We start from the raw sequence: 72,089 nt of genomic DNA on the forward strand, positions 1-72,089 counted from the left end.
GAATTATTATTACTAGCATTATCTAGAGTTATAGAAAAAAAAATTGTAATATTATATTCACGAGCAGTATTTAAAATATATGTTGATATAACATTTCCAGTATGTGGGTAATCAATAAGACTAAAGCTAATAATTCTTTTTCCTAAAAGCCAATTAGAGTTGATATAGTGTGCGGTTACACAAATATATGAATAACCCTTTTTGGTACTCCAAATATCGGAAGTAAGTGCGATTTTCCCATTAAATTCTTCAAAATATGAAATCAGTTGTTGTTTACGTTCATTAAAAAGTTTACAACTGTCTAATTTTAGAGTGTTTCTAGCTACCCTTTCAAAAGCAGGATTTAAAGCTTGTTTAGCATATTTTTTTAAAAAGTTTATCTTCTCCAAAAACAAATGGTTGTTCGGAGTGTATAACGTATACGGCTAGTTCTCTTCTATTATTACCATGAGAGTATGAAAATGTTCCCATTGAACTAGACGTGCTACTTAGTTGAGTTTGCTTAGGGTCTAACGAGCCATACTTTTTACCACAAGCGTCGGCATGCCTTTTTAAGTGGCCAGTTCCACTCGAAACATTACAACTAAGATCCCTTTTACAATGTTTACAAATTGGCCTAACTTCTACTTTCCCATCGAGACGTCTTATCTCTTCACGACTAAAGGTAGACCAAACAATTGAAGTTCTACCCCTTTTAACTTTAGAGCGAAAAGGAGCTTGGCTCCCACTAGCACTAAGGTTGGGTTCATTTTGGACTTCAAATTCAACCTCGTCTTCACTCCACTGACTTCCAAAACAAGCTTCCATTAACTCATCATTGGCCATGGCTTGGTTGCTGTCATGGCCAATGTTGGGGTAGAAAACTTCTTCCGAATCGGCCATTAAGAGAGGTTTAAAAAAATTAATGAAAGGAGAATTATAATTAAATATTTAAATTGGTACCAACCTCAACCTATTTGAGCAAAATCTCGCTCTCTTGTTAATCGCCAATCGCCGCCCTCGTGTTAATCGCCAATCGCCGCCCTCTTGATGAGTAGTTAGTGCTACTAAGTAGAGAGAGAAGTAGATTGGAGAGAGAGAGGGAGAAGTTGATTGGGAGAGAGAGAGAGGGTGAACTTGATTAGGGAGAGAGAGAACTTGATTAGGGAGAGAGAGAAGTTAATTTGAGAGTTTAGATAATAGAGAGAGAGTGAGCTTTGATGAGAAATGAAGGGGGTGAAAAGTTGTATTTATAGGATTGGGTGAGTTATTTTTTGACTTCCCAAAATACCCCCAAAAAATAGTTGTTGGGGGGGTTAATTTGGTAAAAGACATGAAATGACTTAAATATCCACAAAAAAGAATTGTTGGGGAGGGTATTTAGGGAAGGTAAAATATTTAAACAATAAAATCCAAAATACCCTCCAAAACTAGTTGTTTGGGTGTTAATTTGGTAAAAGACATGAAATGACTTAAATATCCACAAAAAAGAGTTGTTGGTGAGGGTATTTAGGGAATCTAAAAGATTTAAACAATGAAAATCCCAAAATACCCCCCAAAAAAGAGTTGTTGAGGGGGTATTTTCAAGATTTTATGAAAATATATGTTTTGGACGAAAATACTCCACAAACTAGCCGTTTGAAATAACTTTTGGGGTGTATTTTCGGGTTTTCCTAAAAAAAATATGCATTTTCTAAAGGGGAACCGGGCTCGCGGGCTGGGCCGTGCCGTGCCTTGGCAAACGGGCCGTGCCGTGTTGGCCCGCCAGGCCACCCAACCAGGCCCGGCATGGCCCGCGACTTCGTGCCGGGCCGGCACGGCACGTCACTGTAGCTATTTGTGGCGTACCGTGCCGTGCCTTGCCTGGCCACGGGCCGTGTTTGCCACCTTGACCTATGCTTAAAAAATGAAAACCCATACAATCTTTAAAATTAGTCACTATCCTACTCTAAAAAATGAAAATCTGACCCGACCCGTCCCAACCCTAGAAACTATATGGGGTAGGGTCAGGTTTACAAATCTCGAGTTTTCTTGTAAAAAATTAGACCCGACCCGACCCGAGATAATTCTCTGATAGCGTAGGGTTTTAGAAAACCCAACCTGCCTGGCCCGAGTTGCAACCCTAGCCCTCGGTGAACCCGAGGCAATTTTGGATTAAATGGGTTGGATTAGGTTTGAGAGATTTAAAGGTGGGTGGGTTAGGGTTGACCATCCTCAACCTGAGGCTCGGATTGGGCTGGGTTACAATTGAGGGAATGATAACTCGGGTTGGGATGTTTAGTGTCAAATGATCTTCTTTGGATCGACCTACCTATGTCCTGGTCACGATCCATTTGGGTCCCTTGTCACTGAACAATTTCATATCCTAATTTCTGAGTCGGTAACAATCCATTTCGAATTGGATAGTCCATCAGTGAGTCTTGGTCCTACTATGATTCTACACTATTAAGATAAATTTACACTGAATTGATGGAATTTGCTTGTATGCATGGAAAGATTGAAGAACAAATGAAGCTAATGTACCAAAATGAAAGGTCAAATGCAAGGGTGTCAATGGATCCAGACGGTCCGATGGATCATCCAAATCCGAACGTTAATGAACGGGATCTAAATATATGAATAGGATCCATGGGCATATTTCAGATCATCAAATCTGGGATCCGAAAAATTTTGGATTGTGTATGGGCACGCCACAGATGCCCCATTGGATAGTCACGATCTGAAATGGTTTACAAAAATACCCTCCAAATTTTGTTAATGCTAACCATTCTATAAAGGGTATTTTGGTCAAAACCTCTCTTATCACTTAATGAATCGGATGAGAATGCGATTTCACTCATTTCAATCGTTTCTTTTCATACTTTCACAAAGGAAAAGAGAGAGGGGTTTTGTGCTTTATGCATCATATTCTTTGATAATAATTATACATTATATTTGTGTATGTAATTTTGATTAGTTTTATTGTTTACAAGCATTATTATACATATAGATTAAACATAGATAAATTTTTAATTTAGTTGAAGAAAATGCGTAGAGACACACTAATAGTGGACTACCATTCTTTCTCTTTTTTAAAAAATTAATTGTTTACTTAGCTTAGTGGGACATAATAGGACACTCCGATGGACGGTCCAAATTAAAACGGATCGTGATCATTACGTGGAAAGTAGGATCCAAAGAACAATCCGACTCTGACCCAACCAATAAGGAATTTGAATGGATCGTGACTGTGACATAGGTGGATCCGACCCGAAGTGTATCCGTTGACACCCCTAGTCAAATGATGTATATAAGATAGGCACGCGGAGAATTGAATTTTGACTTAGGATGAGCGCTTGTGGCTGCGTCTGAGACAAGTAGTCGTGTTATATACGCACATTTTTGGCCGCCATAATGGTCTTGTATGGAATTTGAATGGTGTTTTGATGCGGGTCCCACTTTGAATCGGATCTACTATCTTGGTCACAAATCACAATACAATCGGTTCGGATCCCTTATCGATCCGATAATTTTCAGATCCGAATTTTTGAGACTGGGTCATCAGCTGGGCTATAGTAACATTATACACAATTAGGGCTTAGGGTTAGTGGAGCGGAGAGGGTAGAAAATCGAGAGACAGGAGAATCATCAGAACAAAAGTGAGAAAATGAAATGCTGTTTGTCCTTCCAGATAAGTTTGAGTACAAAGACATAAAAGAACAAAAAAAAGGTTATTTCTGTATAATGACACCCTCTCCAAGGGGTTCAACTCTGGTTTCACTCAACCTGACCCGACTTGAGTTCCAGCCAAATGTGGTTCAACCCGACCCAACCCGATGAACCCTTTTTCCAACCCGAACCTGACCCGAGTTCAACCCGACCCAACCCAAGTTTTTAAGCTAAAAATAACAATAATAATAATAATAATAAAATGTCATGTTTCACTTGGGTTGGATTGCCCAAGCCTTCGACACGAACTCAACCCAGGTTAGGAAAACACAACCCGAACCCGAACTCAACCTGACTTTTTTCAGGTTGAACCCGACCCGAGTTGCACCCCTATCAAAAAGCCTCCATTTGGATCTAGGGCACTCCATCAGATTTCGCAGCTATGTATAGGTCACAATCCAGAATAATTTCGGACCTTAGGATATGGATCCAATGGACCCAAATCCTATTCATTAAGGGTCGGATCCTCTGGACAGATAAGACCATCTGGGTCTGTTGACACTCATAAATCTCCCTGTTTCGAACAAATTGGTAGGTTGTATGCATGCGTGGGCCCTTAGAACTGTGCAGATAAAAAGGTTCAGTGTGGGGCCCTTGAACAACGTACAAGGTAACATACAAAGTCTATGATTTTACCATTCTCTTCTCCCAAACTTCTGCAAAGAACAGAAGATGGTTTGTTCCTACAGAAACTCTACGGGGCCAATTGGATACAAGGATTTTAAAATCTAGACTTAGCAATCACCATCCAATACTTATAAACAAAAACACAAGTTGAAGATTTATTACACACAAAAAAACTGATAACAAAATCTAATCTCCTTGAAGGAGTTCTGCTTTTGTTTTAAAAGTAGTGTTTGATACGAAATAATAGTGAGAGAATGAATTCATCTAAGAAATATTAATCCATCACTCATAAAATTAGATAAAAGAAATCACCGTTACCGATTAAATAGAAAGATTAAAAAACTGAAATATCAATCTGAGTAACTAAGAAATATTACACAGATTACACGAAAATAAACAAACTAAAAATTAAAGAGGGCCGTGTAATCCTTCCTGTAGTTGTGACTTGTGAGACATGACTTTTTTTTTTGTCTCCGTTAAAGAAAGAAAAAAACTACAAAAAAGAAGCATTTTCTTCAAACAAATGAACTCTGGCTGAAAAAAGTAGAAATGTCTGGATGGAAGTGCGCGGAGAGAAGCGTAAGATAAGCATAAACAAATTAGAAGCTTTACACTGGAATATAGACAGCATTACAGAATTACAAAGAAGAGACACGCAAAGTCTCCAATAATTAACACGTATCTGGGTGAAGAAACTACAACAATGGGTAAAGCCAGAATGGTGTGTGTGTGTGTGTGTGTGTGTGTGTGTGTGTGTGTGTGAGAGAGAGAGAGAGAGAGAGAGAGAGAGAGAGAGAGAGAGATAGTCTCAACCGAATTTAGGTATACTTCTGCTAACTCAATCTGGATGTTTCAAAATATAGAAGACCAAACAGTCCTACATAAAGCTAAGCAGCAAGAACAAATATGACAAAACAAGAAGAAGCTCCATATCTCAACCGAATTTAAGATTACGCATTCACTTCCTACACAGTATTGTTTGATTAAATACTGTTCGTCCCAACACAATATATTTGGACCATCAACAGCAAAGAAGAGCAAAATACGTTCCAATCAAAATTCCAAAGACAAATTACCAACGGTTTTGCTTACTTGATGTATTGAGAAAGCCACTTAAAACCGTCCCCGTAACCCATCTTGCGGACAATGCTGCACATAAACACCTCGAGGGGTCTAACATTGGAGTCTGTGAGAGTTACCTTGCCCTTCCCTGTGGTGAAGTTGGTCAGACCCAGGTAGTAGCGAAGCTCCTCTTCTGATGCAGCATAGGGGATGTCTATCTTGTTCCCTAGTATGAGGAACGGTACGTTCGCCAGTGAGTCATCCGATAGAAGGGCGTCCAGCTCCTTCTTTGATTCCGCAAACCTCTCCTTGTCAAAGGCATCCACTAGGTACACCACTGCATCTACCTGTAAATAAACATAATTCCAAGCACTTTAACAAAAGATGCAGTGCTGGTGCACATTGCAGTTAATATTAATTCCCCTTTGTCATAAGAAGTGAGGCTAAAAATCAAACAAGTAAACATGAGGTTCTTTATAAAGGCACCAATTCCATGCAACTGGAAGGTTATGAGAGAAGGGAGGACAGTCCAAGAAAAATACCAAGTGCAAACTCGACTACAGCCAAAAGGAAAAATAGAATCAGACATCCTTTTTCTCCGAAGATTTCATTGGAAATTTCCACAGGAAAATTCAGCCCCTGTTTGTTTTGGATTTTGTGAGCTGATTGTGAGTCTAAAACTGATTATTGGACTTAAATTTGCGTTTTATTTTGAGTCCAATTATCAGTTTTGAATTCACAATCGGTTCTCAAAGTCCAAAACAAACAGGGCCTAAGTTGGAGGCAAGCGAGGGAAGCAAATGAATTCAGAAATACATGAATCTAACCTGAAACCCTGACCATCATCATGGTTTTTATAATAATAAAAAAACAAAGCAAGCATCACATATATATATATAGTATCAGATGACACGCCTAAGTTGATCAAAACCACAAAAGTGAATAGCACAGCAGTGCTTTCCAAGGTAGCTACGGGTATTTGGCCCAGATTGATCCACTAGTAATAGTTAAACATGATGAATTGAACAGGCACAAGTTGGACCAAACCTATAGAAACTCAACCACCTTTTTAAGAAAGCTTATTAAGCAAGGACATTAGGACTCATCATCAGAGTCAAATGTCCAAATGTGTCTTTGCTTGTGTAGAAATATGGCCATTCGCAATCAAAGCAAGTTGAATCCAAGCAAAGTATTTCGTTTATATCTTATGTGGTCAAGTTCATTTCATTTGAAAACTTAATGATGCAAAGCTTATTGTGATTACAGTGGCAAAGTGGTTGCAGTTTGGTACTGATATTCTGAAATTGCAAAGCTTTGCAACTAGGATAATTAGATTAGTTAAACTTGTAATATGACATTATGACGGGATGTAAAAAGAACTATAGTATTTTTTAGCACGTCCACTCTACAAAGAGAAACAAGTTGAAGTACTAGAGATTGGATGATCTGGTGTTTGTATTCTACAACTTAACGTTTTGAGAAAGATATAGGGTTTTTAATTAATGCTCTCAATTCTTACGACTGACAGTTTAAAGTAAGCTTATTAGAATTGTTAATATTTTACAGTAGGGATTTATTGAAGAAGACAACCACCACTTGCAACCCCATTAGCCTAGACAATCTTGATCTTACAATAGACTGCCCTGGATTGGATTCCCTATACTGGAACTGTCAAAGTTGAGCTTCCAATATTGAGGCTCACGAGGACACCAGACATGGGAGATAGAATGTCTTTCCTCTCCACCCCAACAAGGCGGTGACGAATCTAAATGATGGAATTACGTACCCAAGCAATCATTAATGTTAGAATTTTTATGTAGAGGAAGATGGGACTTCTTACAATTCCCCTCAATACTCTAACCTCGACAATATAATAGCACATAGTAGGCATTAGAATTGACAGCTTCAAATTTTCTTCTCTTTTGATGAAATTAGGGATCTCTTTTGTATTGTTACTACAGGAGAAGATCGCCCAACGAATCAGCTGATGCATTGGCTAAACTGGGAGTGCACTTGGAATGCAGATTACAGTAAACGATTTATCTGTTGTATAAAGCTTCTTCATCGGGCGGTGGCACCTTTCCATGTTGTGTATCTCTATTTAATGGTGTGGTGTATAGGGGTACCATGAACTTGCTATTTTTTTGAGATGGTCTAGCGAGTACTGTGTTGGAGGGATGCCCTGTCCCCCTGCGATGTATTTGTTTCGGGCAATATTAATAAAGAGTGTGTCACTTAAAAAAAAAAATCAAATTCTTCAAACTCCTGCAGCCCGTAAAAGTTAGACATGGATACGCTTGTCAACTTCGGATACAAAGACAGGCTGCCAGACATTTGGGGCGTGTGGCTGGGGGTGGGGGATGAGGGATGAGATTTCAATGTTGTACTGACACTCCACCATGCCCACACAATATGGGATGACAATGAAAGTCGCATTGCTAAATAGTGTATTTCAAGTACATAAATAAATAAACATGAGTAAAACATAAAAGAAATAGAGGGAAAATATGTCTAGCCCCCAAAACCATGTAGGGAAGACAGCAAAGTCTTGCAATGTTTAATTTTGAGTCCAATAATCAGTTTTGGGCTAAAAATCAATTCCCAACATCCAAAATGAACATGGCCTGATGGATTTACAAAATTATCAAATCACTTGGTTTCATTATCAATATTTTTTTTGAGTGGTAAAACTTTCTTTAGGATTCATTTCATAGAAGAGTGGCAAAGTTTACGGCCGGCTGCCAACATGACGCCAACCCTCCTCCTTTATCCTGGCTTGGGACAGGCTGTGAGAAACACAGGCAAAAGAGGGATATCTTTCGCTATCTTCGTTCAATTCTACATAAGGAGAGATTGAAGATGATGTTAACCATAGAATAAGAGCAGGTTGGTTGAAGTAGAAGCTTGCCTCAGGAGTTCTGTGCAACCGTAAAACCCTTACCAAGTTGAAGGGAAAGTACAGCTGTGAGGTCAGTCATGCTGTACGGCTCAACATTCACGGCTCAGAATATTGGGCCACCAAGAAGCAGCATGTGCATAAGATGAGTGTAGCGGAGATGCGAATGCTTAGATGGATGTGCAGCCACACAAGGTTAGATAGAATTAAAAATGAAGGCATTCGTTAAAAGGTGGGTGTGGAACTAATTGAGGAGAAGATGAGAGAGCACCGCTTAAGATGGTTTGGACATATCCAACGTAGGCCTTTGGATGCTCCGGTGAGGTGGCGACTCGTGCCAAATTGATGGAGTAAAAAGAGGTGGGGACAGCCCGAAAACAACTTGGGTAGAAACAGTGAGGAAAGACTTGATAGCTAGGAACAAAACAGAGGACATGACCTTGGATAGGATAGAATGGAAGAAAATCATCCACGTAGAAGAACCCAACTAGAGCCAGGATTAGAGCCGGGTAGATTCCTTTCACCTTCTTCATGAAATTTTTTTAAAGGATTCATTTAGCCGACCCCAACTAGTTTGGGACAAAGGCTTTATTGAGTTGAGTTGAGTGGTAAAACTTTCTTCACTATGAAATTGCACTTTTGATTTTCGAGTTTACTTGAATCAATGAAAAGTTGTCAATTTTATTAAAAGCAGAATAAAGTGAATGATAGACTTAGCCAATATTTATGAAGGAAGAGCTTGAGATTAATTTTTAGTGCTTGGTTAAACAAAATTGATTTGGTTGGCTTACAAGTTGATCTATTAGGGGGCCAAGTCCTACAAATTCTTGACTAATTCCACCCATGCTTAGCAGGACAAATGGAACATTACAAAACCAACATTCTCCTTGAAGTATTAACTACATAAACCACATGAAGGACCATATACATAGAATGAATTACATTATTAGGTCCAAAATTAAGCTTAAAAATTCATCCTACATCAAATCTCTATACCTCAGAACTAAGAACCATGATGTGCGTACAAGTAAAAACATGCTCACCAGCTGACTAAAAGCTCATAAAATGATGCATTAAAATAAATAAATAAAACTGTAACGACATTAAATCCCACTAAAGTTGCAAATAAAACATATAATCAATTACCAAACAATGAATAGAGATCAAATCTTAAACCTAGATCAGACATCACACGAACTATGATAAATAAAATAAATTAAGGATTCCAAGATTAAAGGATTTCAAAACGAGACGGGTCAATATAATAATCATACAAGTTATTGCAGAGAATATATAATTAAATAACGAATAAAAAACCTTAAGCATAAAACAAAATCTATACTTTAAATAGTTTTTGAGGAAAAAAGATAAAAAAAACTAACCTTTGCATAGTAATCTTTCCAGACTCTACGAGCGATCTGATGCCCTCCCAAATCAAAAGCTTTAAACTTGATTTTCCCAATACTCAACTCCTCTGACGTCGGATACTGTGTCGGCTGAGATTGAACTAATCTCTAACATAAATCAAAGAAAGAAAACAATATAAAACCAAAACTAAACCAAATAAAAGAAATAGATATAAATAAAAAGGTAAGACAAGCATTGAAAAAATAAAACCTCAAGAAATCAAGCAAGAACGGAACGAAATATGAATCTGAGGATCACAAATAGTTGAGAAATCATCAAAAATAGTATCTGACACAAACCTCATCTTTCAGCATATGAAGCAACGTAGTCTTTCCGGCATTATCAAGCCCTAGAAACAAGATCTTGGCCTCTTTCTGCCATAAACCTAATGAAGCAAGAACTCCGTAGATCCAATCGAGAAGAAACATGATGTCCGAATCAAAGCCGCCTCCGATCCGAACAAATCACTCAAAATTCGGCCTAAAAAAGGCAGAACTCGACTCAAATCCACCTCAGATCTGAACAAATCAATCAAAATTCAGCCTAAACTAGGCGGAATTCGACTCAAATCCGAACAAATCACTCAAATTCGGCCTAAACTAGGCAGAATTCGACTCAAATCCGCCTCAGTTCCGAACAAATCACATAAATTCGGCCTACACTAGGCGGAATTTGACCTAAATCCGCCTCAGATCCGAACAGATCACTCAAATTCGGCCTAAATTAGCCGGAATTCGGTCGGAAAAGCAATAAATTCCGGCGATTGTAGGTCTCTATAGATAATATCTCTCGATCTCGCCTGAAAAAAGGCGAAAAGCTCCGGCGGAGAGGGAGAGATCAAAACCTAACCCTAGAGAGGAGGGAAAAGAGAGAGAAAGAAGGAGAGAAAACCCTTCTGAGTTCTGATACGACAAAAAAAGTTGGAAACGAAAATAGGTGTTTTTTGCAGCAATTTCAGGGCTATTTATCGTATGAGTTGGATACGGCTTTACCGGATAGTCTTGTACGGTATCGGTGGATATCCGGTAGTGTTTTCCTTGGCGGGAGAGGGTGACTGCTGAGTTACCGGGAAGTTCCGGTTTTGATTTTATTTTTTTTTGTTTTTTGTCCAATGTGGAAAGATTCGATGTCATTAAGTGGATTTCGTCCGTCTATCGAGAAATCTGCGGACTAGATCTGCTCCGTTTTTCTTTAACGTAATTAGGGTCACTTTCTAAAATAAGAATAAAAGATGATAAATTCGCACCCTCTGTAGGGTGATCCGCACCTCTTGAAAGGAGCGTATCAACGCTTTTTAACCGTACTGTGGTGCGAATTATTCTACTAGGGGTGCGAATTTATGGTGTACAACCTATTTATGTTGCGGCCCAATAAATGAATGGTTTGGATCAACCTATGAAGTGAGCCCGCTATACTTTTTTATAAAACAGGTTCACACGCGTGTGCACCATATAAAATCTCATTTTTGAAAAGAGAAAACTGTAGCTAACTTAGCTACTCTGTCTGCTTAAAATACAGTAGGAGGCCACATTGTTTGGGTGATGCAAACCATTCATTTGATTGGCCCTCACATAGATAGGGTGTGCCCAAAAAACCAGCTCCATAGGATAATCCCAATCCTACAATTTGTGGAGGCAATAATGGACGTGTATAAGCCTTCACAAATCTGTCCCTTTTTGCCTCCATAGTTTGCAGGGTTGGGATGATCCAATGGAGCTGATTTTTTGGGCTCTCTCCATCTATGTGAGAGTTTATCAAATGAATGGTTTGGATCACCCAAACAATGTGGGCCACTGTATTTTAAGCCGACGGAGTAGCTAAGTTAGCTACTCGATTGAATAGCTACACTTCCTCTTTTGAAAAAGTACTAAATAGGTAGGATGAAGAGAAATTATATGATGAAAGGCGTGCAAATAGGTACTCATCATCCCATCCTTTATTTGATCCATCTCACATTTTGAGAAGGAGGTGTTGGATCAAATATCAAGGCTGATACTTCTGTCATACCACCACCTTTACTTGTTTGTGTCCTTTCATCATATAATTTCTCCTAATTTGACATAGGGCTTGGTTGAGTTTTAGAGATTTTATATGGTTTGTAACTGTATAATCCAATATTTTTCAAAAGTAATGTACAGCCCAGTTCATAGGATGATCTAAATCATTCATTTGTTGGGCCACAATGTAAATAGGTTGTGCCCTAAAATTCATTTCCGTAGGTTGATCGTAATGGAAATGATATTTTGGGCAGGATCCCCAACAAATGAACAGTTTCATCATCATATGAAGTGGCACTGGAGTAATTTGAAAAACTCAACTAAGCTTTTGTCCCAAACTAGCTGGGGTCGGCAATCCATGCACATATTTTAAAAAAAATATAATGGAGCGTAACTCGGTCAAAGATCCAAACCATTCAATTGGATGGCCCTAATAATCCTAAGCTTTAGGATCATTTTATGGAGATGATTTCTAGGCCCGCCTTATTTTCCTATTCACGTTGTAGCGATCCAAATGAATTGGTTGATCTTCGAACAAAGGTGGGCCTAGCCCCCACTTCGATTTGATGAATACGTGCATGTGTGGGCAAACATTCTATAAATCTGGAGCCCATCGACATCTCTCTCTGGCCACAACGCAAATAGGTTGTGCCCCAAAAATCATTTCCATAGGACGATCCTAACCTCCGATCTACATACGGATTGCAAATTATGGACACTTCAATAGATCAGAGGGTTAGGATCATCATATTGGAATGATTGTTTGGTCACAACATTTCTAGTTGTGGCGATGAAATGGACGGTTTGGATCATCTTATAGAATCGACCGTACAGTACTTAAAAATACTAGACCATCCCGACTTACACCATAGAAAACTCTGATCTTCAAAGAAAGGTGGTCCTGGGCCCACTTCAATTTTTGAAGAATATGTACATGTACGCGCGGACATTACGCCACAAAATATATAACACTCCAGTGTAAAGCCCATTCACATCTCTCTCTCTCTCTCTCCGTCAAAACCCTAACCCTGACCGAGCTCCCTTCTCCTCCTCTGCTCTCAGGTATTATCATCCATTTTTCCTATATCACCATTCACTTATTTCATTTTCACCATCTTTAAGAAAACCCAGAAATCTATTCTTTCATTTAAAATAAAAATCATACGTTTCCTATTTTCATTTTCATTTTTTTTTTCTCAGAGAGAAATGGCAAAGTCGAAGAACCACACAGCACATAACCAGTCTTACAAGAACCACAGGAACGGAATCAAGAAACCCAGGAATCAAAAATACACCTCCACCAAAGGGGTATTTTATTTTTTATTTTTTTTCTTTATTTTTTTGCTTATTTTTTGTATTTTCTCTAATCTGGGTTTTGCTTATCCTGGTTGGTTTGTGGGTCTTTAGGCCCTGTTTGGATGGCAAGAATTTGTGGAAAAGTTTGGAAAGGAAAAATATTTCTAAATTTTATTAAGATGGAGTTATAGCTTAATAATATCCGTATGTAGATCAATTTGAGCCTTTCACCTTCTTTATGAAAATTTTCTAAAGGATTCATTAGCCGACCCCAGCTAGTTTGGGACAAAAGCTTAGTTGATTTGAGTTGAGTTGAGTTGAGTATATCATTTTCTCGTATACCATAAGAAATGTTTTTCTTGCAAACCAAACAGGGTCTAAGTTTCCATGAAACTTTTGTTGTCTTTTCTTCTATTTCTTGTGATATGGGCCATGATTTTCTTTTGGGTGGTGGGTTTTGTTTTTCATGGATTTTAGGATCTGATTCAATTTTATTATTTTTTAGATGGATCCTAAGTTTCTGAGGAATCAGAGGTATGCGAAGAAGCATAACAATAAGAGCGGAGGGTCAGGGACTGAAGAGGAACAGTGAAGGATGTAATGTGGAATTAGAAGGTTTATTGTTTGTCTTTCCTTAAATTAAGGTTTTATTTCTGTAAGATCATGGTTTTCTGTTAGACCAATCCCCCGCTTATGGCTGTAATGCATTTTCTTGCTTTTCTATTTGATAATTAATGCTCAAGGAGCTGATTTTGTTGAATTATTTTTTAAGGGTCATTGCGATTTGGAGGTGTTAGATTTTATATTCACTTGCATATCTTTCTTGCTTTTATTTTCTTATTTACCTAGAAAATATGGATTCAATATCTGCAAAATACAATATATGGTGAAACTGAAGCAACTTGTTTCCTTTTAAGATCATGAAGTGGAATGGGTGTGCAGATTACATTGTAGAATAGCGAATTTGAGATATTTGTTAGTTAAAATGCATGGGTATTTCAGAGTATAATAATAAACAATAGATTTTTTTGAATGGTGATATAAACAATAGATATAGAGCGATAATCCCCATGTAATCAAATCATAAACAATAGAGAGAATCCAAAGTTAAAAAGAAATGAACATGAATCTAGATCCGTTGAGGCAGATGGGTTCTCTAGTGATGCCTCGGGGATACAATAACTCTGCTCTAGGGATGTGCACTCAAACAGCCCAGTAGCCCTGCGAACACGCATTATGTTGCCTTGATCAAAGGGAATGAGAGGGAACAATTTGGAAAGAAGGGAAAAACAGACTTAAAGAATATGAACATAGGTAATTTATATTTATATGAATTGAAGAACAACAATGAAGAGACACTTCTCTTCAACATTAAAAACATACGTGACTTTTCGTAAAAAAAAATTTAATTTTTTTTAATGATGATAAAAAAAATTGAATTTTTAAATGACTATTATTCTTAAAGAAAAAAGTCAACAATATTTGCTTTTAGTATTGATTGTTATCTGGTGGAAGTGTGATTACTATTTTTTCTCGATGAAATTTGATTCTGAGTACTAAGCTTAGGCGTCTGGCTCTATCACTTGGCTGTATGGCTTACTCGTTGACGGATCACAAACTGCTGCTTTAGGGATAAGCCGTGCTAGCCAGCCTTTTAGTCCCCCTAAAGCGAGACTCACAACTATGACTCCTAGCATTACGGCCAAGCCCACTGTCCGAGTATTTGGCATAGCTTGTTCAATTTCAGTGATGATTCAAGGAAAGGAGACACCGCATGTCAATGATGTGCGTAACTCCGAATACGCGCATTGGAAGAACCTTCCTTCTTCTATTGATTCGGCTCATGTCCTTATGGTCTAATCTCAATTATGGAGAAGTACTCAATAGTTAATCGAAGAGTATGCAGCATACTGACTAATGAAAATGTGCGCCTTGAGCCCGAATACTAAGGGCACTTGGATGATCATTCTGGAATGACTCGAGAGTCGAGAACTGAAGATGGCTTACCCTTTGGTTAGAATCAAGGGGCTCGCTGATCGCACGGACAAGGAACCTTTCAATTGGTGGCGAGCCTTCTAATGATCCTCCAAAAAGGGTGTGGTGGGAAGTTCAATTGAGAAAGTTTTTCAGACGAAACAAGATCTGAAAAGGGGGTCGGTGTTTAACTCAACAGTCATTACAATTGGGTGGTTAGCCCCTGCAGTACGGCTCCCTTCCCCTGCCTATGATTGGTGTATATCCACCTCATTCCTATGATTGGTAAGGGCAACGGTCTCTCTTTGGTTTTGTTCAAGTCGGTGGTTTTAAAGTCAAGCAATGGTACCTTTTTTTGTGGCTTTAAGTACGAGAAAGTAGTTCGTCCTTGACTTTATTGATAAAGCTTCGTTAATTTTGTTCTAGAAGAGCTCAAGGCTTACTTTGGTAAAGGATTTCACACTCTTCTTGTGTGGCTTGAATGCGAGATCCACAGCTCTTATGACATCATCAGAGAACAATGTCGGGGACAGGGGAGAACCCTCCATTGGTTACACTCCATATTTAGATATGGGTGGGTACTTCCACTATATGGGTAGAAGGTGACGACCCTAATGAATCGACTATAAAGGTGGTGGCTGATAAATTAGCTACATCAGCACCCAAATTCCTTCATCGTTATTGCCCTGGCTTCGATGATCAACCCCTTTTCATTTAGCTTGACTGATAAACTTTACTTGACCGATAAATGATCTAAAACCGAGCCCCTCGCTTTGGTCCCACACGCGCCCATTAGCCAAAGGGCAAAATAGTAGAATCAGCAAGCAAGCCTTTCCTTTTAGGGTAGTTATTGCTCAATCTTCTCAAGCATCGCTCTTATGTATTTGCGCGCTTCATAGACTTTTCACTTTATTATTATAATATATTTGCAAAACCCCCATCAACTTTCAAAAAAAATATATAATATCAAATCTACATAAACGCAGAAGACCAATCATACCAGTGGGAGTCTACTCCCTGTAGAGGAACTCTGACTCTACCTTTATTGGCTCGTTACGTATACTGAACTCGCTCCTCCCTCTACTTCTACTCACCTAAAAAAATAGAGTTAAGCCCCTTGGGGCTCGGCTCCCGAACCGTCCGTCAGCTAAGTAGAAGGCAGGCCTTCTACCTCCACGCGGCATTGTTCCGCCCCTCTACTTATACCTTTCGCCCATTGCAGAAAATTCCCCACTGCTGCCTCCCGTAGGAGTCTCGCCATGTTTTTACTATTGATTGTTATCTGGTGGAAGTGTGATTACTATTGTTTCTATATGAAATTTGATTCTGAGTGCTAAGCTTACTGTAGTTTCTTCTGCAAATATTCTCTTTATATATGCTTATTATTCTTCCAAAGGAATCCATTACAGAAAACACCCAAACAATCATTTCTCTTTTTACTATTGAACATTGTGTGTAGTAAACATCAAGTTGTTTGGCGGATTTATACTTTGAAACCTAATGTCTGTTAACTTAGTTTATAGCTTGTTGCCATTCAAAAAAAAAAAAAACCCTTAGTTTATAGCTTTGTTAGGGATTTTGTCGGAAGTGCGGTGTATGACTGATCCTTCTGTTCACGGGGTCACCACCACCATTGTATTGAGTTTGATTTCATGGAGGCAGCTTGTTAGTCTCTCTTATATGCTCTAAAGTTCTTCTAAAGCCAGCCTCAGTTGGACACACTTAGACTTAATGAAGCTAAAATTTCATCATGTTGACCCTTGGTGTTGGGAATTGCCTTGTTTTCCCTTCGGTCTATCTTAATATAACTAGGTTGCCTAGTTGTGGTGGGAAGCCAAAATAGGCTCTTCTGGGGTTTTTAAAAACCTATGTGATAAAAGGGGAGGCTAAAGCGGGGAGAGAGAGAGAGAGAGAGAGAGAGAGAGAGAGAGTTTTCTTCTTGGTTTTCTCCGAATGTGTGAAATAGAGGTGATGTTTTATTTTTCTGGGGCTGCTCTTATGTACATTCTTCCTTGAGAGGACAAGGGAATGGGTTACAGTTCATGGGTATTGGTTAATCCGTTGAAATCCTTGGAATTTTTTTTTCTCACGGTGAAGATTATGTTCTCTCCCTTTGTTGTAGGCAGGTTAGCTGAACCGTATAAAACTCAGTATGTGCATCTTGTGGCTTGTTCCTTCATTACTTTGCTTGCGCTAATCGTTTTTCAATTTCTCAACACATGTTTTCCAATTTCTCACACTTACGATTGAAAATCGCCTGATAGATAGGTTTTGCATCAGTTGTACAGACCGGGTTTCCCACATTTACATTTCTAATTGTTCCTCCACCATGTAGTTTCATCCTCTATACTGAGAGAATTTATATGGTAGCCGACCATCAGGGCAGGGAGGCAGAACCCTGCCCCTTGATTTTTATCCTGGTCAAAACTACCTTTTTTAACTTCCCACTTAGATAAGAAATCAAGCGGCATGCTTTTGCCACCCTGCCCTTGTAATTTTGACGGTCGGGCATCGTATAAAAACTCCTTTACTGATATTATGATCTAAACATTATCTTCTTGACATTCAGTTTCAGCTATCCTACGAATGTTGTTAGTTACAGAGCCCGAATTTTTTCTATTTTTTTTCTTGACTGGACATTGTTGAAGAACTACTGATTTTAACATTTTGTTTCTATCTTATATTACCCAAAGTCATCCGAATTTGGATTACCCTGAAATGACTCTGAATTTTTATTAAGGCACTGTTGGGATTACAGGAATCTTTTGGAAAAGTTTGGACAGGAAAAAAAATTCTAAAATTTCCTACTGTTTTAAACATGAAAAAAGATAGCTTGAACCAATCCTATTGAAGTTTTATATAAAGGGATCTTCAATTTAAGATGACATCCCTCCAATAACCATAAATATATCATTTCCTCCTAAATTTTTTAAATTTTGAATATAGAATGGGCAATGATATATTCGCATCCCCTGTAGGATAATTCACACCCATTTAATGTGAATTGATGTCAAAAAGCGTTAGTCCGCCACATGCCCTCCTTTTTTTACGTTTTTTTATGCCAATTCATGGTAAACGGGTGCGAATTATCCTATAGGGAGCGCGAATTTATCATCTCCCATTGGGAGATGATATTTTCCCCCTCTACAGTACGCATTCGCCCCCTTATAATGTGAACAGTGGGCAACATTAACGCTTTTGACGTCAAATCACTTTAAAATGGGACGAATGCGTACTGCAGAGGGGTGAAAATATCATCTCCCTAAAAAAATATTCCATGGCTAATTGTGAGAGTTGGTTCTGACAAGAAGAAACTTGACAGGATGTGGGAGTGCTAATTAAAGGGAATTGATATATCTGCCCATTTTGATTACTTGGGACACCCAGGCCAGTGTATGTGGCAATTAGTCCTATTGAATCCTTCTGACGTGAAGTACATCAGCCCCTCTCCAAGCATTGATATATTGCTGCTGGATGTCTCAAGTAAACAAAAGGGGCAGATATATCACTTCCCTAAGAAGATAAGGAGAAGAAGAAGTCAACGGGAGATCAAAAGAAGATCAGTCAACGGGTAGGTTAGTTGTGCATGTAGGGAAGGTTGTTTGGTTGCTTGAAGATTTATCCCAAATCTCCCAGATATCTTCTCAACTCTATCTCCCCGAGATTTTCTTCTGAAATTTCTTCGTTTTGGTAAAATTTGGAAAGAAGATATAGAGGGGGCCACGTCACCCGACCGGCTCCCGACAACCCCGGTAGTCAAAGTCCCCAAAATTGCTAAAATGACAACCAAACAACCTTCGGCAAATTAGGAGAAGATCATTCCCCTATATTTTTCTCAAAAATAAGCAACCAAGCATGAAGCATAGCATAAGGAAAACAAAAAATCAATTGGGAAGTGATATATCTGCCCCTTTTTTACTTGGAACAGCCAGCTCCAGCATATCTATGAGAGGGGCTGATGTACTTCACATGGGAAGGATTCAACAGGGCAGTCCCATGTAAAGAAACGGGGTGACATTATCGTTTCCCTTTAAGTAGGTAATTTTTATTCACAAATTTAGGGATTTGTTAAAGCTTTCTCCCTTCCCCATAATACAAGTTTCTCCCTCCCACTCTCCATCACTCTCGCACAATTAGTCCCGCCAATAATCCATGGAATAGTTTTTAATGGTTGCTTATATGGTGTGTTTGGTTGCTCAAAAGCTGGGATGGCTAAGGGGTTTTGCTTGGCATTGAGGTGCCACATCAATAAAACCCCTTATTTGGTTGCCAATATAGCATTGACATCCCAGGATACTCCCACGGATGTCTCTGTGCTAATAATTGCATCTGATGATGTATCACCCTTTATCTCCTTATGATATCCAAGCAAAATTCCACTGCGAAATTCCACAAAACAGGTGAAATTTTGCCTAGATTTATTGGGAATGATGCTCTCTCTCTCTCTCTCTCTCTCTCTCTCTCTCTCTCTCTCTACGAGGTTGACAACTAAACAGTACTTGCCACTATTCTCCGAGTTAAGTTCCAGGCAAATCCAATGTTTGTCTCCTCCTTGCTGCTACTTATTCCCATACTCTGAGTCTATGCCACGCAACCAAACAGACCTGAATTCTTACCAAACAAAAAGGAATCATAGAGGACTCCAATCATAGAGGACTCCCACAGGCATTCGCACAACACCTTTGATGCAGGTGGTCAATCACATGAAAAATAGGCAACCTTTCTGTTCACTCTGATGTCCTTTTTTTCATATTGGATCAGTTCTCAATTCCATAAATCAGCCGTGAGATGACAATCTGTATATTTGTTTTACCAGGAAGAATCAAATGGCGAGTTCCATTGAATTCTGATTGAGATCAAGTGGAAAGACGATCTCGTTTTGATGTTGCGAGTACGAAATTGATTATTGGACCCAGAATTGAACATAAACTTGAGTTAAATAATCAGTTTGGGACTCACAATCGGTTCTCAAAATTCAAAACAAACAGGGCTTGAGATATCTTTATGACATTCTTGTCCATCAAGCTTGATCAAAGGTCTAGAATTGTTCAATAAAGGTCGGATCAAGGGCCATATGCGAGACCTGTGATTCCAACAATATTCATGAACCAATCACCACCATACATGTGGCAACGAGTCCACACCATACATGAACATGCTCAACTTAAAATAAATTTCCAACTTAATCCGACCATATATTATCCTTTTAAGAATGATAAAAACAAAAAAGAAGGGCAAATGCAAGGCCAACTTGATTACTGAAATCAATAATTATTTTTAAATTCAAGTCTAGACTACAAAACTGCCAGAGGAAAATGAACTCTAGAGTAACGGAACACATAAAAAAGTAAGACATAAGAGATGGGAAAAAATTGGAACCTGATTCTTCCCAAGAGTGGTAAGAGCAGCTTTTACGCCTATCAGTTCTCTCTCAGGAATACATCAGCTTCTTCACACCCCAAACTACTCAAGAAGACTCTTCATAAACTTATATGGATTGTAAAGAAGCCTAGGCTGGAACTGGTTCTGGGGCTGAATGAGAAACATTAGCAGTAACCTGCCAAAAATTTTTAAAGAAAGAGAGCATCAGGTTAATGAATGAAAACGGGTAAAGTTGTGTTTGCTCAGAAAAGCTATGTTCTAGCTTAATAACATTATGACTGGTAACAATTATACTTGAAGGCCATGTTTGGCAGCCATGAAAATTTAATCGTGGAAAATACTTTCAAATTGTGGGCATTCCATCCCCATCGAATCAAAATCAACATGAAATCCTTCCATGCCATTATTTCCCCGAAATTTTCGAAATTCAACCGAAATGGTTGGAACAACAAAAAAAATGGAAAGATGTTATGATTTGCATTTCATTTCATTAATGGAGAGAATGATATTGGGTAGGCAACATCATTGAACTGGACAACAAAATAACTGTATCTTATGCATGGGATGTTAAAGAGGAGACCGGTCATTGTACTTTCTTATATTCCATTACATTGAACTTCTTTATCAACTTTTACCATTCCAATCTTCCAGGCATGTGCGACAACGCATGCCACTAGGTGTTTGATGTGATTAAGCCATTATGGATGGCTTTCTTGCTTATGTGATGGTTTCTAAGTATGTGTTTGTTCTTAGCATTTTCTAAATTTTCGTCTTAAAATTTCATCATTTGTATATAAAGTTTCTGTGATTTTACAAGATTTCCACTGAAATTTCCACCAAAACCAAAATGTTTCCGTTTTCATGCCAACCGAAACCGAAATTTAAAACCTTGGTAGTGGGGGAGAGGGGCAAGAGTATGGGAGAATCTCCCTCTGCCACTCTCCCTGCCGCTCTTTCACCACTTGGTAATCTAAAATTCTATGGAAAAAAAATCAAGGTTGCCAAACATGGCCTAACATTATTTCTTTCCCAATATCACAGTGATAATGTAGATGAGAAAACCAAAAGAGAAACAGGTAAGGATGCTACATAAAACTTCTCGTTGTGAGGTGTTTTTTTCTCTGTATATCATGATTCATGACTGATCTTGTTATAGATATTTAGCTTCGCTTCAAAGTAAATAAATTGAATTTCTGTATGAACATGTGCTTGGTTCGTTGCGTTTGAGTTTCAAGTGTAATCACATTTTTTCATATTACAAAACACAAGCCCTCAAATTTCAGGCCAAAAAGATGGCAAAAAAAGCCCTCAAATTTTAGTCAGTCAAGTCAATCCAAGTCTAAAGATGTTAACAAAGAGAATCAGAATCATACCTTGGCAGATTTAAAGAGTTCATCAAGCACTTCAGACAAGGTTGGATGGGCGTGAACAGCAAATTTTATGTCCTGCAGAAATTATGTTAAAAGATTGAATTAAGAAAAACGAGAAGAATAAATCAACAAATTCCAAAGAAGAGGATGTTTTTCATCGCATTACAATAAGAGAAACATTTGTAACTTGGAAGAATAAGAAACAATTTCAGACATTTTTTAGAAAAAAAAAGACTGAATTGATTGTAGAAAGAAATCATCGGTCAGAGTTTATTAGGATAGATATAGATATGGTGGACATGAATTCCTGGTGGTGATGCCCTCAAATGTGTAGGATTGAAATCAGGGGTTCAACGTTCATCCTTGCCTGTGAAAAGAAAAGCAGGCTGAGATAGGATGGCTTCTTCTTTTTTGAATGGTAGGATGGCTTTTCCCAGACTAAGAGCACTCTTTACTATGACTTGATTCTCAGTTTCTAACGACACTCTCTTTGCAAATAGCTGCCTCTAAAACAGATCCGCTGTCTCTTTGTCCATATCATATTCCCTCACACAACATTAAATCCACTTAGAATCACTTTCTGAATTTATTGGTCAAAACCAAAACATGTTAGGCTCCAGACTATAGCAGGTATTTAACCCATGGGATGGAAATTTGGCCCCTGAGAAGAACAAATCCTAATGAAGTTCGTATCTTTCTGGAAAATTTGGGATGACTGGTCCTAAAAATTCTATCCACATCAGCCACCACCGTGCTCCCATGGAGGCAGTTTCGTACTTTCTGGAAAATTAAGGATGACTGGTCCTAAAAATTATATCCACAGCAGCCTCCAACATACTCCTTAAACTTGATTCTGAGAATCATTTGCTGTAGCCTAGTGATCCCAAGATCCTGCGAAATTGGGACCCAACTCGGATACTCCCTGACGAGTTAAATTAGTGACTACATTTCTCAGCAACTACATAAAAATTTTCATGCACAATCTCCATCCTTGGACTCTATTGTCTTAAGCCTCAAGCCCAAGGCAGAGTAATTATGGACGCAACCGAATTAGTCTTCTTAATATTTCTTTAACTTCCGATATTTTAATCTATCTAGGTTTTTTATACACAAAGTTAGGGTACAAAGTGAAGGATCACATAGCAACGGTTCAAACTGAAGCATCACATAATGAAGTGTCAACTCATGTTGATGAAATATTGTAGCCCAGGACATAATATCATAAAGCCATCATAAGAATTACCTGAATACTTGTCCCTAATGCTATTGCGTTCGAAGCTTCGTGGATGAGATCTGCAGCATGCAGCCCCAAAATATGAACTCCAAGAATCTCGCCTGTGTCTGGTCTGTATATTAACTGCATGACAATGACACAGTGAGTACCTAGCATCAAAGCAAGGAGTATATTATCTCCAACAATCTCCAGATTACTGAATAGAAAAGATGAACCGGAAGAGTCCATCAAGCCAAGGAGAAGAAAGCAAATAAAAGGAATAAGGTAGAGCGATATGAAAATAATCATAGAATGTGCAAAACAAAATCATAGATAGCTACAAATATTTAACTAAAAACCAGAGGCTGATAAATTTGGGGGATCAACTAAGGTCAGTGTCCATTAGTTAAAGGTCCTTTCATGAATTCACAATCAACCTCCTATATAGATAGCATACAAGTCCAAAGTTTTTTCTTCTTACGAGAAATAAAAAATAAAACATAAACATACGATGAAAATCAGACAAAGGATAAAGAGATAATGAAATAAAACCACAACGAAGAGTAAGATCTACACATTACATCTTTCACAACACAATGTTTTCACATATATATATCGCAGTCAGTGTTCTTACAAGATAATAATCGGAAGAGTAAATGATACTTATTCAATATGAAGATTAGGCCATTTCAAAAAAAAAAAAAAATGCAAAGATTATCTTTCAAATACCATTTATGTGACAGTTAATGTATGTGTTCTCCAATAGACCAGGAAGAAATCAACCATCAGTATATAAATCTTATTGCTCATGTCCATGTAAGTGCAGCTTAAAAGGGTAAATATACATCACCTTAGCCAACCCCTCCCCCTCATTTTCTGCTAGGGCCTTTGTGTTAGCCTTAAAACTTGTCTTGGCTACACTCACTTCAAATCCCTCTTTTTGAGCTTTCTCACGTGCTTGTGGCTGCAAAAATATTGCAAAGAAATCAAGTACTTAGTAGAGACTAGATGAACAGATGGTGAAATCTCTAAGAAGAACTTAATTTCAGTACATTAATTATATAAATAAATTATATCTTTGGCAGAATTATACCACACCAAGTGACCTTATTGAAAAGAAAAGGTACAATTATCCAATTGTTATTCTTAAACCTAATTATCAAGACAATATTATCATGGAGTGAAGACCCACATGACTGAGGGATTCAGGTAAGGTCATCAAATAGCTAAAAAATGAGTGTACTTTCTAGAAATTAGCCGATTTGTTTGACATTTTTATGATAGCTTCTCAAATGTTAAAGCTGTTTTGGCTTCCCATATTCACAAAATACCTCCGAGATGGTGATGAATTTGTTTGACATTTTCATGATAACTTATGCAATGTTAGAGCTATTCTAGCTTCCTGTTAACTTACCAATTTCTCCAAAAGCTTAAGCTGTTGGAGAAAGGCGTTATTTATCTTTTATACTTTAACACTCCCCCGCACGTGTGGCCCACTTGGCAAACACGTGGCACATGTGGTCCCACTTTGGGCCGACCATCGCATGTGGATTTTTGCTATCCGGGAGGTTTGAACTTGAGACCTTTGGCTCTGATACCATGTTAACTTACCAACTTCTCCAAAAGCTTAAGCTGTTGGAGAAAGGCGTTACTTATCTTTTATACTTTAACACTTCCCATATTCGCTAACTCGTTGAGTAATCATTTAGCAAATAAAAAGCCAACTAATAGGTTTGAATCCCAGGGTCTGGAATGGTATGAAAGATCTTTAGACATCAGCTTTTTTAGGGAAGCCGGCCCGGCCAGTATACTTATTGGGATTTTATTAGATAAAATAAGTCATGAATATACACTCAGATAGGAATAGCCGAATAGGTAGTGGTTTTAAGTCCAGCTTCAACAAACACTTCAACTAGACAAGGCATTTGTATAATGCCATCCAGATTTCAAAATGTTCAGTTATAATGCTGCAGATTTCTGCAGACAACAACCCACATTGAATTCAACTTAAAATGCAATTTCACCAAGTTATTTTATTTAATGAGTAGTCATTCATGGAAACATTCATTAGCAATATGATTTTCTGTTATAAGTAGCTCTTGGCTGACTGTTATCCTAAACAATCTAAATTATTGGTCCCAATGACTCAAATACTGGATAGGAATTAGGCACCATATTGATCACAAGAGGTGGATGGAGATATGAAAGTAAGAACCGTTAATTGGATACCTAGATGAGAAAATAATAGGGGGATAAATATCAATATCCCATAAGAATAGTAGTGAGCTGATAGATTAAGATAATCTCGAAACTAATGTGGGCAAGATGATTCAATTCATGATAAGAAATGTTGGTGGCATTTGCGCAGGAGTAATCAAGGATAAAAAACAGAGTTCAAATTCTACGATCAAAATAACTTCCAGAGTCAAGCAATTGATGCTTGCCCATTGTGTTTGGATCATCATTGGCAATAAATGTACTCACTCAAGAGAACGGCAGTTTGGGTGAAGTCATTACCAACAAATGCACATCTAAGAGTTCGTTCGCACGAAGGCATCCGTGATATCTAAATATCAATTTGTTGTAACATGATAGGATGAAGATAAACAGAGATATTTTGACAATAATGTAGCAATAATGATACTTAGTAGGTCTGAAACTCACCTCTGTAAGGCCAACCATACTAATTTCAGGGTGGGTGAAGCAGGCTGCTGGAATGCTCAAATGATTGAGCACTTTATCCTTCCCACAAACTTTCTCAACGACTGTGCATAAGAAATGGAAGGTATCAAATGTGTGGATATATATATATATATATAACTGAATAAAATACGTCTTAAATGATCGACAGAACAGGTGGTTTACCAGAGATCCCTTGTGCACTTGCAGCATGAGCAAGCATCATTTTCCCATTAGCGTCGCCAATGCAATATAAATGAGGGACCTAACAACATTAATACAAACATAAACATGATTTCATAGTTACATAGATAATTATTGCCTCACAACCAAGATTTAAAATACTCTGAAATGTGGTGGGCCCAAAGAATTAAATTTTCAAAGAAAGCTTCACAACCATAACAGTTGGCAGAATAGATAGAAAATTTTGAATTCATTGAGGGTTTTCAGAACAAACCAAGTTGCCATCCGTGTCAATTACTTGCATGTACTTGTCAACAGGAACAAATCCACGTTGCGTCACTACATTAATCTGCATTCAAACCAATATCTTAAACTGAATGGTGGTGTACAGTGCAAATGGGTTTGCTCTAGTACCTTAAATATGAAATTTTTTACTTACATTCTCCAATCCAAGACCTTTTGTGAATGGGGCCCTTCCAGTTGCAATAAGCGCTGCATCTACCTGCAGAAATAACATATGCAAATTGGGTCTGTATGCTTCGGCATGATCAACTGCTGCTTCTGATTTTAAAAGACGAGAGAAATGACTATAATCTTGTAGAAGGAACATTATGCCGATAAGAAAGGCTGATAATAATTTCAAATTCTATCATTCTAAATAATAATAATAATAATAATTTTAAATTCTGTTTCAGTAATAGGAGCATTCAAGAGGCTCTCATGAACCAGGCTTGAGAAATTGCCTGTTTGGTTACAGTTTCTTTTGTTTCAAACATTAAACAAAAGGACCTTGGGAGGTGAGGTGCATGCGCCCCCCCCCCCCCCCCCCCCCCCCCCCCCAACACACACACACACACACCAAAAAAAAAAAAGTTTAAAAAACCCGCACCAAAAACACTCTTTGTAAATCCATATTTTCACTTTTTGGGTCTAGCAATCCCACAAAACGCATGCACACAGAAAAACTTGTCTTAGTGTGCACTCCACCAAACACAACATACCTTAAACAAAAATACTCCCTTATGGGGAGTCTAAAGAATAAGTCAAAGGCTCCTACTTAAAAAACCAGTTATAGTAAGATCTTTGTCTTCTAAGACCTCTCAGAATTGCATGTTATCTGTTTTAAGCATCCGAGAATATTATTGTATAGCTTTCTAGGAACAGGTCTCCACATTAACTCAAACCCAACATTTAATCACTGCACCACCAATAGTTGTCACCATACAAATGAGTAAGTTGGCCACTCACACATTTTTCATGCATAAAATAAAGAAGAATGATTGCTAATTTCACCGACAGGGGAAAAAAGTGAAGGATGGTAGAGATTTATGCCAACAATTCTTGCCATAGTAAAGCCAGTTTTAGACACGACACAAGGTGTTGCATACCAAGTTGGGAACCAAACATGTCAGGATCCCATAAATTCAGATTATAACACTAATATCGTACTATTGCTATTAAATAAAAAAACAGAGGCGTATTAAAAATAAATAGAACAAAAAGAACAACATAAAACAAAGAAAATGTAATTAACACTTTGTCATGATCATTATATCATTTTCTAATATGAGGGTATTTGAAAATGAGGTTTCCTGATTACATACCTCCATACACGAAGGAGCACAGTAAAAAGAAAATCTAAGATGAAAAATAAGCAGTTTTGGTGGATTTTTTTATCATCTTTATCTAAATTTATGTTCACCTTTTCTCTACTATTGGTAATATCTAAAGTTCATGTAATGTCATAACACTTCATTGATTGGCCTGCCTCCCAAGCAGCTTTTATACCATCTTATGCTCTCTATAACACTGGCGATGTGCAAGACCAACCACCAAGTATGTTTGCCTCAGTAAATAGTTTGCAACTACATTTTAAATACCACTCTGCATTTGTCAGAAACTTGAAAAGTTACCTCCAAAGTATCTTTGGGTTCCTTTGTCTTTGCATCAATAAGCTCAATAGTGACAGGTTTCCCATCTTTTGCTGGAGTGATCTATGAAAAATTACACAAAACAATTAGTGGTATTGGATCGCTTATCTCACTCCCTAGCACAAAATATGTGAAGTAGTTGGGACCACAAAATACCTTTTTTGCAAAGACGCCAATGTGGTAATCGATTTTCCTTGGATTTATGAGAACTCTCTGGGCCAACTTCCCTATCTCAGGATCAAATCCAGGCATAAGTTGATCTAGAGCTTCAACGAAAGTAACCTGTAATAAATTCACAATTAGATTAGTTGACACTGGGTGAGAAAAAGTAATGCATTTGTATGGGAAGTAGGCATATTCATTACGTAAATACAATCTTGAATATGGATACTGCAATGTGAGGGAAGCATCTTATATCCCTTGGCAACTTATATGATATACTTTAGTGGAGAAATAGTATGAGAAGAACTCAATTCGACTCAACTCAACAAAGCCTTTGTCCCAAACTAGTTGGGGTCGGCTAAATGAATCCTTTAGAAAAATTTCATGAAGTGAAAGGAATCTTCCCGGCTCTAATCCTGGCTCTAGTTGGGTTCTTCTACGTGGATCATTTTCTTCCATTCTATCCTATTCAAGGTCATGTTCTCTGTTATGAGAAGAAACTAAGTATAGATCAGATACCAAAATAAAACCATTTGTTTCAAAGCATTAGTAGAGACAAAGCATTAAAGAGAACATGATTTTGGTGACTAAAAATAAATCAGACTCCAAAATAGAGCCATGTTTCAAGATAAACAGGAGTACTATAGAATCGTGATGGCTACAGATACAGAAACAACTTTTTATCAAGACAACATCCTAAAAGACTAAATTGGAGACAGGCATCTGCACAAAAGATAGCAATCCTTTTCTTTTCTAATATTTTAGAGAAAAAATATCTAAAAAAAGAGGCAGATACAAGAATTGATAGCCCAAATTCAGCTACCGAAGATATGCTTCCAACATATAATGTCAGGTTCTCAATGACATTATGGAAAACAGCTTGTACAGAGTGTGCATATACTGTTTTATAGTGTATATAAATCGTATGCATTGTATCAGAGTGCAGATAAGTCGTAGGGACAGAATCAAGATTTCATGTTTTGGTTTCTGTTTCGGTATGCGTTTCTGTCGTAGCAGAAATGGAAATATGTCAGTTTTTTATGGAAATTTCTGTGGAAATCCCATAAAATCATGGAAATGTAAGGAAATATATGCAAATGATTGACATTTAAGACAAAAGTTCAAAAACTGCTAGAATAAGCACAAATACAACTCAACTCAACTAAGCCTTTGTCCCAAACTAGTTGGGGTCAGCTAATGAATCCTTTAGAAAATTTTCATGAAGAAGGTGAAAGAATCTACCCGGCTCAAATTGACTAAGTCTAATCCTGACACTAGTTGGGTTCGTACACATGGATCATTTTCTTTCATTCTCTCCTATCCAAGGTCATGTTCTCTATTATATTCCTAGCCATCAAGTCTTTCCTCACTGTTTCTACCCAAGTTGTTTTCGGTCTACCCCTACCTCTATTTACTCCATCAACTTGGCACGAGTCACTTCTTCCCGCTGGAGCATCCAAAGGCCTACGTTGGATATGCCCAAACCATCTGAAGTGGTGTTGTCTCATCTTCTCCTCAATTGGTGCCACCCTCACCTTTTTACGGATGTCTTCATTTTTAATTCTACCTAACCTTGTGTAACCGCACATCCATCTAAGCATTCGCATCTCCGCTACACTCATCTTATGTACATGCTGCTTCTTAGTGGCCCAACATTCTGAGCCGTACAGCACGGCTGGCCTCACAGCTGTTTTATAAAACTTTCCCTTCAACTTGGTAGGTATTTTACAGTCGCGCATAACTCATAAAGCATGCTTCCACTTCAACCAACCTGCTCTTATTCTATGGATAACATCCTCTTCAATCTCTCCTTCTTATGTAGGATTGAACCAAGATAGCGAAAGATATCCCTCTTAGGTACCTCATGTCCAGTCATATTTACTACATCATCGCCCCGCCTCCTTACATTACTAAAGTTGCACTCCATATGCTCTGTCTTAGTCCTGCTCAGTCTAAAACCATTGGATTCCAAAGTAGTTCTCCATAACTCCAACTTAGCATTAACTCCTGCTTTGGTTTCGTCAATTAATACTATGTCATCTGCAAATAACATACACCACGGTACCTCATCCTGGATATCCTCTGTAAGTTCATCCATAACTAGCGTAAAAAGATAAGTGCCAAGAGATGATCCTTGGTGCAGTCCTATTGTCATTGGAAACTCACTAGATGTGCCATCCGTAGTTCTGACACTAATTACTGCTCCATCGTACGTATCCTTAATCATATCAACATATTTATTAGGCACTTTTTCCTTTCAAGGACCCACCACATAACACTCCTAGGAACCCTATCATACGCTTTCTCCAAATCAATGAAAACCATATGAAGGTCCCTTTTATTTTCTCTAAATCTCTCCATTAACCGCCTAATCAAGAAGATAGCTTCAATAGTCGATCGTCCGGGCATGAAGTCAAACTGATTTTCTGACACCTTAGTCTCTTTTCTTAGTTTATGCTCAATTACCCTCTCCCAAAGCTTCATGGTGTGACTCATTAGCTTAATACCCCGATAATTGGTGCGACTCTGAAGCTAGAATAAGCACAAATACACACTTAAAAACATCACATAAGAAAACAAAAATCATGATGGTTTAACAACATCGAACACCTAGTTGGCAGCCCAGTGCACGAGGCTCCCGCCATTGCGGGGTCTGGGGAGGCTAGATGTACGCAGCCTTACCCCTGCTTTGCAGAGAGGCTGTTTCTATGACTAGAACCCGTGACCACCAGGTCACAATGGAGCAACCTTACCGTTGTGCCAAGGCTCGCCCTCTAAGTATCGTATCAAACACATTCTTGGCCCCACTAATTGGTATATAAAGAAAACATATCGCTTAAATAACGCAAGTGCTAGACCTATCGAGAATGTATTCCATCAAGGAGAATTTAACGATGATTGGTAAGGGGAATTCACCAAGGTTTGGTTCCTCTATTGAATGTTCAATTCTATACATAGAGGATTTGGGCAATCAAACAATGTTCTAGAAATACATATAGATATGCTATTATAGAGATAAAGAGAGAGAGATAAAAATGTGAAGGAAAATATTTCTAAAGGAATTACAACCAATCACATGGAAAACTTCAAAAAAAAATCTCACAAGATGCCGGAAAATCTTTATTCCAACGGATAATTTTTTTTTCGAATCGCTATTTCAATGGATAATTATGAGACATTTGTCATGTCAAAGAGAGAGTGGGTGTGTGCATGTCTTTCCATTGAGAACGCTGGACTTTTAATTAGCTTTTGGGTATGTGTTTAACCATCATTAACTTCTAATGGGATTTTAAATATATATTTCCTGACCACTATCAACGTTGACAAGCAATATGGAATGTTTTTTGAAGAGAATAACTACCACCAATTTTTAATGGGCTATTAGATATGTGTGTAAACTATATTCAACCTCCATTCCTACAATGAGAGCTTTAACATGTGTCACCTAACTATCAACAAACTCAATAAGGATTTAAGCAAATGATTTTGATGGGAACTAACTACTGCTATCTGTTAAAATGGAACATTGCTCCTCGTGACTTATAACAAGTGATATGTCATGATTAATAACACGTACCATGTGATAATTAATGAAATGTGGTATGTCATTTTTTGCATAAATAATTCGTAGGTTTTTTATTTTAAGTTAAGGAATGATCCATATACAATGATAGTGAAATTTTAAGAAAACGTAGGGGACTTTGTTATTTTGGACCTTTTGGTGGAAAAACAAGACATATTGGAGCGGTCAATTTGGCAATTGTAGAACATGTGAAAATACCCGAATCTTGTAGCAACAAGTTTAAATAGGGTGGTTCGTCCTATCATCTCTCACAAGTAATTCAAAAATAGGTGTGATCCAGTTCCTAAAAACTTGCTCATTCGCCCAAAAAGGAAAAATGGAGATGAAAAAGATCTTGCCTCGCAACGAAAAAGATTGTAGAATTGAAGAAAAAAGATTCTAAACTCCAGTGAAAAAAAGAGAAACACTAGATGCAATGTAAGTTGAATTATAGTCGAAGAAAACTTGATGCAAACAAACAAACCAATATAAGATAACAAAAACAAAAAAAAAAGGAGAGGAAAAGAAGTGATCATACATGTCTAGAAGTCATATAATCAGAAATTGAGAACTTCTATATCTGTTTTTTCTTAAAAAGATTCAAGAATGAGTTAAGGGGCAACAAGCTTTGCTACACAGTTAATTCATAGGGGCAAAAATAATCCTTCCTGTGAAGGAATTTGATTAATGAAACAGCTTTCAGTGAAATTACCATTGATAATGTTTGTTACAGTCTCAATATTTTACCCTGATTGTTAGTGGAAGTTAACTAGTGTTTTTACAGTTTATCATTTTTCTGTTTCCATAAATGCCAAAATGTATAAAACAAAAAGAAAATAATTACAAGAGGGTTAATGATTGCCTGATAAACAACTCCAATCTAAGTAGTCTTCAGTCTTCAGAACACTCTTCATTAGCTTTGCAGATAATGTTTAGCACACCCATAAGCCTTCTAAAAGAAGACAATCCCCAGTTCATTTTATTCTTTGATCCCAGAGTCCTCAAAGTGCTAGCTGAATTCCGCCTCTATAGTTTCCTATGAGCTGGCCTCGGATAGCCAACCAGGTTGAGCATGAGAGTGTCAAACGGGTATCCATATTGGCTCTATTCTTCCTATTTTTGAACACCTTCAGTCATTTCCTTCCAATTTCAATTCAAGCCTTTTTACCTGGGTACCTAAAACTCTTCCCTTGCAGTAGTCCATTGTATTGCCAGGCAATGGATCATCTTCGCTGACTTCAACTTAGGTGCAACTGTATTTCTAAATATTCTATCCCAAAATATATGACGACCGTTTCTGATGTCTAACATATTCTTGATTTCAGAGAGTTTTAAAAAATATTGCAAATGATTGAATGGATGTTGTTTAACTTCTTTTTTTGAATTGATGTTGTTTAACTTCATTACTGCAATAATAGCAAAGTAGAAGCACATCGTTAAGACTTGAAACAAGCACCAACTTCCTGGTGTGTGTGCACATGTATATCTTGTTGTACAGCAGGAAACAAAACTACAAAAGCACCAATCAGAAGTGCAGGGTGAACCAATTTTAACAATAATTTACAAACCACTAAGCCAAAATCAAAACGAGGCACTTGATTTTATGTACATGTATCAAACAAAAGATAGATGTACCATGAAACAAGAAGTTGGATCCTAATTATTACTGGTATATGGTTCCAGAACTAACACTCTTAGAACAAGGTAATGAAACAAGAAGGTTGATCCTAATTATTACCATACCGAACTTAGATACAAAGACTAGGCAGTTATTAACATAGAAGGCACCAAAGATGATAAACGAGAGAGTAAGCACCTCACTTCCAAGCGCCGTGTACACATCGCTGAATTCAAGGCCAATATAACCGCTTCCTATAATAGCTATCCATTCTGGAACAAACTCCAGCTTGAGTGCATGATCACTAGTAATTACGGTTTTCCCTGCATGTAAGAACCAAAAGTCATCAGTGCCACGTCGGCATCAATACAAAATAAAAATTAAGCTAAATAAAAAAAAATCAAGTCAATCTTAATTATACAGCAACGGAGGAAAGTACTTTCCTAGTTTCTCAGCCATGCCTAAGAATTAGGTGCATCAAAGCAAGTTGTCAGGAAAAAAAAGTGAGGTATAATAACTAACGAAGACCATGAGACTTAGAAAATTTAGCTACACAAATTTTATGCCCACCAACAGTTGTTATCTCCTGCTGAAACTTAAAATATTGCAAAACCACTGTGAATACTCGCCACTCATAACAGAATATAGTGCTTGAAACAGCATGATAGTCTGATATGCTGCAAACTATGGGATCAAGCAGGAAAGGTTCATAATTCCCACGGCAAAAACCACCAGAAGGAATGGGCATTGCCCTTGCTTTAATAAAATTTTATCATTAAAAAAACTACCAAAAGGAATTCCGATTAAGGCCATAAGTTTACGTAAAATGTAACAATAGTAACTAATCTTTGTACTAATGACTGGAAGAAGAAAAGGAGTAGCGGTGAAAAAGGAATCAACAATGAATAGTACACCAGCTAATTATTAGAAAGAGCAAATCAATGATAAAATGACCAATTTTAAGTTCATTTAGTACATAAATAGAATGTGTAAACAGCTTATGGTAGAAAAGAACATGAGTTGTTCATCAACAACTTTGGTGAGAACTGTTAAATCCTCAAAGATTCACATGCAGCAGCAGCATCAAGGTGAAGACAATTATCAGTCGTATTTGATGGCTGAAAGGGGAACTTCGTAAATTCTCAAAGATGAATACCATGCAAACAAAATCTATTAATGATATGTCATCTCCAATGGGTTCTGCTTTTTTATAATGATATTCAACATAATAAAAATTCGGATCTAGATGGTTTTGATGCAAGGAATCAGCACTTACCATCAACTTCAATGCCATTAGGAACAAAGGGAATTGAACCCGTAGCAATGATGATGTTTTTTGCAGTTATTACTGTATCAGAGAAGCCAACTTTTCCATATTTCACCTTTTGTGGACCCTGAAATTGAAGCATCAAAATATGTGAACATCCAATTTAAGCATTGAATTCAATTGACAATCTCAGACGAAAAGTGTAATTTGATACTTCAGCAATACAAAAAACACAGATTTTTTATACCATTTGCAATTTTCTTAGATATAAAGGCGCCAGAGGTGTACGCCTCTAGGTGAGGCATTAAAAAAATGCCTCAAAGCGTGAAGAAAATGGCATTATGCCATAAAGGAGCAAGTGTTCGGGGAAAATGCCTAAAATGGCTTGAAAGGTGTACGCCTTTCATTTAAGGCACATGCTCCAAAGAAAGGCATATGCGTTTCAAGCCTATGACAAAAAGGATGATGTTTTTTGAAAGATGAAGAAGAATATTAAAGTGGAAGAAGTACAAATGCAAATAACACTGAATCATCCCACACAACAAAAACAAGAAGAAATTACAAAATTAAAGAGGCAACGAGTAGGTGATCATAATGATTCTTTCTCAACTCCTTCCCTAATCCGCCATCTTGTTAGGCTAGGAGTAAGTTTAAAAGATGGGAGCTAAATCTTCTATTAAGTCATTACTAACGAGGATCCTCCAATCTACAAGGATCTAGCTTCACCATTGACGCTAAGAAAGCAAAGCTAGATTAGTCTCCTTTGACCAAAGGGAAATCTGAGAGGTCAACTTTGAAAATTCAAAATCCGATAAGTAGAGCATGTACTTCTGCCTCGTTAGAATCCTTAATGCCAATTAGATCAAAGAGTGCTTTTACAACCTCACCACACATTTATATAGCCCCATCAATGCCATCATGCGTCGAAATGCCTTCCAAGCTACCATCAAAGTTTAGCTTAGGTAATTAGTTTCTTTCGTAGGGGCGATGGGTGCTCATCTGATCAGCAGTTTATAATTGCTCGTTTCACTCCAACCATATCTTTCCAATGATGGCAAATCTCTCCCACCAACAAGCTCCAAAACTCCTCCCAATCACCTATCAGACGATAGAAATTTAATGTCACAAGCAAGACTCCAAGAGGAAATCTCCTCATCAATGATACTCCCATTCTTGTCATTCCATAACCCACACAACTGCATACAGGGTGATAAACAGACTCTTCCACAACTTCCTTCAAATCCCTCATAAAGGCCAAATCCCACACAACCGTTTCCCTCATTATGCTATCCTACTACATAATGCACTTAGTTTATGGACAACCAACCTAAAAAGCTCGGACAAGCATGGCACAATGTAATCTCACCAAACCAAATATCCTCCCCCTTTCCCACCTTAAACGCAATTCCCTTGTTGAAATTATCAAGGACCAATACCAAGGATTCTTAGGCAGCACCATACTGGTTTGCAAAAAAAGCAAAAACAAAGGACCCATTTCCGATTTTTTTTCTTTATACTTATGAATTAAAAAACAATTTCGAATCAAAATTATTTCCAATCGTGGAAATAATTTCTACCGGAAAATACTATAAAACTACAAGTACAATTCTATGGAAATAGGTTAAACGTGGTTGCACCCTCGGACCAGTAACAGATCAAATACCATAAATATGTTTCTGTGTTTGACTAAGAAGGATGAATGGAATTATACAAATCCAGTGCACAGGATTCAGATAGCAGTTTGTATGACTTACCAAAATTGTGCCAACGCCTGTCAAAATATCTACACCCATCGCTTTCATTGAATTGGTTAGATTACCACGGATTTTTGAAGCCAAATTATTTGCATGATCAGCAACAGCTTGTCTTTCATACCCAGCCGCCGCAACCTATCGTTCAAAGCATAAGATACCAGAGCAACACGATGCTTGTTAAATAATAATGTGGGGCAATAAAACTCTAACCATTCGTAAGAATCAATACACAAATGAAAAAGGATGTGATAAATGAAAGGCAAGAGGGCCTAAACAACTGTCATTTTGACTGAAAGAGCAAGGAGGGCCTAACAAATTGAGTTGGTAGACTGCAAGTATGATTAAAAATGAAACTGTGTTAACTACAAGAATTCCCAACAATCTGGGCTAGAGTTCTTTCAACCAATAACATCAAACTTGCGAGGCATAGGACAAGAAATAAACTGACATGGTTTGTTGGATATATCAAGTAGAACAGCAGTAAAAAAGAACTTTGGAAGATACAGGATCAAATCGTGATTATTATTTAGCATGCATTAGCCATTATGTCGTCCATAATGCAAGTACATTTTATAAATCCAGAAATGATCATAACATATTTATTTGATAAAGTATGATTGACAAGAAGTTCTAGACTACACAGGCAGTGGCTAATTTAGCACGCAGATCAACAAAGATAATTACAGCTTGACGATATTAAGGACCATGTGAGTGGGGAGACATAGAAAGTGTGATGTGGAAGGAGAAAAGTTAAAGTTCCTTTGCATAAGCCATATTTTATCAATACAAAAGAAGGAATGATATAATGAAGGGCGCCCTTATTGGTTGATTTCAGCAAAGTCAAAGCCATTTCCACTTTTCTCTGCGTCATCCACTTTTTTCGGCGCCATCATAAATGCACTTTTCTGAAATCAACCAATAGGGTTGCCCTTGAAGCGGGTTTTTGCAAGGGCGCCCTTCATTCTATCATTACTCATATAAAAGATATCTCAATGTTTCTTACAACCAGGTATGATGACGATGTATACAAAAGAAAGAGATTTTTCAAAGAAATAGTTTCTTTTTTTTTAATGGCAAAGAAATAGTTTCTTTTTTTTAATGGCAAAGAAATAGTTTCTTTATCATAGTTTTATGCTTATCTTCTGTAGCTGGAGCTTCCAGGCGCATGACGATTAAAGAGGCCATAAGTACTCGATTACCTGTAAACCCAAAGCCTTCAAGTGATGTTCGTTTTGAAGCTCTCGCATCCGACCACTGACAGCAAGAAGAGCTTTAGATGGAACACAACCCCTGTTTACACATGTTCCTCCAACCACATCCCCCTCAATGATGGCAGTTTTCAGACCCTGTGACCAGCATGTTTGTCAATCTTTAGTCTTACACATTTCAATTCCCAGAAAGATAGGCAATAAAAACTCCCTACCAACATCGCACCCAGGAAAAATTCAATGGACAATTTGCTAGAGGGCCAAAGAAACAATTAAGAAAACAATGAAGTCCAAAAAAACAGAGCCTAAACACATAGTAGAAAGAAATAACACAACTCAAAATATTAAGCAAAGGAAGATACCATTAAAAAAATGTTGCAATATTTTTTTATTTGGAAGATGCTAAAAGGAAAGTCACTCTTCTGCTCCATAGAAGACACTAATTGGTCCCACTTTAGGCTCATTTATGTGATCAATTCGTTGATTTGAACGGCAACCAAAGTCTGGCCAAATGCTGTTGAGTTCACCTTTATCAGATGATCCTAGGCCTTTGATCCATCAAGCTTTGTTTAGGGAAAATCCAAATTATTGATTTTTGTAGTCCTTTATCTTATGCATGAGATGTCTGTTCTGATGGGACCAAGGCCATGTGAGTTACCTCATGATGTTCTACAAGATCAAATGTCTTCATTTCACATAAATGCCCCCTATGCTCCTCTGTAGGACCCTAAAATTGCCTTTTACCATTGATCGTAAAAGTGACTTTCTGTATAGCCATTCACTTGCTATTTTACAAATTCAAAGTTTCCAAAGAATATGTAAGCAATTATTCATAAGTGGCATAAATAATCACATTAGCTAAGTATGAATTTTGATTCTTATATTTCATTATATTTCATAAATCAAGCTATAACGTGACTTTAATATGGAGAACTTAGATATGAAACAACAAACAATGTTGATTTAAGGTTGAAATGAAAAATAATAATTTTAATTAATAATAAATTTTAAGATGTCAAGGTACTATGATAATTCCACATATATACAAACAGCCCAAAAATACTCAAGTCAACTTCAGCATTTTCATTTTTTATTACAAGGTTTTTCCAAAAGTCTATAATTCCACACATATACAAACAACACAAAAATACTCAAATCAACTACAGCAATTTCATTTTACAAAGTTTTTTCAAAAGTTAAGAGGGCCAATAAAGTATACTAAAGTTTTTTGCCATAGGGAATAACAACATAAAGTATACTAAACTTTTTTGCTTAGTAAATATACTTTATGGGATCCAAGTCAATGGAAGAAAACCTAGCATATTATCACATAATTGGCACGTAGGAATGTAGGATGTTCGCAACCCAATCCTAAATGTGCATGTTGTGGGGTGTAAGTGCATGGAGGGTCCTACTTTGGCAGGTTGCAGGAGCTTCACATTTTTCAGAGCTTATGTAAAAGCCCAATATAATAACTAGTTGAGGTGTAGTGCACTTGTCAAAGCAAAGACATCGCATCATAGTTCCTTCTCCATTAATAATCTCTATTTCTAATAAACAAGGGGAATCTTCTCCTTTTACTTAGTTTGTAGAGCCCCTCAAGTCTCAACATGTCCCTATTCTTTTTGAGTTAAAGCTACCCAAGGAAGGAGATATGGATCGGATTTAATGGTGAAGAACCACTTTCAAGAGAAAACACCAAATAATGTTACCTTATTTATTGTGTACACAATGTTCAAGATTGCCAGCCAGCCTAGCCTTAGGGTTTCATGGAGTGGACCATGTCCCATGTGGACCCCCTAAAGGATAGGTCTAGAGGGTCAAACCAACCCTAGCCCTAGGATTCCCATTCACATGGGCCACTTCCCTTCCAAAACAAAGCTTTCCAACCACTCGTTGTGCACTTGCACCTCCATGGCTGAAGGGGCACTTGGCCCTTGGTTGCATCCTGCAGCATCGAAGAGCAGCTAAGGCATGGGGGCCAACCACAGCCCTAAGGGATTTGTGTCCAGGCACAACAGCAGCCCCTCAAAATCATTAGGTTACATCATGGGGAGGAACTATCCATCGTGGCAACCCTTCCGTTGCTATATAGGTTGATCAGACCCCCAAAGCAGTAGCATATTGATGCAACAGATCAATGCTATACAATCCTGTCTGCTTACATCGGCAGCATGGTGCTCGTGCCCTTATGTTGCCGGCAACCTATGGCTGCCTAGTAGGATTGCAAGCAATGCACCTCACAGCAGCAACTTGCAACTGAAAACACGCCATGCACGGCCTCTCGTGCTACCAACAATGCAGCTGCATGACTGGACAGCAGCCTTTGGAACCCTCTTGGACGGCACGATAGGGAGTTTTCCACAATGCACTCCTAGCACCATACAAAGATCAAAGCCCAGTTTGTGTGACATGTGTCTAAGCAAATACATGTATCCTAGAACTAGCACAATGATAAGTTTAATTAGTGGATTTGTGGCACTGTTTTTTTTTTTCCTCAGAAAAAAAAGGTGCATTTTGCTCTCACACATTGGATACTAATCTTAACATAAAATTAATGATTTCAGAGATCTTAACCAACACAGAATGTTCCTTTTTTATGAAATTAGAAGTAACAAATAACATGTATGCACTCTCTCTCTCTCTCTCTCTCTCTCTCTCTCTCTCTCTCTCTCTCTCTCTCTCTCTCTCTCTCTCTCTCTCTCTCTCTCTCTCTCTCTCTCTCTCTCATGCATAATAATGTTAAAACATGTTGAACAAATAGATCTATTTTTTTAATGATAACATATAGATCTATTTAGTGTTGAAAAAATTAGAGCTCATCAGACATAAATGAACCCCTACAAGGCGACAAATTGCAATTTATTTATTTTTTGAAAAAATAATGAAAACATAAGTTAAAAGGAGAAGAATTACAGCGGGGGTAAAGATTGCCCCTCTACAACTGCTTCTCTCGGCACTCCCAACTTAGCCAACCCATTGTCTAATTCGTTACCACTTCTCATTATACTAGCAAAAACAAATGAAATATCTCTACATCTCTCCACCACTTCGTCAATGAATCGAGCAAACCTCCAAGATCCGGTACCTTTTCCAATGGCCTGTGAAATTATGTTGGACAAGTCACCTTCCATGATCAGCTCCCCATCAAACTTGCACTTAAAAATTAAAATTTGCATGAGAAGGCCTCTGATCTCTCCTTTGTTTGAATCAGCCCTACCTATAGGACCAGAGAGAAACCAAAGATCACCCTCACCGTCTATAAATAATCCCCCTATTCCATCTGGTCCTGGATTGCCATGAGAGGTTCTTTCAAAGCCCAATTTGATTCTTCCAGGAGAAAAATGCCTCCAAACAGCAGCAACTTTCTTCTTTGGACTATAGCTAAGAAGAATTTTAGGTCATTTTCCAATAAAATCTTGACAAAGAAAGCCACTGACTCCTTTCTCGACTGAATCCATTTGATAATGCCCCCTTTGACCATCCAAAGGACTTGATTTGATGAGCACTCAATATCATCGAATGTTCACATGTTCCTTTCCTTCCAAATGCACCATATTGTAGCAAAAAAAAAAAAGACATCTTCCACAAGTTGCGGCCCAAAGATCTAATGTGAGAGGACCTCCATCCAACGTATAAGCCACAAATAGATTTCGAAATGACCTATACAATCCAAACCATCTTAGAACCCGATTCCAGATTATGTTAGTAAAGGAGCAATGAGGTAAAACGTGATCGATCGATTTCCCCTCATTCTTGCACATGATACCAACAATTTTCAAAGAGTAAACCCCTCTAGCGCAAACAGTCAACCATATTGATCTTCTTGAGGAAAACATTCCAGGAGAAGCACTGTTCTGTGTGAAGGGACTGGTGCTTTCCATACGCCAAACCATGGTACTTTAGGAGATTCCTCCTTCGATAAGGACCCTAACATCAATTGGTGGACAAGCACCCACAGGGGTCAGGAAACCAAACCCTTTTATCTTCTTTGACATAAGAAATCAAATAGCTTTCCAACAAAGAGAGGAGGGTAAGTAAGCAATCATAGTCCTCATCCTTGAGATTGCGGTAAAAAGCCCACGCCCAAACTACCCTCCCTCCCACCCTCTCATAACAAGAAGACAACGGCCCATCAGTCTCTCACTAGCCTATAAAGGCTTGGATAAGTTTGGTACAAAGGACCCTTACCAATCCACAGGTCTTACCAAAACCTAATTACATTTTCCTTCCCCACCCTATACCTAATCCTCATATTAAAGGACTTTCTAAGATCACTAATAGACCTCCAAACTCCCGAGCCTTTTCCTCACTTTCCACTCACCTTACCCTTCTCTATACTTACCCATTATAATTTTCAGCATAGGGCTTGTATTTCTTCATCAAAATGTCATAAACATTCCTAGAATAGCCTAATTTCAAGTTACAAGGTTCCCAACCCAACACCACCTCTTTCCTTCATGCAACACACTTTCTCTCTACGGAGCAAATGCTTCATTCTTGTCCTCTCCTTGTTGACTTCCCATACAATATTCCTTTGGAGCTTCACAATATGGTTCACTACCGTCTTAGGAATTTTAAAAGGAGATATGAAGTAGATGGGAAGATTGGATACTACTTCCTTTAGCATGGATACACGCTTCATATGAATCAATTATTACATCTTCCACCTCTAGAAAATGAGATCATTCGAATAACATTGGTAGCAACTAGCAACAATAGCAAAAAAAATTCTTATTCAACACAGTTTTTGTGCTAAGGCCATCAATTGAATTTTAATCAGCTTTGCATCAAAAAAATATATTTAAACATATTGAAGTTTCAACTCCACATAAATTTACACGCAAACAGACAGTTAAAGACTCTGATTTTCAGATCATCGTAATTGTAAAACTACAAAAAGAAAATACTGCCTTTTCTAGTGCCAACATCACTTCAATTCAAATAAGATTTCAGTAAACTGAAAGATTAAAGCTAACAAACTTGAATTCAGAATCAAATCAAACGCAGACCAAATTACTCCAACTTTCAGCTCGTCAAAAAGCTAAAAAAAGAAAAAACTACCTTTTCTAGTGACAACATGACTACAATTCAACTAAAGTTTCAGTAAACCGAAAGATAAAATCTAACAAGCTTACATTCCGAATTGAATCAACACAGACCAGAATTTCAAATTCAAATCCAACTCAACTGAAATTCAAAAGCAACGAAAAGTCGAGCTCAGAATTCCAAATTCTTCAGTTCAAGCCAACACATATTTCATACCTTCTCAGACGCCTTTATTTCCACTCAAAAACAAACAGACAGTTAAACACTCCGATTTTTCAGACTACCTTTTTCTAGTCACAACATCACTTCATTTCAACTAAAGTTTCAGTAAACCGAAAGATAAAACCTAACAAACTTAAATTCCGAATCAAATCAACCCTACCATAATTTCAAATTCAATTCCAACTCTTAACTGAAATTCAAAAACAACGAAAATCCAAGCTAAAAAGTTTGAATTATTCGGTTCCAGCCAACGCAAGTTTCATACCTTCTCGACAGCATGGAGCTTGTTCATCATAAAACTACAAAAATAAAAAACTACCTTTTTCTAGTGACAACATCGCTTAAATTCAGCTAAAGTTTCAGTAAACCGAAAGATAAAACCTAAAAAGCTTAAATTCCGAATCAAATCAACACAGACCGTAATCTCAAAGCCAATTCCAACTCAACTGAAATTCAAAAATAACAAAAAGTCGAGCTATTGAATCTGAATTCTACTAAAATTTCAGTAAACTGAAATATTCACACTAACAAGCTTAAATTCTGAATCGAAACAACGCATAAACTCAACTAAACTTCAAAAACAACAAAAAATCGAGCTAAAATGTTCGAAATGCTGCAAATTTTTTATACCTTCTCAACCGCATGAATCGCGGCTCCATGACCACCAACACCAGCACCGATTATCACCAGATCATAATCAAATCCCTTCGCAGCGCCTCCATTCTCTGATAATGAAGCTGATAACTTCTTAGAGAAACTTCTTCTCGGAATCACGATTCGATTCGAATCCGAACGATTTGAGGCGGAGAATCCGAAAATCTCTCTTCGGAGTCCACAAAATTGAAGATCTGAAGGCTTAGATAGATTAAAAGAGGACAATTCGAGAGCACGATTAGATCTCGAGATTGAAAATGAGGAGGGAGAAGAGAGGGAGAGAGAAATAGAGGCCTGCATTTTGAGAGAGAGAGAGAAGGAGAAATGGTGAGAGGGGGAATGAAGGGGGAGATTTGAAGAAATGTATGTGTTTTTAGGTGTTTGTTTTCGGAGGCTTTGATTTGTCCGTCAGAGGGGTGGAGATATCGAAGTGAGGCAGATAAACTACTCGTTCTCTTTTTTCTGATTTTGACGCTCTACAACGGTTTTTGTTGATGATTTAATGAGGGGAAAAAGCTAACTTGCGCTTGGTGCATGTTGTTAAAGGAAGTGACATATTCGCCCCCTTTTGCTCCTCGGGGTCAACATATCCACTTCAAGGTTGGGCGTGTAGCTCAATGGTTAAGGCTTTGTTCCTCAACCTTGAGGTCGCATACTAGTTCGGGTTAGCTAATGAATCCAGTAGAAAATTTTCAAGAAGAAGGTGAAAGGATCCATCTGGCTCAAGTTGACTAAGTCTAATCCTGACAGTAGTTAGGTTTGTCTGCATGGATCAATTTCTTCCATTCTTTCCTATCCAAGGTCATGTTGTCTGTTATATTCCTAGCCCTCAATTTCTTCCATTCTATCCTATCTGAGGTCATATTCTATGTTATACCTTGACGTCACATACCAAAAGAAAAACAACATATCTACTCCGGATCAGATCCACCAATGACTTAGTCACGATACATTCAAGTCTCTTATTGGTCGGATCGGATTCAGAATGTTCATCGTCTATCACAGTGTCCTAATAAGTCCTATTTACATTTTCACATTTAAAATTTCTCATGAGTGTGAATGCAATTGGGGCAAGGAGTTGGGCTAGGGGTTTAGGGTTAAATGGTTAGAGAAAGAAGAGAAGAGGGTGACTTAAGACTTGAAAGAGATGAATGATAAAATACTAAAAATAGGAATCCTTCAAAAAAATGCATAGAACTTTATTTTTACTAAAATACCCCTACAATGATACTTAAAGTTATAAAATGTACAGGGTATCTTCATATAATAGCATAATAAAATCAGATTTAGGACTGTCCCGCAGGCTTCTGTTGGTTGTCTAGATCCGGTTGGTAATAATTTCGGATCCAAAGATAGGGTCCCGAACATGGATCCTAGTAATGTGTCTAGGTCCTGTCCATTTACATTCGGATGGTCCATCGGACCGTCTAAGTCCATTGGGACCCCTACATATTTATAAGTTATGACCATTCTTTTTATTTGTATGCTAGATGGGGTGGCCCAAGGAAGAAAAAGGGAGAATATATCATTTGCCGTTCTAATTTTTATTTTTGTCGTAACAGGGCTGTTATGCACAAGGATGCTTTGTCCAGTATTAACGTCATTAATATCTGCAATTGGTAGGGTACGTTATACAGTGAATATACTAAGAAGAGTCATGAACAACTTATCCAAGGATTCCCAACTCTGGAAAAAAAACCCAGCTAGGTAGGAACCATGTTGGCGGCCAAAACCCACCGTCAATAACATCTGCCAATCTACCACAGGCCGAACACACGAACTACCCAAGATCTTGCACTACAATATAGAGAAAAATATATGCCAACAAACCACAACTACAAAATGGAGCAAATCACAAGCAACATCAAGAAGGCAAGAATATATGTGGTTCGCCATAATGGGCTACTCCACAAACAAGGCAACACACAATTCACTATTTAGAACCAAAATAGTACAATGTTACCTCCACTGGTAAAATACATCAATAAAACTCTTCTCTCCAATCTTCTATGTAACCACAAAGCACCCCTCAAATCTCTACACTGAGTATAAGAAAAAACCCCTTTAGAATACCCTCAAATACAATGCTTCTCTTGCAAATAAGAAAATACTATGGAGAAGAATAACAATGGAAGAAGAAGATCATGCCTCGAAGAAGAACCTTGCTTTTGTTTCACCACAGAAAGCACTCCAATAGCCCCCAAGAGAAAAAAAAAAACCCTCTTACCTTGCCCTAACCTTTCTTCTCACCCTCAAGATGAACAACCTTGCTTTTGTTTTACCACAAAGGACCTCCTAGATCCCCAAGAGAAAAAACCCCTATTCTTGCACTAGATTTTCTCTTCTCACCCCTTGAGTAGAAGAACCACCTTAAGTAACCAAGAAGAAGAAGATAGATCATTGTCTTTGTTTCACCACAAAACCTTCATAGAGCCCCAAGAGAAAACCCTTCTTTCCTTGCCCTAGATTTTTCCTCTCTTCTCTTCTCTACACCATGAGTAACCAAGTAGAGAGCCTTGCTTTTGCTTCACCATAAAAGCCCTTCCTAGAATCCCAAGAGAAAACCCCTCTTCTTGAAACCCTCTCTTTCATATACGAACCCTATATATATAGAGAGAGAGAGAACACATCCCACTTAAAAGGGTCAAGTGGGACCCACTCTAAGAATGAAATAGAACCGGTGATTATTATTAGAGTCGGTGCCCTAAAAGCTAGCACATTTCGTATAGCTTGTCACATTAAAATTAATAAAGGAAATATTTTATGACATTTATTGAGTATTAACAGATTGAATATGTGTGATGTCCTTATTATCTGGCTTAGGTAGCAAAGTAGGAATACCATGCTCAAGGATTCACAAATCCAAAGGAGCAGAGAGATATGGTATTTCGGTTCTTTGCAGACCTTAAATGTTCCTGATTGGTTGCGAGATTGGACATCTCCTCCTATACACAACCAGCATCAGTCTTGCATATAAGCACGTGTTGTGGAGTGGCTTATCTCTGTCAATTGGATAGTAGACTCTAAGCAAGAAGAGTGGTGCGGCGATAGGATCGCGCACTAAGCAGAATCAAACTAGAATAGCATGTGAACAGGAGTTAGTAAGGCTATTCTACCAGGCAGGACCCTTTACATGTCTTTAGACTTGAGGGGTCATATTGGTTTGTGGGCTCGACCATGATTCTTGGTCTATCTAACTGTGATCCATATAAAGATCGCCAGAGGGTAGTACTGGAGTCTTGGACAAACCCACGAGGCTAATAAGGATACCCTACATGGAATTCTTCGCCTCAATTATGGGGATATCATCTACAGTTTCGGTTATAGCAGTAGGCATATAAAATAGCTTGGCCAAGCGGATTTGATAAATAGTTTATCAAAGGTTTTACTAAAACATTTGATTGTTTTTTAAATGATTTTGCGGGCCCTAATTGCTTAACTGGAAGGTACACCTTGAGTGGGCTCAGGGGTAGTAGATGTCCACCCCCCCGTAGGACTCAACTTAGTAGATGTGGAATGGATAAAAAACTTGCACATATTAGATGTGATTAGGGGTGCAATGATTTGACGGTCATCTTCAGGGTTACGTCTCGATAGAGGTCACTGATCCAATGCGATTGTAGTTATTGACTACCGAGCAAAACCGCAGTGGGGCCCATTCTTGGGTTCTGCAGGATCGACCATCAGATCCCTACAATGATCCCACTCATAACTCGAATGACCCATTTATATCCTTTGGATAAGGGTCCTACATTTACTAGATTGCACGGATGGACTAGATTCATCGCATTTGATGCAAGGGAAAAGATTTACGTAGTTCCTTTGGTGTATACCGCTAGACGCATTTGGAATACTCAAAGAGTTAATTGTTAAATTATGGGTATTTTAGGAATTATAGAATATTATGGATGGAGATTTTATCCATTGGATGGGAGAAAATAATTTTATTTAATTAAGACAAATAAATAACAAGTGTGTATTTAGCTTGTGGACCCATTTTACTAAACCAGTCATAACTCTCTGACTTTTTGGCCAAAATGGGAGTGTAAGTACTCGTTTTGAACAACTTTAAAAGGTCTACAAGGTTGTAGTTTATGAATTTTCCAGATTCTGTCATTTGATAATCAAAAAGTGAAATTGAAAATTGGCCAACAGGTTTGTTGCGGGAATGCACCTGCATCAGGGTGGGCCCCACACGCAAAAATGCCCAGCCCAAGAAAATGACATTTTTCCAAGGTTGGGAACATGCCCAATTCTAGTGGGAAACCTCCATAGGTTCCCACTTTATGTTGGTTTCCAATATTCAAAGTTTACTTAACTAGTTTTCCCAATTTGAGTCAAATTGTGAGAGAAACTTTAAGAATTTATTAAAGTAAGAAACCAACTCTATATAAACCAACATATCACGTGTTTTGAGGCTCATCAAGTTTGGAAAATTCGTGCTCCCTCCTTGTAAAAGCATCCAAGACTATCTCTCTCTTCTACTCTCAAGTTTTCTCTTTTTATCTCCTAGTTTTTCAACTCTAGTTCAAATTATTTTGAGAAAACCTAAAGCTCCATCAAGAAAATTCAAATTTACATCCAAAAGTATTGATATAGATCAGTACGTATGTTTGAAGAAAATTTCTTCAACTTCCCTTTGCATAATTTGAAGAAATCCATCGGTTCAACTTGCGGGTTCGCAGCGATCAGATCGTTCGTGGCCGTTCGAGGAGTAGATCAAGTAGAGGCTGATATTACGGTCAGTCACAAAGGTATTTTTATGTGTTATATTTTTATTTGAATCACCATCAGATCATCTAAACCCTAGGATCCTGAGTTTAAGGGCGAAATCGCCGAGAAAATTTTATTCTACGTGATTTCTAGTTCCGCTACGATTAGCGATTTCGCTTGAGGGTTCCAACAATTTTGTATCACCAACTCAACAAACCAGAGTTCATTTTATCATTCGAGAGGCTTGCTAATCTCTATTCACATCAAGAACTAGGGTTGCAACTTGGGTCGGTGTCTAGATGTGCGTGTCCATTTTGTAGTATAATTTAATTCATTTGTTGGGTATAGAAAACTATTGCAAAGAAGAGAAGGATGGTGAATTATGTATATAGACACATATTATACGTGTTGAGAAAATCCGCCGAGCAAAATAATCCGATCGTGCACAAATTAAACGGAAAAATAAAAGTAATAAACCAAGCCACATGATGACCGCCGATATTGTCTTCCCAACAATAAGATATAAATCATATCCTTAAATCGTGAGATTGATAAAGAATGGGTAAATACGGTAAAAGCAAATTCCTAAAATCCATGTAATGTCCATATCATGCACCAAAACTAGACGTGACATATGATTCGAATCATGCCCGATATGGATTGCCCACACCATCAAATTTCTTGAATGATTTGATGAAACACAGGATACATGATTTGTGGCGAGGTGTAAAGCAAACCGGTTGTCACGATGAATAAGAGATGGTTGGGGATGAGGTACGCCCAAATCATGCGACAAATAGAGCAGCCGTGATAATTCACAGGTGATGGAGACCATCGAATAATACTCTGCTTCGGCGGGAGAGCGTGAAACTACTTGTTTTTAAATCCTTCGGGAGATTGGGATTGCATCTAGGAAAAATACAAAACCCGGTAGTGGAGCGACAAGTGTTACTACAGTTCGCCCAATCAGCATCACAATAGGCTGAGTCGGAGAGTTCCATTAGAAAGAAAAAAATGCCTTTGTTGTCGACTCAACAAATTAATTGAATAAGTGATGTTTGGCCCTGTAATAGTTAGCTAGATAAGTCTACCAACCAACCCTCTATAAGTAGATGGATTGAAAAGAAGTTCTCCATCAGTTGTATTCAATCTCAAGTCCTATTCCATCGGAAAGTCGCATGTCCGTGCTTCAAAAGAAGAATGCCAAGCCCATAGGTGCTCCAATAGCTGGTCACTTCAAATTGAGTCAAAAGGTGTCTTCAATCAGTAGTGATGAGCATAAAGAGATGGAGAAGATTCCCTATGCGTCAGTCGTAGAGAGCATAATGTATGCTATGGTTTGTACAAGGCCCGACATAGCATGTGCAACCGGTGTATATTGCAAATCCTGTCAAGCAGCATTGGGAAGCTATAAAGTGGAATTTATGGTATTCAAAAGGCACTTTGAAACAATGCTTATGTTTTGGAAACTCACCACCCAGGGTGGAAGGCTATACAGATATAGACAAGGCAGGCGATATAAACATTATGAAGTCTACATCAGGCTACTTGTTTACTTTTGCAAGGGGGCCATCTCATGGCAATCGAAGCTGAAAATATGTGTTGCACTGTTGACTATGGAGGCAGAGTACATTGCTGCCACATAAGCATGTAAGGAGATGCTATGGCTGAAGCGCTTTCTTATAGAGTTGGGCTTGGACCATAAGGAATACATAGTTAGATGCGACAGTCAGAGTGCCATTGATCTGAGTAAGAATGTCACTTACCAGTCTAGGACCAAGTACATTGACGTGCGATGTCATTGGATTCGCAATGTCTTAGAGAATGGGTTGTCAGAGATCAACAAGATTCACATCGACGGAATCCTGTCTGACATGATGACGAAGACAGTGCTAAAGGTGACGCATGAGCTATGCAGAGCTTTGGCAGGCATGGGTGCTATGTGAGCATCTAGTTCAGGTATCCTCCTTCATGGGGCTGGAGGGGGGAGATTGTTGTGGGTCCATACCCATGTAGGCCCCACCACACCCACACACCTCTTAAGAAAACAGAAAGTCGTGAGGCGTGGGTTTTTTAACGTGTGAAACAAAAAAAAAGGCCAGGGAGAAAGGAGACAACATGAGAGAGAAATATAAGGTTTCCTCTTGTGGCCATCTAGGGTTTGCTTTGGGCTAAATCCTGAAAGGGGGGTTTTGAAACTCTAATCCTTTGGAGATTGAAGTCTTTGAAGAAGGGCAAGAAAGAAGAAGAAGAAGAAGCCAAAACTATGGTTTTGAAGTGGTTCTTGGAGAAGAAGGAGAAGATCTCTCACGCTTGGTTGTTTGAGGTGGGAAAGAGTTCTCTTGCAATGGTTTTTGAGGTAAACCCCTATTTCCTCTAAGATTTCAATGTTAACCTTCTATTCTTGTTATATGCCTTGAGTTTAGAGAAAACTTGAGAAGAAAGACTTTGTATTCCTCTTTTCCTTAGTGGATTTCATTCGGAGTTTGTCTCGTGTTTTTCCCTTCGCATCGAAGGGTTTTCCACGTTAAATCTTGTGTTATTGTTTGTGCTTGGTGGATTGCTATTTTTTGCTATGTGGTTTCTTGTTCTTGGCTTGTTTCTTGATTCGTAAATAGAAGGGGAAGAGTTTATCCGCTGCGGTCTATCCGTGTTTTTCCAACACTCTACCCCGAGGAACCTTCCCTTACTAGACTATCAGCCTCCCTATTAGCCATTCTTCTTACACAATGAAATGATATGGATTTTCCTACTCGATCGAAGATTTCATCAATCCAACGAGCAAATCGCCAAGGATGGGATGCATTGCCCACTTTATTCCAACATCTAGACCGTTCACTAGTTGGACCCCGATGTAAATAGGCCTTTTCCCCAAAATCATCTACATATGATGATTCTAACCCTCCAATATGTAGAGGTTAATCAGAGGGTTTTAGTCATCATATAAAAGATGATTTCATGGGCAAGGTTTATTAACGCTGGTGCCCACCAAATGAACGGACAAAAACTACCAAGAATGTACGACGTGGAACAAGTTTCTCACGCTCTTTATTCCTATTTTTGTTATTTTATTTGTAGCCTACTTTACAACCCTCAAATCTTGTCCATTTGTCTAGATTTTGGCATCAGTAGAAAGGTTTTTCTATTATCTATCTAACAAGATCCAATATCACGCGATTTTGAATTCTGATTTGATTTCGTTAAACAATAAAGTAAATCTCATCCCCTTCGACAGTGATCGGAGTATTTTATCCCTTCGACCATCATCAAAGTATTCTATTCCTTACAACGATGATCGAAGGGCCTCTTTCCTTATTTATTTTATCTTTTTGCCCCCGCTTCCAAGAAACAAGGATCCTCGGGGTTTTTGGATTGCATCAATTTATATCTTCGAATAAAAAATACATTTTATTATGCGGAGGCCTGTTGCATGAGAGAGCAGCCACCTCATATTAATTAGATGAATGAGACAAAACCTGAGCCTATGTGGCAGCTCTCTCATGCAGCAGCCCTTCAACGAAATGCCTTCAGAGATGGTCCCTATCAAATCCCTTTGATAAATATGCTTTAATTCTTAATACAAATTTCATTAACTTGACTAAATTTATGGGTGGCAATATAAGCCCAAAAAAATAGTTAAAATTTAAGAGAGCTCATAGCGTACCCTGAGTATTCCTTTTGGGCAATGATAAAATCGCTCCCTCTGTAGGATAATTCGCACCCCGTGGACGTTAAAAAAGAGTTAAAGTCTGCCGCATACGGCATACGCCATACCCTCCTTTACTTGGGCGCGAATTATCCTATCTGAGGTGCGAACTTATCATCGTCCTTCGTTTAAAAATGGGATAATTGTGTTTAGATAGCTAAATTCCTAGATTTCCAAACCCTAGATTTTAAAAACTCATCGCTTTAGTTTCTTCTCTGCGACGAAGAGGATTTGGATTTCGACTTCTATAAGGTGGGTTTCTTCAATCTTCTCCTTCACAGCTTTTAACTAAATCCATCCAATTTTCGGTATGAATCTACCTCTTAAATCATCATCTGAATGTTTTTTTTTTTTTTGTGAAACCTAGGGTTTTCTTCTAAATTTTTTAGAGATAGAGATTTTTTGTTCTTGTGAATTTTTGTATGTGTTTTGTTGATTTATGAAATCTCTTCTTCACCTCTTTTCTTCCCCCAATCCTCTATAGTCTCTATCTTAGCCAAACCCACACATTCTGGACTTTGTAAAACCCTAAATCCCTGTTTAGATTGCAAGAAAAAAATTTACTTCTCCACAATTACGAGAGAAATTTTATACTTATAACTTATTTAGAGGGATTTCATTATAAATTGAAGGTCCTTCTAAATAAAAATTGAACTACTTTTTAAATTTGTAATCAAACAAACTGAAAAGTAAGAAATTTTGGAATAGTATTTCTTTTCCAAAATTTTCCAGAAATTTTTTGCAATCTTTGATCTAGGTTGTTTCATAGGGAAGTGTGCACCACACAGATTTTTTTTCTTTTTTCTAGGGTTTATTTCGGATTTTTCTTATGTAAGATTGAATTAAATTTGATTACTTTTCACCCAATAAGCTCTGTTTTACTTCTTCAATAGTTTCAGCTTTATATGGTTTCTTATATATTTGATTAAACTTTCTTACGTTTTGCAATTTACGGTAGATAATACGGTATAATCCCAGAAATTCTATTGATTTTTTCATGCATTTTTGCAGATTTAATTCTATAAGGCTGTTGTTTTGGTTTTAGTTAGTCAGGCTATTAATATGGAGGTTAGTTTTTAATTAATCAGAATCCTTTTGCCAGTGTATGTTATATAGAAATTTAGCTTGTGTTTCCTTTTCATCTTCACCTGTTATGTTCTCATGTCAATACTTTCTTTGCCATTCTTTCTTTTCCTTTTTCCTTTTTTGATCTAGGGTGACAAAATGGACGCCATTGATCTGGACAAAACGACTGTCATGTTGGAACCCGATAGAACTAGTAAAGGAGGTTTGTATGTTCCCGGGAAGGATAGAGTGGTGTTCCAACCTCCTGAGAAGAAATCTCTCCTTGGTATGCTGTTAATATGCTCTTAAAAATTTGACCCTTTTTGTCCTATTTTAAATTCTTTCTAGCAGATGTACTCAATATTCAATAAAAGCAATTACTAAATATGTTGACAATATCGATTTTTGTAGTATGTTTTTTTAACAATTACATGGATGTTCAATTTGCAACTAAAATATCCAAGGATGACTATTTGATGAGCAGGTCTGGATGTCCTTGCCATTGCAAAAAGAGAAACCAAGGGGGATGGTGTGTTTAAAGTTCCACCAGAAAAAAATGTTTCTGCTATGGCTTCCCTAGATGAAGATGAAAAGTCCAATTTTTCTGATTTAGATGATGTTGGGAGTAATTTGCCGCAAGGGGAACGCAATCTTGCTAGGCGCCGTTATCGTGACACTCATGTTGAAGAGACATCACATTCAGGTGATGAGAATTCTACTATTAACTTTCCTAAACACGCTAGAATTCTTTAAGAACAAATATATTAACTTTCCAAATAAAAAAACAAATCTCTTCTAGGAATGTTGCTTTCTATCCTACTATTAACTTTCCTACTTCAACTTCAACTTCAACTTTACCAACTTAAATTAGAAACTCTAGAAGCTTCCAACATTCCCACCCTTTTCCAAAACATGAACTTTCTAATACCCAATAAAAGTATGCCAAAATATGCAGCTAAAAATCACCAAAATTGATAATTTTTTTTCTTTTAAGTTTACCTTTCTTCTCTTTTTTCATGATTTGAAGAACATATGGATATGCACAAATATATCCATTATATTCACATATTCAATCCTCAACAAGAAGGTTGAACATCATAAATGTTCAGTAGATTTTACGAATGATTTTTCTCTCTGTGTCTTTGCTTGGTATGTACAAGAAAAAAGAACAAGGAGATGCATTTGCAAAGTGTGTGATGGCTAAAAGGTTGTTTGAATGTAGTCGCTGTGTTAAAATATCTGGATATCCTCCGATGTCGAAATATGCACATAAAGAAATTTTTGATAGGAACCTACCTGATCTCATTTAATGGATGCAAATTTTCATTTTGATACTTAAAATTTTCATTTGAAGGCAGATTTGCATTTGATACTTATTATTCAAAAATTTGATAATAAGATTTTGTTGTATAGTTAAGGAAATGTTGTTCTCATGAATTTCTGGATGCTCTGACACAAATGTTATATAGTCTCTACTGTTACAGAAACTAAGTCGTCATGGAATGGACAAGATGATGATACACGGGGTACTCGTCTCTCGAATAGCCTACATTCTGAGGTAAGATTTATTGCCTTTCTGTTGTTTTTTTGAATGATTTTCTTGCCTTTCTGTTAATATTTTATGATACTATTTTATGTGGAAGAAGTTCAGTACTATTAGATTATTTATCATCAAACTATCCTTTCGATACTTGCGATGGTGAAACCGACTTTATTTTATTTGATCTAGGTTATTGAACTGCTTCAGTAAATCATCCCATTGGAGAAGAAACGTTATTTTTCGTCACTAAGAAACCTTCTTAATGTCATTTTCTACTTTGATCTGTACATAAAGTTACTAAGTAGATTATAGAATTATTTATTAGCATGGTCTCATTTGTGTACGCGCGCGCGCGCGCACATACACACACACATATATAAATTTACACAATGTGTGAATCATATAATTTGGAACTGACCTTATAGTGGATGCTTTCCCTCACTCATTTGTGTACGCGCATGCGCACACACACACACATATATAAATTTACACAAAGAGCTGTGTGAATCATATAATTTGGAACTGACCTTATAGTGGATGCTTTCCCTCACTTATTTGAAGATTTAATGTTCTTGAATGAGTATTTTAACTATTTTTCCTTCATTTGAAGATATCTGTTCCATCTAAAGGGAGTTCTAGAAGCACTTGGTCCCAGAGTCCTAGTAGATATGATACGGAAGATCGTCGTAGTGAAAGAAGAGAAAATAAAAGGGATGAACTTCAGAGTGGGAGTAAGAGTAGGGTGAGCCAAAGACACGGCGATAGTGATAGATATCATTCACATGGAAGAGAAGAACATGAACGATATGAATATGAACATAAACACAGAGGAGAATATGGAAGAAAACGAAGTAGATATGAGCACACGCCAAGAAGGACACCAGGTACGTCTTTCTTTGTTTCTTTTAGTAAACTTAACCAAATTGTGAATATATATTGATTTGTTTTGAAAATTCATACTCTATTTATAATGAAGTTAACCAACTTGTGACTATTTATTTTTTGTTTTGAAAATTCATTCTATAATTACATTATTTAGTCTAAGAAATGTTTACATATACCACTTGCAGTTAGATCTGATTGGGATGATGGAAGATGGGAGTGGGAAGATACACCGCGCAGGGAGAGTCATTCTATGGGTGGTAGACACCATCAACCTTCACCATTCCCAATGCTTGTTGGGACATCTCCTGATGCACGACTGGTGTCCCCGTGGTTGGGTGGTCATACGCCTCATTCTTCAGGTAGAATATTGAGCACATGAAATCTATTATTTTAATTATAGACGACAAATAACTTATTATTTTAATTATAGACTTAATTTTGCCAGATAACATGTGAATTATTCTGATGGAAATACTACAGGGCCTACTGCTTCTCCATGGGACCATATTTCTCCTTCTCCCGTACCAATACGAGCTGCTGGGTCCTCGCGAAGAACGTCAAATTCTCGCCATGGTGGAAAGTCCCATCAACATACTTTTTATCCTGAAGCTTCACAATCACTTTCTGAGGTATGGATTGCATTAGGCATTGCACAATGTCAAAGTTTTTTTTTTCCAACATGGAATCCCAATGATGATAAAAGAATGTGTATACAAGTGCTTATTTGGAAGAACAAGCTATTCAATTCAGTTTCTAAGCACAAACTTGTTTGGCATTGGATTAACTGCTTGATGTTGCTCACTATGTTATTGGTTTAAGTGTTATCAATCTACTATTGAGCACCTCTGTGAGAGCCCTGAACATGCTAAGAGGATATGCAATTCAGAGAGAATATTTTCTAATGAGCATTGTTTCCGTTAATGGGAACAACCTATGAAAAGATTGCCCTGTATCTAGGGTGGCTAGACATTGAAAAATAACAACATGCCATCTTAAGCATGGTTTTAAATTTCGACCGAAATCCAAAATTTCGGATTTCAGTGAGGACCGAAACGAAAAGATACCGAAACCGAAATTCCCGTTTGAAATTTCATAAATGTCGTGAATGTCGTCGAAATTTATATTAAAATAATAGTTTTTAATTCCGTTAGGTTCCGTTCACTTGCATTCCCTGGAAATCAAATCCCTGGAAAACTGTCTCTTTTTTCCTCGACAAGACAGAATTCTTGTGTTCACTTGGTTTCCAGGGAAAGTAGAATTACACATGTGGAATTTCTGCAATAAGTCAAAAAATGACATGGAAAAGCCCATTCCCCCCCCTATTTAGGGATTTCATTTCCAACCAAAAACACTCGGATTTCGTTTCCCTGGGAAACTAGTGCAAAAAGAAGGGCAAGCAGTTTCCCTGGAAACCTTTTCCTGCGCAAGTGAACAGTCCAGAAATAGTCCAGGGAAACCTTTTCCTGCACAGATTCCCTGAATTTATTTTCCTAATGCCACGTCAGATTCCCTGTAAACATTTTCTTTTCCTTTCCCGGGAAAACAAGTGAACATAGCTTTAAAGAATTTCGATCGAAATTACCAAAATTTCACCCAAAATTTCGGTAATTTTGATCGAAATTTCGTCCTAAAAATCAGGCTTTTCGTTAGCCAATACCAAATTTCGCCCGAAATTTCGGTTTCGGATAAGTTCGAAATTTTAGCCGAAACCGAAATTTAAAACCATGATCTTAAGTAGTTAGTTTACTCTGTTTTAGTTTATCTTTTGTTCTATTTTTTCATCACAAGGGAAAATTGAAAAGAAAGGGCCAATCCTCCCTCCTCTCCCCTCCTCTTCTCCCCTCCTCTCTCACATTCCCAAATCTAAAGCACTCACGCCGGCGCATCTCGACGATGGCTCGACTATCAAAAGATTACCTTCGAAGATGAGTGAAGAACGGATCGACCTAGTGAGGAAATCTTTAGAAAGACTTGATGGAATGCTTTCGGTAAGCCGTTTCAAGTGTAGGTCAACTTTCAAGCATGCCATATTCCAAAGTGATGTAGTGGCATCTAAGTTGTATATTTCGTTTCGTTTTGGCCGAAACGGGCCGAAATTTCGGTTTCGGACCGCAAACCGGAATAAATCTGGTCGGAATTCGTTTCGTTCCGTTTCGGCCGAAACTGCCTGAAAAGGCTGAAAAAATTAAAAAAAATTATGGGAACGCCATTATAGCCGTTGGGATTGTTTTTGGACCACTCTATCCTCATTTTATGACTGTTTATGACCGTTTTATAGCCTTTGGAAGGGTATTTTCCGTCTTTTCGCGTCCACAAGCATTCACACCACTATATATACCCCATTAACCATTGTTTTTCCCCATTTTTCACTTTCACCCTTCTTTTACAAACTTCATTTACACACTTTCCCACCAACTAAGATCTACTCTAATCTTCTTTTAAGCTCTTCAAGCTTCTCTAATTTTCTAACATTTTCTGATTTTTTGCATTTTTTTTTCATATTTTTAACTATTAAAAGAAATTCCCTCTGGAAAGCAGAACGAAAAGTTTCGACCGAAACGCAGAACGAAACGGCCTAAACACCGAAGCGTTCCGTTCCGGACTCCAAAACGAAATGGCGAACGAAACGGGTTTTACAACTTAGAGTGGCATTAACAACTGATATGTTTATTTTTATGGATTGATGGGGGTGCCAATAATCATTTCACACATAGTTTTTGAGAAGTCCAAAAGGTATCCAGGAGCTTGGTCGACTTTAATATGTGGCCATACATTTGGAGTCTAGCTTATTTTCTTTAATTCATTCATTTAAGTTATGTTTAAGTGCTTTAAATTATGTTTTGTGGGCCCATTATATGTGTTATGGGTAGTAGTATATGTCACTTTGAATGGGTTTTGTAATAAACTTTGAGCCTAGAAAATTGACGACTTGCTTTTGGGCTACATGCCTTGCCATTGGAGAATCCAATTCAAGAAGATGAGGTTTCTAAGACGTTTGTGTGAGATGATAGCAGATAGGAATTGAATCTAAAAATAAAGATTTCGGAATTCCATGGTAGCCTTCTGGCTGAGGAATTCGTTGTTTGGTTTAGAACCCTAGAGGATTTTTTATTATAAAGATATTTCCAATGATAAAACCATTCGATCAATGCGAAATATGCTAATCCATGATGCATGCCTGCTAATGCTTTCTTATAAACTGGATTTGTTGTTTTTTTTTTTGGACTAAAAAAACTGGATTTGTTATTGGTTTTGAGTTCTTAGAGAATCTAGACATCAATGGTTGTTTTCTTATATCCTCTCATTTCTTTTTTCATTGTAGCATGTTCTTTGATATTTGTCCTCTCAATGCTTGCATAAATTAATTTTATGACTTATTATTGGGTATATTTTTAATTTCCAGGACAATGAAGTGGATGCTAGTTCTTTAACTAAAGAAAACAATCATGAAATTTCAGAAAAAATGCGTTTAGAGATGGAGTACAATGCTGATCGTGCATGGTATGCAACATTCCAAACTATTCATCTGAACTTTGTATAATAGATGGAAGTACTTGTCAAAAGTTCTTTTTAGCTAGACTAAGAAGGCTTAGGATGCATTTGATGGAGTTTTTATATGGTGGACGGATGTGCATGCAAGTGTAACAAAAAATACGTAGGGCCCACATATTTTTGGTAGGCAAGCTGGGATCGAACCTGCGACCTCAAGGTTGAGATACAATGCCTCAACCATTGAGCTACAGGCCCAACCACCCCCAGGGCCTACATTATTGGGTGATCTAAACCACTCATTTGTTGGGCCTCAGCTTAGATACTTAGTGCCTCGAAAATCTTCTCCATAGGGAGTTCCCAATCGATAAACACTATTTAAAATGCAACAGAAACAACTAATAATTATGATTTTTGAAATTAATTCAACCCAAAACAAAACCAACCACATACCTGATTTCTTACAAACAAGAAGCATGAGAAATGATCATGTTAAAAAAAGAAAAAGAAAAAAGGGAAAACTATGTGCATACATTTCAATTATTGTAATTTCTGCAAAACCAGTCTAAACCCCAAAGTTCATACTTGTTGTTTTATAATTTGAAAGCCTTCCCAAACTAAGGACCCCTAATCCTAGACACTTTACAACTTTTAATTACTTATGAAACAATCCGAAACAAGTTAGAATTCTTCAAGAACTAAAAAAAAACTTTAAGGACGAGTTTGATAACCATTTTCTGAAGTGATTATCTGATTTTGTTGCCCCAAATATTGGAATCGCTATGGTAAAAGAAATGCAGCCCGAGTTTTCTTTCCAAAGGCACTTTTCAGGCATAGTTTTATAGAGCGAATGGAGTCGTTTCTGCGCTCTGTTGGAAAGTTTTTTGTGATTTTGCGATCCCTGATTTGTTGGAATAATATCGAGAATGGTTACCAAACACACCCTTGGTTTCTACCCTAAAATGTTTTTAAATATAAGTTAAACACTAATTCAACCTTGTTATTCCACTTTAATCCTCCTTATTCAAAATTGAAACTCTAGAAGCTTTAAATAGTCTCATCCTTTTGCAAAACCTTGACTTTCTTAAGCCCAGTAAAAATATTCCATTAATTGTAATGAAATATACCGTCATTCATATACAATTCTCTTTTTCTACGTTCATCCTTTATTCTCCTATATTTGGTTTGAAGGACCTATGAGTACGTGCTGCATCAATTCCCTCTCGTTTGGAGAAAATTCGACTCCTGTAAATTGATATCCTAACCACATTGTCTTCAAGTTTTCAATGATGATATTGTGGAGATCCCTTGCACTGAGGTATTTGGAAATGTGCTGCATCAAGTCCCTCTATTTGGAGATGTGCTGCATCAAGTCCCTCCCGTTTAGTTAAAATTCGAATCTTATGAATTGATAACCTAAACAGATTGTCTTGAAATTTCCAATGAAGATATTGTGGGGATCCCTTCCACCGATTGACGTACTTAAAGAAGAGATCCTTACCTTTCTTTAAAAGTCTTGTACTTAGAAATTCTTTTTTCTCATATTTTCTGAAAGACCCTCATCTTCTTTTAGAAATTCGTTTAAGGGCTTGCAACACCAAGTTATTGAAATTGAACATAACTCGCAAAATTGATAATGAGACTCAATCATCGCTTTAGTCTTGATTCTTTTTCATGGATTCATCAATGTCTTAATCATAAATTTGCTCTTCGAAATCTTCTTGTATCCTCTTGTTCATCGTAATCCTCAACAAATCAGACGCTCCATAGAGCTTTAAATCATTCATCTTCTCTTTCAGATACTCAGTTTTTTTCGGATCATGTAGTCCTTCCAGCAATTCTTCATGATCTTCTTCATCGTCTATAGCATATGTTGGGTGAAGTCAAACTTCTATATCATAGGCTTCATCTCCATTTTGACATGTTGAGTTTAGTTGCCCCGAAGTCCTCTATGCTGATCTCCATAAAATCAAACCTTGTTTTCCCTCCAAGTGGAATTGGGGTTGAGTTCCACCTTGGAAACTTTCTGATTGATTTGTTAGAATTTTCTAAAGGATTGTGGAACTTTGTCAACATGGCCTCAACGAAACCTTGGTGCAAGATTTGAATCTCGTTCACAACTGGATCCATCTGTCTCGTCAAAGTATCTACTTGTTTTGTCAGGACATTAACTATGACAATATTGATTGATATTTCCTTAGCCTCCAAAATTTTCATGACTCCAATTTCTTGAAGTCATTTTACGGAATACGAGTCTTTAAGTTTGAACTTGATCTGATACCAATTATGGTGCAACATAAAGAGAATAAGAATAATTATTTTGGAAATGAAATTGAATGCAAAACCAAGAACATACTTCACTAGACAAGAAGTAAGAGATGGTAAAGTTTCAAAGAGAAACTATCAGAGAAAAGGCAAAACTACTCGCATAAATTTCAATTTTCGTATTAGTTACAAAACCAGCCCAAAGCCCCCTTATAGACCGTATACCTGCCCCCTGTTATGACTACAAAGTGCTCCCAAAGCAAGGAATCCTAATCCTAGACATTTCCAACTTTAAAACATTTCTAAACAAGCTAACTCTTCTAAAACAAACATAGAAATATTCCTATTAAAACAAACCCAATTATCCTCTAAGAATACTGCTTCTTATCCCAAATGCTTCTAATTATAAAGTATAAACAGCCCAAATTCAACCTTCATATTCCACTTAGAACTCCTTAATTCAAAACAGAAACTCTAGAATAATAGTTTCACCTTTTTCCAAAATACGGGCTTCCTAAAACCCAGTAAAGGAATTCCAAAATGCAACTAGAAATACCGAAACTCATAAGAATTTTTTCCGCTTAAGGTCATCTTTCTCCCGTTTCTAGTTTGAAGGACCTATGCGCATGCATTGCATCAATTTCTGTCTCCATATAATCAGGAATTCAGGACACTATGCTGTTCGCAACTATTTTATTATATTTGATTTTATTTTCCTTTTTTTGGTGATTATCCTATAGGTATGATAGGGAGGAAGATAACACACTGTTTGATGCTGATACCTCATCATTTTTTCTTGGGGATGATACCACTTTCCAAAAGAAGGAGGCAGAGTTGGCGAAGAGACTGGTATGTATAAGCTCTCCAGTAAGGATTTAGTATTATATGCTCCATTTTTTGTTAAGCAGTCTGTTGGGTTCTGGGTGGAAGTTGCTTCGCTATTTCTTTCAGAGTCTATGCATTTTTTTATTATCCTCATTGCCTGTGTGTTTTGTACAATCATTCTATAGAATTCTGTTTGGGTTCATCAACAGAAAACCCAACTATCACCTAGATTTTGTATTCTTTATGCGTATTTTTTGCGCTATCTACTATAGTGATTTATTCTCCTAGTGGCTATTGGTAATTCTCTCAAATTGCTTGATTTAGCAGAACATCAAATTAGGAGGGTGTGAGTAAAGAAACATAAGGTTTTCTTTAGTTACGCAGCTAAGCAACTTTTTAATGCAAAACTAAATCTTCAACACTCTTTCTAGATTCCAATAGGAACTATAAAATGCATCTTGTGTGTTTGATGTGCTAAGTATGCCGAATGGATGACATTGGATAGCCAAGATGCATTATCCTTGCATTTCCTGTACAATCTTGAAGAGAGAAAAAAATGAAAAAAATCTATCTATAATTAGTAGTTTTTATGTTATTTTCATTCTGCAGTTTATGTTATTTCACATATAATTAGGATGGTTCCCATCACAATAAGTATCCTAATGGCATATTTGTAATCACCTTTAAGCAAGGTTTCAGTTTTAGGTTTCGGTATGCAACTCTCTAATGATGGTAATAGAAACATATCGGTTTCAGATGGATATTTTGTTGGGAAACGTATGGAAACATGCAAATGCTAGACATTTAAGATAGGGAATCTTGTCTTCATGAAGTGCTCGAATAAGCACAAATACGCCCTTAAAAATCATCACATAAGCAAAACACGACCCATGATGGTATAAAAACATCGAACACCTAGTGACACGCGTTGTCGCCCATTTAAAGTAATTTCTTTCTGGGAAGAGGATTTAAGGTGGTACTGCCCCTTGTATCACAGTTTCAAATCCACTAAATTGACAAAATTTTGATGGGTTAAAAGATCAGAGAGTGGACAATTGGCAGATTTTTTGGAAAGAGCCTTTGACACAATATTATTAGGATTGGTTAACAGACAGACATCATAAATAGGGACTTCATTAAGCAAGTGTTCCCCATGTCATGGTTTTTGTTAAAGTATAAAAGATATAATAACACATTCTCCAACAGCTCAAGCTTTTGGAGTAACTGGTTGTTTCACATGGGATCAGAGCCAAAGGTCCTGAGTTCAAACCTCCTTGATAGTAAAAATCCACATGCAATGGCCAAACCCAAAAGAGGGGCCACATGTGCCACGTGTAGACCAACCCTAAAAAAGATTGACCACACGCGATGGGGAGTGTTAAAGTATAAAAGATTTAATAACACGTTCTCGAACAGCTTAAGCTTTTGGAATACCTGGTTGTTTCACAGTTTTAAATTTCTACCGAAATTGACATGAAATGACTGAATTGTTTGAGTTTCCATCCCCAGCAACATGCACCGATACCAAAACCTTAAGTATATTAGTAGTATACTAGATCTGTATGTGTTACATAATTACATTTATATCAACTGCATATGATTCATGGCGTATGCATTATGTATAAATATTTATATGAACTGCATGTGAAATATGTTATGTATTGAATTATTAGACATGGCAGCACATACCACTAGGTGTTCGATGTTGTTAATTCATTATGGATGGTTGCCTAGCTTATGTGGTGTCTTCTAAGTCTGGTTTTATGCTTATTCTAGCATTTCTTGAAGTTTCATCTTAAAATTGTATCATCTGCGTACGTTTATGTTTCCATGATTTACAGGATTTTTTAATGGTAATGGTTTACAGGATTTCTACTGATATTTCCAACTGAAACCCAAATGTTTCTGTTTCCGTGGTAACCAAAACTGACACTGAAATCGAAATTTAAAATCTTGCCACATGTATGTTGTTAAAGTATAAACAATTAAATAACTCCTTCTTCAACAGCTTAAGCTTTTGTAGTATCGGTTGTCTCACATGGTATCAGAGCAAAGGTCCTGAGTTCAAAACTCCTTGATATTAAAAATCCACATCTAATGGCCAACCCAAAAGAGGGGCCATATGTGCCACGTTTAGGCCAACCCTAAAAAGAGGGGCCACACGTGAGGGGGAGTGTTAAAGTATAAAAGATTAAATAACGCCTTCTCCAACAGCTTAAGCTTTTGGAGTAATCGGTTGTTTCACATATGTTATGAACTTTGGCGAGGAGTGTTAAAATTTATTAAGATTGATCCAGATTATGCTTGTATTATTACTTTGCACAGTCTTTGCTCTTTGGTATTCATTATTCACCAAATTTCATTGTTGACTCATGCCGTTAAAATATTAGTCAATTAAATTTTCTGTATCATCTTATATAGATTGTATATATCTGTGTTGTAGACTCGCAAGGACGGGACACCGATGACACTTGCTCAGAGCAAAAAGTTGTCGCAGCTGACGGCTGATAATGCTCAATGGGAAGATCGACAACTTTTAAGATCTGGAGCTGTTAGGGGGACAGAGGTGCAGACAGAATTTGAAGACGAGGATGAACGCAAGGTTATCCTTCTCGTTCATGGTATGTCATTTTTGTGTTTATCTGTATGAAGTAATTAATAGCATAGTTTCAAAACTCCCCTTTGTTGTCATGGACTCCCCCGAGTTGACTCCCTTTTACCTTGGCCGTGTCCATGTCTGAGTCCATGTTTTGCCCTACAAAGTCAATCATTGGGACAAACAGTGAAGCTGTCTATAAATTACAGAAGTGAAACATAGAGATGTGTTGGTTCCTTAGTATGATAGCAATTGTTGAGTAAAAAAAACAGAATTGTGAAAAAATGGCAAGGGTAGGATAACAGCCAGAAATTTGGAAAAGTGGGAAAAGCTGAATTAAAAGAAAAATTAGAAGCTTTAGGCCTTGTTTGGATTGCAGGAATTTTCTGAAGAAGTTTGGAAAGGAAAAAAATATTTCCACAAGTTCCTACTTTTCTCTTACACACCAAAAAAGATAACTTGAACCAATCCTATTCAATCTATAATTAGAGGGGCCTTCAATTTATTATAATATCCCATTAAATTAATTTTAATCATATCATTTCCCTCTAAATCGTGCAGAGAAAATGATTTCCCAAAAAAAAATCTGTCAGAAATGTTTTTCTTGCAATCCAAACAGGGCCGTAGGAAAGAAAAAGAAAGCATGAGAAAGTTATTTTAATGTGAGATATATTCTCACCTCTTGTTATTCTATCAAAACCATTTTTAGGTATGATTTACTATTTATATGTTTGGAGTATTATCTCTTGGAATAGGATACACACATCTGTATCTGTAGTCTGGATTTTAGAAATTGATGATTAATATCCAGACTCCCATATCCGTGTCTGTGGCTGTAATTGGACAAATTTTGAGGATATGTGGACCTTCACCAAAATATATTTACTGTCAATTTTTCTTGCAGACACAAAGCCACCTTTCCTGGATGGGAGGGTTGTTTTTACGAAGCAGGCAGAGCCTATAATGCCTTTAAAAGATCCCACATCGGATATGGCTATCATATCGCGCAAAGGATCTGTTCTGGTTAGAGAAATTCATGAAAAACAAAGTCAGAACAAATCACGCCAAAGATTCTGGGAGCTCGCAGGATCAAAGCTTGGTGATATCCTGGGCGTTGAGAAGACGGCAGAGCAGGTGAGTAATTCAAATAACAATTTTCAATAACCATTTGGCGCACACACGCACACACACATATTCTATGTCAGTTTAAAGTGCTCATCAATTTTCAAATGCCAGATTGATGCAGATACAGCTGTAGTAGGGGAAGAGGGCGAAGTTGATTTCAAGGAGGAGGCAAAGTTTGCCCAACACATGAAAGAAAAAGGTGAGGCCGTGAGTGATTTTGCAAAGTCAAAATCCTTACAAGAACAAAGGCAGTATCTCCCAATATATTCTGTACGCGAGGAACTGTTGCAGGTTGAGTGTTATTTTCTTTTTGTCTATTTTTTTTTTTAACTTTTTGATTGGAGTACAACTTTATGCTGATTATGTTTCTATACTATGGTTCTAGGTCCAAAGGCCAGTATTTCAATTCGATTATTATTTTTTTGTCAAAGTTTTTTTACTTTATGATTGGAATACACCTTTTTGCTGATTATGTTTCTATACTATGGTTCGAAGTCCAATAAGGCCGGGATTTCAATTCGGGACACATGACACATGTTTTGTGCATGGGAAAGCATCACTAGATGATGGGACCCTACATGGATTGCTCATGATTAAACATTTAAACATCTCATGAAGAACCCTTCTTTTGGTCACATTTAGGGTTACTCTTGTTTCCAAAACCTTTAACCAAATTCGTAATCGTAAGGGTCATACTCTGCTTGCTGACCGTTTGGGTTTGGACTCCCTTTAGAAAGCCAACTGGTCAATAGTACCACTAGCAAGCCTCCTTGGAGTGCTTACGTATTTCTGCTTAACCTTTTGATTTGGACATTACAATTTTACTATTCTTTAATCTTTTCTTTATGTTAGGTCTTTTAAGGTCTTTCAATGTGCAAAAAATGAATAAATATTTCATACATTAGCACAAGTTTTTGGTACAAATCATTCACTTACTCTGTAGCACATCTCGAGACTCTTATTGGATATAGTTTTAGAGTCTTTTGTGACATTTGTTATACTATTTATATCATATACATACTGGTTATTTTTTCTTATCCAACTGTAAATTAGGTTGTTCGCGAAAATCAAGTAATTGTTGTAGTTGGAGAAACTGGTTCAGGGAAGACGACTCAGCTCACACAGGTTTGCCCTCGTTTATGATTTTTTTTTGAAAAATGAGATAATGACTTTTGCCATTGTGGAAGTTGAAAAGTTGGAGTTTTGAGTGCTACGTAGCCAAGATCTGATCAAATGGAATTTCTTGCAAATATCTGAGCAAATGGAATTTCTTGACAGTATCTGCTTGAAGATGGATACTCAACAAATGGTAGTATTGTTGGTTGTACGCAGCCAAGGCGTGTGGCAGCTATGAGTGTTGCCAAACGAGTTAGTGAAGAGATGGTAACTGAACTCGGAGACAAAGTTGGTTATGCTATTCGTTTTGAGGATGTGACTGGGCCAAATACCTTAATTAAGGTAATACTTTATTGGGATTTTTCCTGTTTTTTCTTTACCCTTCTTTTGTTGTCTCTTTGCATATTTGTCACTAAGTTTGTCCCCTTAATCTGTGACATGAGGAACTGTTCTTGGAGGGTGTTTAATTACTGTGTCAAGCCCCTCAATAGATGCATGTGTAGTTATGTTTTTTCTTTAGTTCTGTGATTCTATTTATCATGTTTTCCATTACCTTTTGTCCTGATTATCTGGGAAGGCATACCTTCAAAATGTAGGGTTGCTCCTATATTTCATTGATATGAAAGAAGATCCACTTTATATTGAGGTTTTCTCTTTTTCCCTTTCTTCTTATTTCTATGTACGCAAGAACTTGTAAATATTAGCGTTAGAAACCCTCACTTGTTAAAAGTCTTAATTAGTATACAGTTGTTCTAATTTTGTAATGGTACTGTATCTCAGCCATTGCTTGTGTTATTAGTTCTTCTCTTGTCACTGTAGCTCTGCTAAGTGTTCTCAGGGTTCCTGTCTGAGCTATATACTGAGCCCTTGCACTTCTATTTTTGCAGTATATGACAGATGGAGTTCTCTTGCGAGAAACATTGAAGGACTCTGATCTTGACAAATACCGGTATGGTTTCTGCTTGCCTTTTGTATTTGTAATTTGAGTATTAGTTCACTGGAATACTACATTCGATCATCTTTTGTACCCAAGTAGAATGCCAAACATTCACATGCTTTGATCGTTATCACAGGCTTGCTCCCAGTGTAATCCTGATTTCTCTGGTGCATGCCCAGCTGTTACCACTTACCACTATTTTGCTTGATGCCCCCACCCCCTCCACAAACACGTGCGCGCACACACACCCAAACACACAGCTCAGCTCAGCTCAACTCAACTAAGCCTTTGTACCAAACTTGTTGGGGCAAACACACACAAAAAAAAAATTCTAGTAACTGGTAGGCTGTCATCGTTGTTGTGTACAATATTCATAAAACATTGTGTCATATTGTGTACAATATTCATAAAAGTATAAAACATGGTGTCGTATCACTGAAATGCTATTCAAGTCAAGTATTAAGTGTCAGTCATATAAAGTATCTAATGTATACAGTCAATTACTATCATTAATCTATGAATTGTCGGCATTCTTACATGTTGCATGCCATTAATAAGATGGATTGCTGTATTCGTAATCTATACTCAACTCAACTCAACTCAACTAAGCCTTTGTCCGAAACTAGTTAGGGTTGGCTAATGAATCCTTTAGAAAATTTTCATAAGAAGAAAGGATCTATCCGGCTCAAATTAGCTAAGTCTAATCGTGACACTAGTTGGGTTCGTCTACAGGGATCATTTTCTTCCATTCTATCCTATCCAAGGTAATGTTCTATGTTATGTTCCTAGCCCTCAAGTCTTTCGTCACTGTTTCAACCCAAGTTGTTTTCGGTTTGCCCCTACCTCTTTTTACTCCATCAAGTTGGCACGAGTCACTTCTTCTCATTGGAGCATCCAAAGGCCTACGTTGGATATGCTCAAACCATCTTAAGCGGATCTCTCTCATCTTCTCCTCTATTGCTGCCACCCCCACCTTTTTACGGATGTCTTCATTTTTAATTCGATCTAACCTTGTGTGACCGCACATCCATCTAAGCATTTGCATCTCCGCTACACTCATCTTATGCACATGCTGCTTCTTGGTGGCCCAACATTCTGAGCCGTACAACATGGTTGGCCTCACAGATGTCTTATAAAACTTTCCTTTCAACTTGGTAGGTATTTTATGGTCGCACAGAACTTCTAAAGCATGCTTCCACTTAAACTAACCTGCTCTTATTCTGTGGTTAACATACTCTTCAATATCTCCTTCTTTATGTAGGATTGAACCAAGATAGCGAAAGATATCCCTCTTAGGTACCTCCTGTCCAATCATATTTTACTACATCCTCGCCCCGCCTCCACATTACTAAAGTTGCACTCCATATACTCTGTCTTAGTCCTGCTCAGTCTAAAACCTTTGGATTCCAAAGTAGTTCTCCGTATCTCTAACTTAGCATTAACTCCTGCTTTGGTTTCGTCAATGAATACTATGTCATCTACAAATAACATACACACGTCGTCCTGGATACCCTCCGTAAGTTCATCCATAACTAGAGTAAAAAGATAAGGGCTTAGAGCTGATCCTTGGTGTAGTCCTATTGCAATTGGAAACTCACTAGACGTGCCATCTGTAGTTCTAACACTAGTTACTGTTCCATCGTACATATCCTTAATCATATCAACATATTTAGTAACACTCCTGGAAACCCTATCATACGCTCTCTCCAAATCAATGAAAACCATATGAAGGTCTTTTTTATTTTCTCTGAATCTCTCCATTAACCGCTTAATCAAGAAGATAGCTTCCATAGTCGATCGTCTGGGCATGAAGTCAAACTGATTTTCTGACACCTTAGTTTCTTTTCTTAGTCTATGCGCAATTACCCTCTCCCAAAGCTTCATGGTGTGACTCATTAGCTTAATTCCTCGGTAATTGGTGCAACTTTGGATATCCCCTTTATTCTTATAAATAGGTACTGATGTACTCTTCCTTCACTCATCAAGCAACTTCTTGTATTCGTAATCTTTGAATTGTAAAATATGAAATATTGATGTGAGTACTCCTTACCTCTAAATTTCACATAGGATAATAAAAGTATAGTCGAGGTTGCCCTACCATTCAAAAAAAGAAGAAGTAAGTCTAGGTTGCCCTTATCTCCATCTCTGACAGTATCCATGTAGGGAAAAGTAATTATGTGCCCTATATATCCATAACCATCAACTCCCAACCTGAAGTCCTCCTAACCATGATTTCACGGAAACCAACACAAAACGACCGAAGTATTTCTGTTTCCATCCTCATCCAAATGCATATCGAAATTGAAACACATACTGAAAGCAAAATAGTAAGAGTATTAATGGTATATTGTACCAATATTGCGTTGCATAATTATATTTATATGAATTGCTCGTGAAATGTGGTATATGTATTATCTATACGTATTTATATGATTTATATGTGAAATGTGATATGTAGTACATACTTCAAATTACTGCCTGAAGTCCAAATGATGCAAAAGTTATTCAAGTTCAATTAGGCTATTTTAACACATACTGTCCTAGGAAATAATAATTTTTTTTTGTTGGGACAAAGGCTTAGTTGAGTTGAGCTGATAATTTGTTACATTTAAAAAAAATTAGTGTACTTGCAGAGGGACTTGATTGCGTATTCTTTCATCTTTCTGTTGCTGCTGCTAAATGTTTAATTTTTATTTGTATCTTTTGAAAGCTATGGTTTGACATGTAATGCACTGTTACAGTGTTATTATCATGGATGAAGCTCATGAGAGATCACTAAACACTGACGTCCTATTTGGAATATTAAAGAAAGTGGTTGCCCAGCGTCGTGATTTCAAGCTGATTGTGACATCTGCGACACTAAATGCACAGAAGTTTTCCAACTTCTTTGGAAGGTCAGACCTGTTTGTGTTTTCAACATATTCTACTATGAGATTTTTTTTTGAAAATGAAATTCTACTATGAGAATATATCTCCTGACAAATGATTGGAATAATAAATCAAAGCTAAGTGATACCTCACACTTTTAAATGTCTTTTTATCAATTATACGGGTGAATCAAGAAATTAGATTAATGTTTCTTGCCAAATCCATTTCTTGACTTGGAATTTTCCACAAGGAACCTTAAAATCTGGTATAATCCGAAAGTTGAACTATATACGCTGGAACTCTTGTGCGCAAATAAAATAGGAAAGAAAAGTTCGTTAAGGCTTAAGATTTTGGTTTTACGTATACATTGATACACATGCCCACATATACACTGAGATTTTATATGATGAGTGGCCGTGCATGCACTGTCAGGGCAGCCACCCTTGATATTTGATCCAACGGCATCCCATTTTTTCCACTTTTGAAGAGGCTGTTGTTGGATCAAATATCATGCTGCCCCTTACACTTGCATGGACGCCCACTCATCATGTAATTTCTCTATTTGCACATATAGCCATTTTTAAAACCTGCAATTCTTTCAACAAAGATCTTAATCAGCCTAATTAATTCTTGTTTTTTTTTTTGCTAGTGTACCAATATTCCACATCCCCGGGCGAACATTCCCTGTGAATATCTTGTACAGTAAAACTCCGTGCGAAGACTACGTTGAAGCGGCAGTTAAGCAAGCCATGACCATCCACATCACTAGCCCTCCAGGTGACATCCTCATATTCATGACGGGCCAAGATGAGATCGAAGCCACGTGCTATGCACTCGCCGAGCGTATGGAACAACTGGTCTCCACCACCAAAAAGTCAGTCCCAAAACTCTCCATACTCCCAATCTATTCTCAGCTTCCAGCAGACCTACAAGCCAAGATCTTCCAAAAGGCCGAAGATGGCGCCCGCAAATGCATCGTTGCCACTAATATTGCTGAAACTTCACTGACCGTAGATGGGATTTTGTACGTCATCGACACAGGCTATGGTAAGATGAAAGTCTACAATCCTAGAATGGGTATGGATGCTCTCCAAGTTTTTCCTGTCAGCCGGGCTGCCGCCGACCAGCGGGCTGGCCGGGCAGGGAGGACGGGCCCCGGGACTTGTTATCGATTGTACACGGACACTGCTTACCAAAATGAGATGCTGCCCAATCCTGTGCCCGAGATTCAGAGGACCAATCTTGGTAATGTGGTTCTGTTACTTAAATCTCTCAAGATTGAAAACTTATTGGATTTCGATTTCATGGATCCTCCACCACAGGACAACATCCTCAATTCAATGTACCAGTTATGGGTCTTGGGGGCATTGAACAATGTCGGAAGCTTAACAGAGCTTGGCTGGAAAATGGTTGAATTTCCATTGGATCCACCACTTGCAAAGATGCTACTAATGGGGGAGCAGTTGGAATGCCTGAATGAGGTACTCACCGTTGTGTCTATGCTTTCAGTTCCCTCCGTATTCTTCCGCCCCAAGGATAGAGCAGAGGAAAGCGACGCTGCGAGGGAGAAATTTTTTGTTCCTGAATCCGATCACTTGACATTACTCAATGTTTACCAACAGTGGAAGGCGAACCAGTACCGGGGAGACTGGTGCAATGACCATTTTTTACACGTGAAGGGTTTGCGAAAGGCAAGGGAGGTGAGGTCCCAACTGTTGGATATTCTGAAAACCCTAAAAATTACATTAACCTCGTGCGG

General features: G+C 37.6%; 4 protein-coding genes across 6 annotated transcripts in view; 2 read left to right on the plus strand and 2 right to left on the minus strand.

Moving 5' to 3' along the window:
• Positions 1 to 5,221: 5,221 nt before the first annotated feature.
• On the minus strand, positions 5,222 to 10,611 carry LOC143850970 (small COPII coat GTPase SAR1A-like). The gene is made up of 3 exons (XM_077360309.1): positions 9,979 to 10,611; positions 9,655 to 9,786; positions 5,222 to 5,723 (listed from the first exon to the last, which is right to left on the minus strand). The coding sequence occupies exons 1-3, from the start codon at positions 10,105 to 10,107 to the stop codon at positions 5,403 to 5,405; spliced, it is 582 nt and encodes a 193-aa protein (XP_077216424.1). The 5' UTR covers positions 10,108 to 10,611; the 3' UTR covers positions 5,222 to 5,402.
• A 2,016-nt stretch (positions 10,612 to 12,627) lies between these two features.
• Positions 12,628 to 13,775, plus strand: LOC143883404 (large ribosomal subunit protein eL29z-like). Its single transcript, XM_077386759.1, has 3 exons — positions 12,628 to 12,738; positions 12,877 to 12,984; positions 13,478 to 13,775. Exons 2-3 carry the CDS (start codon positions 12,883 to 12,885, stop codon positions 13,562 to 13,564), a joined length of 189 nt encoding a protein of 62 aa, XP_077242874.1. The 5' UTR covers positions 12,628 to 12,738; positions 12,877 to 12,882; the 3' UTR covers positions 13,565 to 13,775.
• Positions 13,776 to 20,170: 6,395 nt separating this feature from the next.
• On the minus strand, positions 20,171 to 43,666 carry LOC143851050 (dihydrolipoyl dehydrogenase 1, chloroplastic-like). The gene is made up of 15 exons (XM_077360403.1): positions 43,177 to 43,666; positions 37,267 to 37,413; positions 36,068 to 36,202; positions 34,323 to 34,440; positions 33,245 to 33,369; positions 27,861 to 27,986; positions 27,687 to 27,767; positions 26,213 to 26,275; positions 26,048 to 26,122; positions 25,777 to 25,855; positions 25,576 to 25,676; positions 23,762 to 23,875; positions 22,942 to 23,055; positions 21,702 to 21,773; positions 20,171 to 20,503 (listed from the first exon to the last, which is right to left on the minus strand). The coding sequence occupies exons 1-15, from the start codon at positions 43,498 to 43,500 to the stop codon at positions 20,456 to 20,458; spliced, it is 1,722 nt and encodes a 573-aa protein (XP_077216518.1). The 5' UTR covers positions 43,501 to 43,666; the 3' UTR covers positions 20,171 to 20,455.
• An 8,049-nt stretch (positions 43,667 to 51,715) lies between these two features.
• The window catches only part of EMB3011 (RNA helicase family protein), a 21,000-nt gene continuing 626 nt past the window's right edge, over positions 51,716 to 72,089 (plus strand). Inside the window, exons 1-18 of one of the 3 annotated variants that reach the window (XM_077360503.1) lie at positions 51,727 to 51,871; positions 52,631 to 52,687; positions 52,835 to 52,970; positions 53,169 to 53,387; positions 54,154 to 54,242; positions 54,835 to 55,108; positions 55,295 to 55,468; positions 55,590 to 55,738; positions 58,513 to 58,610; positions 61,604 to 61,712; positions 64,132 to 64,309; positions 65,189 to 65,418; positions 65,521 to 65,700; positions 66,463 to 66,534; positions 66,688 to 66,867; positions 67,413 to 67,474; positions 70,204 to 70,356; positions 70,980 to 72,089. The exon at positions 70,980 to 72,089 is cut by the window's right edge and continues 626 nt beyond it. In XM_077360503.1, the coding sequence (XP_077216618.1) occupies positions 52,682 to 52,687; positions 52,835 to 52,970; positions 53,169 to 53,387; positions 54,154 to 54,242; positions 54,835 to 55,108; positions 55,295 to 55,468; positions 55,590 to 55,738; positions 58,513 to 58,610; positions 61,604 to 61,712; positions 64,132 to 64,309; positions 65,189 to 65,418; positions 65,521 to 65,700; positions 66,463 to 66,534; positions 66,688 to 66,867; positions 67,413 to 67,474; positions 70,204 to 70,356; positions 70,980 to 72,089 (3,419 nt within the window). In that variant the 5' untranslated portion in view covers positions 51,727 to 51,871; positions 52,631 to 52,681. Of the gene's footprint in view, positions 51,872 to 52,630; positions 52,688 to 52,834; positions 52,971 to 53,168; positions 53,388 to 54,153; positions 54,243 to 54,834; positions 55,109 to 55,294; positions 55,469 to 55,589; positions 55,739 to 58,512; positions 58,611 to 61,603; positions 61,713 to 64,131; positions 64,310 to 65,188; positions 65,419 to 65,520; positions 65,701 to 66,462; positions 66,535 to 66,687; positions 66,868 to 67,412; positions 67,475 to 70,203; positions 70,357 to 70,979 lie in introns of all 3 variants that reach the window. The other 2 variants (XM_077360641.1, XM_077360572.1) reach the window with 2 other exon arrangements.

The sequence above is a fragment of the Tasmannia lanceolata genome, unplaced genomic scaffold, assembly GCF_043159265.1.
Source record: "Tasmannia lanceolata isolate RefF3 unplaced genomic scaffold, GAP_Taslan_0.1 ptg000002l, whole genome shotgun sequence".
NCBI classification, from domain to species: Eukaryota; Viridiplantae; Streptophyta; class Magnoliopsida; order Canellales; family Winteraceae; genus Tasmannia; species Tasmannia lanceolata.

Bases quoted from the DNA above. Each gene is read 5' to 3' on its own strand.
- LOC143883404 (XM_077386759.1), top strand. From the start codon at position 12,883: ATGGCAAAGTCGAAGAACCACACAGCACATAACCAGTCTTACAAGAAC. The intron at 12,985-13,477 runs GTATTTTATTTT...ATTATTTTTTAG, and splicing joins AATACACCTCCACCAAAGGG to ATGGATCCTAAGTTTCTGAG.
- LOC143850970 (XM_077360309.1), bottom strand. From the start codon at position 10,107: ATGTTTCTTCTCGATTGGATCTACGGAGTTCTTGCTTCATTAGGTTTA. The intron at 9,787-9,978 runs GTTTGTGTCAGA...GATTTATGTTAG, and splicing joins TTCATATGCTGAAAGATGAG to AGATTAGTTCAATCTCAGCC. The intron at 5,724-9,654 runs GTTAGTTTTTTT...GTTTATTTACAG, and splicing joins GGAAAGATTACTATGCAAAG to GTAGATGCAGTGGTGTACCT.
- LOC143851050 (XM_077360403.1), bottom strand. From the start codon at position 43,500: ATGCAGGCCTCTATTTCTCTCTCCCTCTCTTCTCCCTCCTCATTTTCA. The intron at 34,441-36,067 runs GTAAGTCATACA...CTTCAATTTCAG, and splicing joins CAGGCGTTGGCACAATTTTG to GGTCCACAAAAGGTGAAATA. The intron at 25,856-26,047 runs GTTTGTTCTGAA...TAATGTTGTTAG, and splicing joins TTGACACGGATGGCAACTTG to GTCCCTCATTTATATTGCAT.